This window comes from Echiichthys vipera, assembly GCF_963691815.1.
Source record: "Echiichthys vipera genome assembly, chromosome: 15".
NCBI lineage: Eukaryota > Metazoa > Chordata > Actinopteri > Perciformes > Trachinidae > Echiichthys > Echiichthys vipera.
Genome location: NC_139840.1, coordinates 26,109,706 through 26,181,794, shown reverse-complemented (window position 1 = coordinate 26,181,794; position 72,089 = coordinate 26,109,706). Strand labels below are relative to the sequence as shown.

The 72,089-nt window shown below is 41.7% G+C and overlaps 1 protein-coding gene across 1 annotated transcript; it reads right to left on the bottom strand.

The window, feature by feature from the left end:
• Nucleotides 1–16,163: 16,163 nt before the first annotated feature.
• Nucleotides 16,164–69,590, bottom strand: LOC310958052 (phospholipid phosphatase-related protein type 4-like; the record flags this gene model as incomplete). Its single annotated transcript, XM_083928850.1, has 12 exons — nucleotides 16,164–16,675; nucleotides 16,982–17,374; nucleotides 18,902–19,058; nucleotides 23,841–24,456; nucleotides 28,642–28,870; nucleotides 30,936–31,071; nucleotides 39,091–39,264; nucleotides 39,404–39,461; nucleotides 46,358–46,553; nucleotides 46,725–46,854; nucleotides 52,112–52,297; nucleotides 69,507–69,590. The coding sequence occupies 12 exons, from the start codon at nucleotides 69,588–69,590 to the stop codon at nucleotides 16,164–16,166; spliced, it is 2,871 nt and encodes a 956-aa protein (XP_083784976.1).
• Between the last annotated feature and the right edge of the window lie 2,499 nt (nucleotides 69,591–72,089).

Genomic DNA, 72,089 nt, shown 5'->3' with positions numbered 1-72,089 from the left:
ATATGGGTGCTGTTTTTAAGATTATTTGTAATTTTGCCAGAATCCGTGCAGTGGAGATTGGGTGGAGGAGCTGCCCATATACCCGCCCAATCAATCTTTAGTCGATCACAGCTGTCAATCAAGACATCGCACCCTGTTTTTATGGCATCAAATAACAGATTAAAACCAAACTTTTCAGAAAAATGAACACTTGAAGGAACATCAAAGTGATATAAACAACCTAAAATGACAGAAAACCATCTTCGGGGAAAAAAGACACTTTTTATTTTTTAGTTTGGCCCATGTCCTGTCCAGGAAAATGGAGGGGGCGAGGTTTATGACTTATACTGCAGCTTCAGGGACCCATCAACCATCAACTACATATCATATTGGAGTATTTAAAGTTAAGTGTTTTTCTCAGGAGCTGTTAGAAATCAAACCGAAAGCTCAGAGGAGACTTACATTCATCATGTGGACACAAATATTAATGCAAATGGATGCTTATGTTGCTCCATGTGTGCCAAACAAGTTTGCCATTGCAACAAATAAGAAAGAGGTGCCCTTTTGTCATGTTGCCCCCTGCCTCTCAGAGGGTCGTGCACGCCACTGCCAGACCGTACAGCATCCTCTGCAGACGCCTGTCAGGACTGACCACTGATTGATTTCTCTGCTGTCCTGAATCAGGACTGGATCACACAATTCATTTTCAAAGTGTGTATGTGTGTATGTATGTGTGTGTGTGTGTGTGTGTGTGTGTGTGTGTGTGTGTGTGTGTGTGCGCTCCACTCGTACTGAGCTCTCTGGGATAGTTGCCATGGTGATTTTCTGACCAGCCAATCAAAACGCCGTCTGCAGTGTGTGACACATATAAAGACACACGCTACATAAACACACAGACATTGGCTTTCTGCTCAGATATTTGTAATAAAGCCCATCTCTGTCTCCCTCCTCTTTATCTACCATCCGCCCCCAGTCTGTTTGGTCTCTAGGCTCTCCTTCGTCTTATTGCCATGGAAACTCAACTGACAGTGCAGGGTTGCAGCAGCAATGAGGGGAATAGGGGTGAGACAGAGACAGGAGGTGAACTGGGGTAAAAGGAGATAGTAAGCATATTGTAAAGTGGATGTTATATCTTTGTTTCAATCAACAAACCACCATAATGATCCCATCCCGACTCTCTCCCCTCCTTTAGTGTCTGTCTGTTCTTGAGTCTCTGTATGCAGGTCATCAGTCATCTGATGAGTCTCTGTCCATTCATGCTTCTCTTTTCCCCCAAAACCCTGATGATGTTGCACTGTGTCCTCCCACAATGGGGCTTAATCTGTTTTTAACAATAAACATCCCTCCCCTTAGTGATCAAGAGTGATCTGGATTTATAATATTTAAACTAGGTCTTATCTCTGCCACTTAATTTGCTAATAATAGTCTGTATTTCTCCTTTTAACACATCTACTTCCTGTCCTCTCCTCATCTCTGTCTTTGATTCATTCGGCCATTTGAACGAGTACAGTTTTGTGCTCATTGATGCGGAGTGATGAAGAACAAAGATGCCATCCTCCTACATATCTTGGTAGCAGCCCAGGGCCTTAGCTTGTTCCATTGTTCCAAATGTTACATGTGTGCAAAGAATTAATTGATTTTTCTTTTTTTCCTTTCCTTTTTTTTTTTTACCTAACTTTTTGGAGGCTTTTGAAAGGGCAGCACACTTTGGACTCGTGGATAGGCTACATCCCTGAAGCTAAAGAGCTACATCCTTCAAAGTAATTGGCTACGCGGCTGCACTTTGCTGTATGTGCTGTATTACATCGCTCTGTATCCTGTAACGTCTGCTGAATGGGTCATGCTGACGGGCTGGGCCAAAACAAAACTAATGACCCGACCAGAAATGAGCTAACATGTCATGTCAGGCTAAAAGAATCAAGTCAACTAAAGGTGAAGGATTAGTTTAGGCAATTAAAGGTGACTGTTAAGTTTAGTCAACAAAAGGTGACTGTTAAGTTTAATCAACTACAGTTGACACTTAATTTTAGGCAACTAAAGGTCACACTTAAGTTTAGGCAACTAAAGGTGACTGTTAATTTCAATCAACTACAGGTGACGGTTAAGTTTAGTCAACTAAAGGTCACACTTAAGTTGAGTCAACTAAAGGTGACGGTTAAGTTTTGTCAACTAAAGGTAACGGTTAAGTTTAGGCAACTAAAGGTGACAGTTAAGTTTAGGCAACTAAAGATCACACTTCAGTTTAGGCAACTAATGGTGAGGGTTAAGTTTAGTCAGCTAAAGGTGACAGTTAAGTTTAGTGTCAGTGCTGTATAATTCCCAACAAACGAGCTGGCACAGAATAAACCTGAAGCTGTCTGTGCCCTGGAGCTCCGGAGCCCTAGTTGATAATCCAGCCTTGCACAATTTCAAAAGCACTGTAAATTAGATGCACTTTCTCCTGTTCAAAGTATCTCTAACAGGCTAATCAATGTATCATGATGACATTTCTAGGCTCCCTTTGTCCTTTCTCTCCTTCAGCAGCAGAGAAACAACCACGTTCCAGGGGCAGGGAACAAATAAAAAAAATGACACAGACAAATTTGATATCAAACTTTTATTTTGTTACAGAGATACCACTGGAAAACAGAAAGTCACGGATGTCTGTCATTATTAGTACACAGTCACTGTTCACAGAGTAACACTTCAGTCACCCACACTGCAGTTAGCCCCCAACATAGTCCTGCCAGCCCAAATATGATGGCACACTCAAATAATCCTACCGCCAATGCAAACATCCCCTAAATCCAACAGTTCACTTGTCCAAGGGAAAAGAAGAAGCGGACTATGGGCTCATTTGAAAAGTAGTGTGACAGTCACAGAATGTAGCTATCTTTACATGTACACATTATTTGGATACAGACATGCATCCCAGTTCACATCTGGACTGTTAAAGTGCAACCTTTCAGTCACATGCATGGTAATTACTATAGTTCAGCTCATATGAAATAACTAAAGAGATAACGTGTAAAAACAAACACAAATGAATAAAGACATAAAGAGGCATGCACACTGTGAAGACAAATCACCGGTTCGGGTGGTTTGGTCATTTTACTAGTAAAAACAGTGTAAATGAGATTCAGTCTGAGGCGTGGTGCCGCGCTGAAGGCTTGTTCTAATAGGTTATGTTTATATAAGGCAGCCAACAATGCCACACATGTACTTTACAGTTGAATAAAATATATATAGAGTGAAGAGTGTACATGTAAACATAGCTACTCAGAGCGACAAAAGACATACTGACACAAAAGGTGGTTACCATTGGCTCATTTCTGGGAACATCTAAGCTGCAACAGCGAAAACACACCAAGCAGTGATGAAGTGTGGTCAAGCTGCCATGCAACGTCTATGGAAAACTGCTCCAAGGGGTGGTCTGCAGAATGTTATAGCCACATTTAAAGTTGGGGATAGTTTAAATTTTAGCAGTACAGTGTGGGTACAAGCGGTCGAAATGGATTTTCTCAGGAGGGGGGCTGGAGTAGAGAGAGGGTGAGAAGTTCAGCCATCTGTGAGGAACTCGGAGTAGAGCCGCTGCTCCTTTGCGTTGAAAGGAGCCAGTTGAGGTGGTTCAGGATCATCTGGTAAGGATGAACCCTGGGCGCCTCACTAGGGAGGTGTTCCAGGCACGTCCAGCTGGGAGGAGGCCTCGGGGAAGACCCAGGACCAGGTGGAGAGATTACATCTTCACACTGGCCTGGGAACGCCTCGGGATCCCCCAGTTGGAGCTGGTTAATGTGGCCCGGGAAAGGGAAGTTTGGGTCCCCTGCTAAAGCTGCTGCCCCCGCGACCCGACCCCGGATAAGCGGTTGAAGATGAGTGAGTGAGTGAGTGAGTGAGTGAGTACAGTGTGGCCAGATAATACCTGCAGCCCATTAGTAACAGAGTCCTGTGACATGTTGACCTGTGTATACAAATAATTTCTTCCTGTTTGCCTCCCGACAGCAGAACAATGTCATTATTGCAGCAAGTAGCACTTCTCTGATGCTTGGTGTGTTTTTCGACGTAACTGCAGTCGGTGGCGATATCAATTATCTCCCATAGTTATTAAAATAATGTGTGTGAAAAATGATTCACAAGACAGCAGCTTTTTTTTTTTCAACAGGTTTTGTAGTGTACCAAAGAGACGAAAGGTTCAGTCCACGGAAACCTAGAAATGGAGTTTGAAATGTAAGAACAGTAACTCTTCTGTCTTCTAGCCGACTAAACATTACATAGAAACCAGTGGGCGGTAGAATGAACACTGGTGTCTGTTCAGGCTGTGGATGGATGGACTTTTATGTGGATTGGCTCCAGGCCTAGCTGAAAATGTCTTTTATGTCTATGCTAAACATTAGCATGTTCCACCAAGCTAACAACCCAAACCATCAGCCTGGGTTCACACACACAGGATATACTGATGAGTATAAAGATACAAATGTCTATGTACAGCAATAAAAACAGCAAACTGTTATGCTTGTTGATCATTAGAAACGGCTAGTAGCTCATGACAAGTGATTATAAATCTGATAGAAAAAACAACAGCAAACCTAAACCTACACCAAGAATCCAATAAGAATCACTTCTGTATAATGTGTAACCACTCATTTTGGATCCTATAGGATTTACATGACATAATATACAATAGCATTATCTTACATTCCAGTAACATGGTAACAGTCCTGCTGGGCAGTTTTCTGCTTCTGTCTTTATGCTAAGCTAGGATAACTACAATCTGACTCCAGCTCTGCCATAAACAGAATTGATATCCATCTTCTCATACTACTCTCTGACGGAAAGAAAATCAATGTATTTCCATAAATGTGGAGTTATTCCTTAAAACATTTTGTTTGAACATTTTCTATATCATCTACCAAGATTGAGCAACAATAGGCATTTTCAGACTGGAGGAAGCTTTTCTAAGAAGACAGTTCTAGAGGCCCCTTTTTTATTGTAACTAAAAGGCAAGAACTATCCTGCTATCATAGCTCTTAGAACGCCATTTTGAGGGACTTTATAACCCCTACTTCTAGCTAGCTAGCTAACCTGCTAATTCCACCAAACTTGCATGCTACACTGGTTGCAGAACATGAGCTGTGAAACAGTGGGCTGGTGGCCAGTGCCAGTGCTGGGTCTAAGGGCCTGCTCACACTGTCCTCCCGGACCGAGACCCGGACTTTAGGGTACTTGTCCCCCCTCCCTCTCCCCCCGCGCCCCAGCCCCGTTTGTACTCACACTGCCTGGGCCTCGGCCAATGCTTCTTGCTGTCCATACGCCATCACGCCGTAACACGTCACACGCATTGATCGCGTGTGTGGCTTTGTTTACAAATCTTTCCATAGACCTCGGAGTTTTTGTGCGTCTTGTCGACTGTTTTTGAATCTTTTCATCCGACCAAATCTGCAGTAAACACTCCACCTCCGCACCACACCAACGTAAACCTTTCACCGCCATTGTTGTTGTTGTTAAATGTCCGCGCATGGTCCGTCCTTCTATTTACATGTCCGAACAGGCGGACATAACGCTACTGCCGTAGGGCTCGTGCTCGTGCTCGTACACGTGCGCACGCTCGTGCTCGTACATGTGCAAACGGCTCCGCTAAAGCCCACCTCTTTCAAGCGGGCCGTGGACGGTCAGCTGGCCGCAGTTGAGCGCGGAGCGGGTGCACTCACATGGCTTAAAGGTACTATACTTTAGCTGAAAAACCGGTTTTGGCCGCGGCCAAAAGGACAGTGTGATCACGCTCTCAAGTGCCTTTCAGACCAAAAGCAGCAATGACACAGCTGCACTCTGAAACTCTTTCATTCCAATTGCCGTACCAAAACGGTTTGCCGCTGCCTTGAGTATGCGCTGCAGCTACGCTCAAGCTTAATGTTGATGGTTGAACTTTGCTCAGCTCAAACTGCGTTTGGTCTGAAAGGACCATAACTATACCTCCCTGAGTCCCTGTTGCTGAGCAGATGGTTAGCTAGCTAACTAGCCTGCACTGGAGACGGACAAGCTAGCTAGCTAACTGGTTTTCTGCTTACGGCAGATGGGGGGGGGGGGTTTATGCGGATGAGTCGGCAGGCTTGTGCCACTTTTGCATTTCTATCGCTGGTATGAATGCGAACAGAAAAACAGCCCTTCAGGTAAGTAGTTCTCGGGGGAGCTCCCCAGTGGGCAGGTCCTGTCAGCAACTCCCCAGAACCGTTTGGTCCGAAAAGCACCTTTTCAGACTGCTGACAACCACTTCATAGTGCCGGAGTCCTTTATCTGATAAGAAACTTTGTGTTTTATTAGTGTCAATTATATCGGACTGCTTTCAGAAGCCTCAAGCAATGGTAGCAGAATACTACAGATTTCCACTATCACTGTATATATACAATAAGATTTCCTTCTTGGCTGGCTGTAGGACATACCCACCATGCAGTCATACAGCAGGAGTGCAGATGGTTGTCACAACAAATTTGACAAGCAGATATGAAAAAAATATTTCACAAACACTAATCAAAAATATCTGTATATATACTGTATATCATATCAATAGATTTTTTGAACCAAAGAAAAAGGGAAACAATAAGTGATTAATATAAATATGATCTAATTATTAAGTAGTTATCTGTGGATCATTCACATTCAGTCTATTTGATAAATATGTTTATAACAAACTTTCACCAGCTGGTTAAATCTATAAACATATGTGTTGTAACCAGGAGGTGTAACAATAGGTAGTATGAAGGCTAGCTATGTAGCTGCTAGCATAACAAACAACACCACCCCAGGTTCCCTTTATGTGCAAGTGAGCTACTCACACTTGAACTAGCTTATTACCGGCACCATTCACAAACTTTAGCTAGTTCAACTCACTTTCATAAACAAATGATCATTTCATATGATCTGTCATGTGATACATTACGATTTGATTGTTAAGGCTAGATGTCTTAATATCATCTGAATTTCATAGAATAAATAGCAAAGCATAAACCGCAACTAGAACTACTTGCAAATGAAAACATCTCATTACTATACAGTCAAAAGCCAAAGTAATTGGACCGTGTAGAAAGAGAATCAGGTTTGGCCCCTGATCTCTGCTCTCGGCCCCACTTGTGTGGCACAAATGATCAGGCGCAGTGACAGTCTTCCAGTAAAATGCTTACTCATGGGCTCAACATGACAATGATATCACTGTACTTGAAACTTGGCACACAAATTGCTCGGACACTGGGATGACAATGCTTCTCCTACACTCACCACCACATTTTAGCAATGATGCAGGCAAACCTTCTAGAATTGGGCCTGGTTTGGGGCTTCAGTTTGGTTCTTAACCAGCTCTCAGAAATCACACAGTCCTCTTTCATATTTCGTACAGAACACATTAGCAAAACCATGAATATAAATTTACCAAAGCAGAAACTGCATGTAACAAAGTCACTTCTTAATGAGAAAGATACTACATCAGAATACAGAAAATATGAATTTCAAGACATCAGAAAATAAATTATGAACCTACACATACTTATTAGTATGCCAATACTTTTGAAGGTAAAATGTTTCTCTTTCAAATGCACATCAGTATTCCAAAATCAATTTCCCATTTACACTGCTCCATATCTTACAAAGCTCAGCAAATACCTTTTCCATCAAAACATATGTCTTTCTTGCTCTTGCTCAAAGCACATAAAACTATAGTAAAAATGTACAATTTTGTAACTAAGATATTCACTTTTAAAATATTTGCACCGCGTACAGGAAGCGTATTAAATTATAATCCACTTACATGCCTTTTACATCAAATTAGATAACACTTCAAAGCACATTCCACAACATCTATCATAACAAAATATACCTCTCTGTCTCTAAGACTATACAAAAAGATAAGACATTTATGTATTTTGTAATTTCTTTTTCTGAATCACAGTATTCATGTTGAACACAGAGCAACACGTTGAAATGAATAGGCCTCATACATGAAATGTACGTATGCGCAGATTTGTATGAAAAATACTGAACTTTAATGAGAGTAACCTTTTCATTACATTCCTATGGATTGTGTTACAATAATAGCACATCTGTATCCTGCCATGTTTGTCATGAGAACAATTTTACAAAAGGTTTAGGCAGGTTAAGTAGCTTTGGTTAAGTGATGGGTTAAATAAAGACTTTCTGTAGCCTATATGAAAACTTGACTAGAATGTTTTGCACGTGAAGCCTGGTTCTCGGGGCAGTACATCAACCTGTCAATGGCAGTTTACCCTAACCTCACTCTCGCCAGATGAATTTCGTTCCACCTAGCTCCACTCATGGCGCGGCACGGTGGTATGGTGGTTTGCACTGTTGACTCACAGCAAGAGGTTCAAATCTTGGCTGGGGCCCTTCTGTGTGGAGTTTGCATGTTCTCCCCTTGTCTGTGTGGGTTCTCTCCGTGTTCTCCAGCTTCCTCCCACAGTCCAAAGAAATGCAGGTGTTAGGTTCATTGATGACTCTAAATTGCCCGTAGGTGTGAATGGTTGTCTGTCTCTGTTTGTCTCTATGTGCCCTGTGATAGACTGGTGTCCTGTCTAGGGTGGACCCTGCTTTACGGGCTCCAGCCCCCCCACGACCCCGATAAGGACATCCATCTGTGATCTTATCTCGCTTTATCAAAAATCCTTGCATATGATTGGATAAACCAGTTGTCCTTCATCTTTATTAACGTGCTACTTCCCCCGTGACGCTACCACTACCAGATCAAACTTTTGCCAAACCTGGTCGGGAGAAGGGGGAAATCATAGTTTCCACCAACAAGAGCCGTTCTCTGGTGTTCTTTTAAAGAAGAAAGATTCTCTAGATTGGACAACACTGATGAAACAGCAGCATCCATGTTGATGTCTGCTTCCTCGATGCGAGCAGCCATTGTTGTCTGAGGGCGTACTCACACTGTCCTTCTGGCCGGGGCCAAAACCGTTTTTTCAGCTAAAGCCTAGTACCTTTAAGCAGTGTGAGTGCACCCGTTCCGCGCATTACTGCGGCCAGCGGGCCATCCACGGCCCGCTTGAAAGAGGTGGGCTTTAGCGGAGCCGTTTGCACATGTACGAGCACGACCGTGTGCACGTGTACGAGCACGAGCACGAGCCCTACGGCAGTAGCGTTATGTCCGCCTGTTCGGACATGTAAATAGAAGGACGGACAATGCGCGGACATTTAACAACAACAATGGCGGTGAAAGGTTCACGTTGATGTGATGCGGAGGTGGAGTGTTTACTGCAGATTTGGTCGGATGAAAATATTCAAAAACAGTCGACAAGACGCACAAAAACTCCAAGGTCTGTGGAAAGATTTGTAAACAAAGCCACACACACGCGATCAATGCGTGTGACGTGTTACGGCGTGATGGCGTACGGACAGCAAGAAGCATTGGCCGGCCCTGGCAGTGTGAGTACAAACGGGGCTGGGGCGCGGGGGGGAGAGGGAGGGGGGACAAGTACCCAAAGGCCCGGGTCGCGGTCTGGAAGGACAGTGTGAGTACGCCCTGAATCACTTTGCCGCCACATCACACCTATAAAACCCCGCCCAGCAGTCCTGATTTGCCCGACATTTTTTAGTGGTCCCGAAATCCCTCTATATAGAGCAAATCCAGATGGATGAGTGGAGCTGGGCAGAAGCAAGGTGGAAAGAAAATCATCTGGCGAGAGTCACGTTAAGTTTACCTTTTAACCTCAGTATTCCTGCTAACCTAGTTGTGCTTCCTCCATGGCTGCTGCATTTAGGGCAAAAACAATTTGGGGAAAATATCCAACAGTAATGTGATTTAAATTGCAGGCGTAATCATGAACTTCGTTTGTTTCTACTCAACCATATAATGTGATGCAGAAGTATGTTAAAGTGCTCCTAGGTTTTCAAGAAAAAAACTGTCCAGTTTAGCTCAAATATCATCAAATTGTCTATTCATGATACTGGTAAACTGCTGCATGTCTAACAATGTAACTAAAGGTTTAGATATGACACTGTTAACTACTTTAGCTATTTGAGCTAATGTTAGCATAACAGGCTAACAGGACAAGCTGCTCTCAGCTACAAATGTGTGACAATGACTGTGTCTGTGACCATGACTGACTGTAACAGAGGCACTTTCAACCGCCAAAAACTACACAACCAGACATGTTCCAGCGGGACTGTGATTCGAAATTGGTGGAAAACTAACATCAGCAACCAAGATTACAGCTATTGCTGACGTTAAAGCAGCCCTTTCTACCGTGGAAACCCCCCGAAAAACTACACAAGCAGACACTTTCCAGCAGGAATGTGATCCCAAATTGGGGAAGAATTCAGCAACAGAGATGACAGCTTTCTCTGGTGTTAGCATGTAGCTATATGTAGCAGTGTATGCAATGCAAACACAGCAATAACTCTGTTGTAATATTGTTTGCTGGTGTTAAAAGTTATATCACATTCCTGCTAGGAACATGTCCGGTTGTGTGGATTTTGGTTTGGAATCCTTTAATAACCATCTTGTCGAATCGTGCTGACATCAAAGTGTCGATGACACATTGATATGGACACATCCAGTGTGTGCGTTCTTGCATCTACCCAAAATCCTTGAGGTCCCAGCTCAGAGCTTTTAAGTTCAATGATGTGCTCAAATGTTTAACCGGAAGATTCCTACTGAACTACTGTTCACCATTTAAAGTTGACCACTAATAAGTTAGCTGCTAGCTACCTGTCTGAAAATGCTATGAGGAGAAAATATGCCTGGAGACACACACCCACACCACTCTGTTGGTCTTTTCAAACAGAAGAGTCACAATGCAGTGGCTCTTTCCAATGTTAAATGATCCAGACTGGTGTTTCTCTTCCATAGAAACCATCTTAGGCGGACTGTAAACTGTGCAGACACAGGCCTGCAGAGACAGCCTGGAGTTTCAATTTTGCATCATGTACAGCTGAGTGCATTTGCCAGGGCACTGTTATTAAAAGCAGGAAAAATTGACTGTCGCCCAGTAATTATGTATTAATATAGTTGAACTCCAATTGTAATTAGGTTAGTCTTGGCTAGTGATGTCCAAATAAAGCTTAATTTTCTTTATTTTCTGAGTCCACTAGATGTTCAACAAAGAGATGAAAACACACTGAATCACCATTCATTGAGCCTTTTTCCTTAAACCAAGAGCTCCATCTAGTGGGCTCAACAAATACAACTGATGCTTCATGAAGCTTTATTTGGACATCACTAGTCTCGGCTAACATTCCTGGTCCTGTGTACACTTTATTTAGTATTAAGCCCAAGTATTTCTTAGACTGGACTGGTACTATAAGAGTTCCCTGTACATAATAGAGACCACAACTGGTGCTCTTTAGTGGCACACTCACTATGATTGTACACTCACCGGCCACTTCATTAGGTGCACCTGTCCAACTGCTCGTTAACGCACATTTCTAATCAGCCAATCACGTGGCAACTCAGTGCATTCGGGCATGTAGACATGGGAAGGAGGATGTGCTTCAGTTCAAAGCAGCATCAGAATGGGGAAGAAAGGTGATTGAAGTGACTTTGAACATGGCATGGTTGTTGGTGCCTAATGGGATGGTCTGAGTGTTCAGAAAATGCTGATCTACCAGGATTTTCACACACAACCATCTCTAGGGTTTACAGAGAATGGTCCCAAAAAGAGGAAAGATCCAGTGAGCGGCAGTTCTATGGGCTCAAACGCCTTGTTTTAGCCAGAGGTCAGAGGAGAATGGCCAGACTGGTTGGAGCTGATAGAAAGGCAACAGTAACTCAAATATCCACTGGTTCCAACAGAGGAATGCAGGAGAGCATCTGTGAAAACACAACACCATCCACTTTCTAGCAGAGAGGGAACAGCAGACCACACTGACATTCAGTAAGCAGCAGGGGTGACTAATAAAGTGGCCGCTGAGTGTATCTATGATTAGGGTATCAAACAATATGAAAGTAAAGCCTAAACTTTAATTACTTGAGAATAATCTCTACCGTCTTTATCAAAATATTGTCTACATTACTCAGTACAGCTGTTTGCATCCCCCTTTACAAAAAATGTTGTGAAGAACTGTATAAAAGGCCATTTCTACATGACTTCCTACCAGTTACTGTGCATAAAACTCATTAAGATACTTCAGCTGCAAGATTAATCCACAATGGCTCCATTTTGTTGTTAAAACCTTTATAAATATCAACGTTATTATACTTTGATAAAGATTATATTTCTATTTTATTTGGCAAAACTAAGCAACATCCTTATAATATGCTTTGTAAAACCAGTATTCATTAGCGTTTACAGGTATTATGATGATGCGGCTCCTACCCTCTACCACTTTATACCACTCTAAATGTTCACCCCTGCACTGCCTGTTCTCTCCAAACCTCCCACATAAAATAAAAACAATAACAGCAACAAAACAAAAAGCATAGAACTACTGTAGATCAGTGCTTATCGTGAAAATGGGCACATAAACCTTCTTGAACCCTTGTCATCTGTGTTGACCAATCAGGGCACTTATTTCTCTTCTCACTCAAATTGAACTGTGTCCACTCTTTAGTGGTAGGTCGTAAAGAAAGTTTGCACACCGACACATGTAAAGGAGTTGAGTGGCAACTGTCGCATTCAACCATATACAATTGATATATCCGCTTGTTTAACTAAAATACTCCTTATAATACATGTTGACATATAAGTCTTCTCCATTCTGCTATTGTATGTTCCATTAAAAACATATTAATGGCTCTTCACACAGCATTAGCAGCAGCATCTTCTCCACCTAAATCTTCATCATGGCCCTGCACCTACACATGCAATCATCAAGACCAGAAGTGGGAGCTTACAGAAATACAGCATTTACTGTAAATATGTACACAGCTATAAATATCCACTGTGTTGTGTCATCCAGCCGCATTAATTGTGCTTTCTTAATTTCAACATGATCCAACTTGAGGATCCTTCTGTTCCCAGGCAGATTTGCATGAAAACGCCAACACAGCCTGTCTATGTGACTAGCCCGCAGCCACACGCCGTCTCTTCTGGTGGCACTTGGGCACTAAGTTAACCAAAGAATGTAAACACTGGGCTGAGAAAATGATGAGTAATGTCTGTTGAATATTCCTAAACCGTGTGTTTTTGCTAATCAGTATCATCAGTGACAGACAAATGAGAATTAGATTCGATTTTTTTTCTTTACCATTCATAGAGTAGAAATGTCAGAATATTTTCTACTTCACAAATTCAAACACACATGCAAAATACCAAAGCACAGTCAGTGTGGAATATTACACTGTGACTGTGAATCAGAAATCTTGTTCAAGCCTAACTCCGGTGTTTTTCGGCAAATTCGGTCATCAAATAAGCCATTGAGACAATTTTTTTTTGCGTGTGAACGATTAACTGAGAAATCCGTGAGAGTGGCAGACAGCCGGACGTTGCTAACAGTGATTAGCTCGGGGCAGTACGGTGAAGGCATTTAAAGGTCTTTTTTAACCACTTATGCTGCTGAAAATAACAGCAAACCTCTGCAGCAGCATGAGAAGAGTCCCTACACACAAAACAAAGCACCAATGGGCTCCTTCCTTTGGGATTGACTTTGGTAATCCACTGTAATGGACTTTACTATGAGAGGAGCTGGTGCAGGGGCCAGTAGGTAAGTCTTTAAAACAGTCTTTTAATAAACTCTGGGTTCACCAACTACGTTGTTGGTGCTTTGTTTTCTGTGCAGGGACTTTTCTCATGCTGCTGCAGACGTTTGCTGTTATTTTGAGCAGTATTAGTGGTTAAAACAGATGTTTGAATGCCTTCACCCTACTGCCCCGAGCTAATTTGTGTTAGCTAACAGCTGGCCACTGCCGGTGTTGTAGAGACTCTTCCGGTTCATACATGTATAAAATTGTCTCGATGGCTTATTTGATGACCGAATTTGCCAAAAAAAAGGAAAACAGTTAGTGAGAAAAAGTGATTATGTTGAAAGAATAAAGATGTTAGTGTACAAGAAGAAAGTCCTAATAGCAGCCTAATAGAGAAATTTGATGAAGAAGTTTAACGAGAACAGAAGGCATAATATGAAAATTAAGTTGTAATTGTCAGAGAAAACATTTCTATTTTGCGAATCAAAGTGTGAAATTGTTTTCATATTCTTCTAATAGCAGCCTGTCCGTCCGAGGGGCTGTTGAAGATCTAAAGTTATAGCTAAAGTTTAGTTAAAAACTCGGCACTATTTTCTCATAGACTTCAGCTGGTGTCAGTGCAGCTGTCCTGCATGTGATCACACAATCTGTGGTCCTCCTTACCTGACTGCAAAACTGGAAATGAACTCATGAAGGATGTCCATATAGTGACAGAGCTGGTATAAAAGTGGTTTTAGACAGTCATCATCGTATTCTTCACTTGACTGATAAACCTGTAACATTTCAATCAGGAAACCAGCAAAGAAGAGGCCAATGAGGATTTCAGCCTGAGGGGCAAAGCAGCAAGGTTCGAGGAACACATGACAAAATGTAGTGTTCCTCAAAATACTGGCTTTTCTGAAGTTCTCATAATATAAGTTATTTCTTGTGATTTTATGACATTTTCTCATAGAACAAGACAGTAATCTTGTAAGACATTTATGGTAAAACTTTACTTTATAACATTGTATTTCTTGTAAAATAACACTTCATTTAAGCAAAGTAGAAGAGTTTTCTTAAAATGACAATGTTTTTGTAAAATTGTATTTTACTTTTCATGTAACATTAAAATTTTCCCTCAAAATACAGCCTTTTTTTGTACTGTAATGCCTTTTTTATTCATGATTTTATTCTTGTAATATTGTACATATTTGAATATTATGCCTTTGTTTTCTCAAAACAATATTCTCTGTGCATTTTTATAACTTTATTATAAAATGACGACTGCATTCATGTAGTATTGTACTTCCTTGGTAAATGACATTTCATTATGCCATTTGTTTTTGTAAACATCACAACTGTTCTCATCAGATATGGTCCTTGTCCTATGGAACTACACTTTTATCTCAACCTTTTTCTCAAAATATGACGACTTTATGCCAGGATATATTTCTTTCTTTTTTTCCAAGCATTTGCGCTAAAACTCACAGTGGCGGGAGACATGACGCGCTGATAAAAATGACCAAAACAAAAAAAAGTACTTCCCTTCCTTCAGTCTTTGGACTTAATGGTCTGATGTTCAGATGACTCACATGCTGCATGTGCCAGTACAGCTACTACACAGGCAGAAGAATCCATATACTGCACATTATTAAACACAGCATGTAAAAAGTAGCGCGCTTGTTTTACTATATTTAAAACACTAGGAACGACCCATGAAATTGTTCTTATCCAACACAAACACAATACCACCATGACCTTAGAGATACTGTTATTGCCCAAAAGGGACTCCTTGTAGCCCAGACATTATTAAGACTTTGGGTTAAATTTCCTCTGTGGCCACTCACATTAACGTACAAACACAGCACAGTTATGGGCTTTGAATGCAGATGTCCATCTTATGGTGCGTGGGTACACTGTTAAGTTTATATATCGATGCTGTTACTGTATCTGTGTTTGACAAAAGGATGAGAGCCGAGAATATACTGTACGTAAAAATGTTGTGACAAGAACGTTAACCCACTGACCGCTGACCCAGCGGTCAGAGGAGAGAGGGGTAGAGTCATTAGTCTGGGAGCTGTGGGACAGAGCGAGGAGGCTGGAGTCTCTCCTTCTGAGTGCAAGAAAAATGTTGAAGCAAACTCACCCCTCTTTTGTTTGGCCCTGACTATAGTCCTTTCTTATTGGCCAATTGAAGATTGTGGGCAGGGCTAATTGCGTTAGTACTCTCTATGGCTTTTGTCCAAAAGAGGATCATGAATCTCTTGCTAATAGGCTTTAATAAGCTTACAGTACATCTCCTAGTATTTAGGCATAAGACATTATCCACTTGGGTGCAAAACTAGCTTGGGGGCTAGGGGGACAATCGGCCATAAATTGTGCCCTAATTGGCCAGGTGAAAGGTTGTGGGTGGGCCATCTTCTCTTGGCTGACCCTAGGTGGTGTAAAGATTTAACCAAATTTCCTTTCTTTTTGAGGAAAACCTTTTGGCCCAATCGGAAGTTGTGACTGGGCCATGCAGCATCTCCGCTGAAATGTTGTACTGGTCAAGTAGAACATATTTTAATCACAGGTATAGATGAATTCAACACTGAGTGTGTTATTCTTTATAGGCCAACCCCAAAGTAGGAGATGGCGTGTGAGTCAGGATGGGGCGGGGTAAGGTAGGGGGAGGGGTTGGGCTGGGACGGCCATACATCCCCTGCAGCTGCCTGTTGGGGTGGTTAGGGTGGTTAGGGTGGATGGGGTTTTCCTGAAAACTTCTGAGGTTTTCGTGAAAACGGTTGCTGCTTTCGTTGTCAAGGCGGTTACTGTCGTCACAGAGGCGGTGGTTATTGTGGAGGTCGGGGGTGGGCCCTCGTTCAGGAACATGGGCAATGTGGGAGCCGCTCTTCCTCCTCAGGGTGGACTCACGGCTGGACGAGGCAACCGACTGGCAGTCGGAGCCACCGTCGCTGCTGGCAGCCGTTCCCTCCACCGGGGTGACTCTGATGGTGGTGATGGCCTGAGGGTGGGGGTGGAAGGGAGGAGAAAAGGTGGCAGTGGGGGTGAATGGCATGTTGGAGTTGGTAGTGATGGGGCTGAAGTTGGCTGAGTTGGGGTTAAAGTTGGCTGAGTTGGGGATAAAGTTGGCTGAGTTTGGGTTAAAGTTGGCTGAGTGGGGGTTAAAGTTGGCTGAGTGGGGATTAAAGTTGGCTGAGTTGGGGTTAAAGTTGGCTGAGTGGGGGTTAAAGTTGGCCGAGAGGGGGTTAAAGTTGGCTGAGTTGGGGTCAAAGTTGGCAGAGTTGGGGCTAAAATTGGCCGAATTGGGACTAAAGTTGGCCGAGTTGGGGCTAAAGTTGGCCGAGCTGGGGTTAAAGTTGGCAGAGTTTGGGTTAAAGTTGGCGGAGTTAGGGTTGAAATTAAAGTGAGCATTATTAAAGTTGGGATTGTTGGGGTTAAAATTGGGGTGCGGGAAGTGGTTGGGGTTATTGGGATGTAAGGGGTGTAAAGGGTGTACAACATGTGGATGGTTTGTGTATACACCTCCTCCTTCCCCTCCTTCTCCTTCGCTCTCCGTTTCGGTTCCTGTCACGCTCCTCCGTCCATCCACTGACTCTCCGTCCCTCAGCGAATCACAGCTGTCTGTGTGTCTGTTCAGGTCGTTGAGAGTGAAAGCTGACTGTCGGAGCGAAGGTCGTTGTTCAGGTGGTTTCCATCGCCAAGAGCCACTTCCGTCGGTGCTGGGAGGTTTCACCACAGGTTTGTTTGATCTGGACTCTGGGTGGGCTTCAACACGAACTATACTGCCACTTCTTTCCAAACCTCCTCCTAACAGAACAAGACAAATAATCAGTAACTCGATCAATTTATTCTACTACTGAACAATAATCCTCATCTTGAATGTCTAAATCACTCATACTACTGTGACTCTGATACATGAAATCCCACTCCTTGCTATCTTCATACTGACAAAGGCAGCACATACCAGATCTACTCCTTCCACCCTTACCTTTCACAATAAAAGCCTTAAACTCTCCAACTGTTGAGCTGATGTCGCGCATTAGTTTGTATATTCACAGGTGAGCCTTTCATGTTTTCGTGTTGTTCGTCACAGCCCCTGTGTGTAAATGCCTTTATGCCGGGAATAAAGCAGGGAACTAAGATAGCTCCTTTTCCAACATTTCTAATGGCCCAGCCAGACTGCACGCATTGGTGCTTCAACGAAACCTGTTGCTTTTTATTTTGGCGCCCATGTGTGCAGGTTAGAGCAGCCACGCTGCTCCGCTGCCTGTGCAGGAAAAACTCTGGCTAGCAGTGCTGCAACAGCACTGAAGCAGCTACTGCTGCTGTTGATGACACACGCTTTCAAGGTGCAGCAGTTTCAGCGAGGCAGCAATATAACAGAGCTGAAAGCTCAGAGGTGAATTGATATCCATTGATGTCCAATAACCAAGGTTAAGGGTGGTAAAATTCTACATTTTTGTAACTGTCAAGAAATGACAAGTACCCATTAAAAGGCAAAAAACAACAATGAATCAGTGCAAATATGTAGTTGATTTTTTAAAGTTATTTCCTTTAACAGCTGGATACTGATACAACTTTGTTGATGACTATTTTCAGTGACAGATTAATGCAAATTTGGTGCTCTAGGGAATATATGTATGTGGGATTGAGTAAAAATAAACTACAGTGTGTGTGTTAATGGTAAAGAAACATGTTACCCAGTGCAACAGTGTAGCTCATTGATGTAATTTTAAAAACAATGGAGGAAGAAGATACATTGGGCTCTGATACACACACTTGTTAAAACACATCTATTGTTGATTTGGGTCTTTTTTAATCTTTTGTGAACTTGTGAACTGATTTGTGGACAAAAATGTAGAAAAGCATTTACACTATGGTGGCAAAAAAGGCTAAAAAATATAACCTTAATCATTTTTGCAAGAATATGAAAAACTGTTAATTTCAGTAAAGTTCTTATACAAACACAAGTAAAAACTCAGTGTAATTATTATAAGAGAATGAGAGCATGGCTGTGATCAGTGGAACCCTCTTACTGAGACCCTCCTACCTGTGAAGATTGTTTTTGAGTATTTTCCTATTCTGTTCATTCTTTCTACTGTCATAAATTGTACGTCCTTATCACTGGATGAGCAATGCCATCTTCCATTTCGTTTCATAAAACAATCCACCTCATGGTGTTCTGCAAAAACACATTGTAAAGAGTATGCTAGAGGGCAGTTAAGGATGCCAATCTTCTCTGTGGTCGGCTCATTTGTGATGTTTGATGTTGTTAGGATCCACATGTAGTCTCACACACCAGATATGCATTATTAGTCTATTAGCTGTACAGACCTCCTCCTCCCACTGCTCCGGTAGTGGAGGCCGGTGGTGAAGGGTCCTGGTCCGTCAGGGCTCGGTACCGAATGGATCCTGTGCAGCTGACAGTACTGCCACCATCCTCCGACCGAGGAGAGTGAAGCAGACCCTGCTGTTTGGATAAGGCTATCACCTGGAATAGGAGGATGACAGTGAAATGTGAGCTATTCAATCTTATCAGATAAGAAGTTGTTGAATAAGCTTTTGAAGTACATTGACTCATGAGGTCAGGGATATAGTTGGCATCTCGAGATACTTCAACATTAAATGCTTTTTGTTTTCTTGCACCACTGCATTTTGCAACTAGAATTACCTTTACAGTTATATGCCTCCGCCAACAAATCAAGTTGCATGTTGCTTTTATGACTGTCTGGACTTACATAATACAGTATATGTATGTCTTTGAAGGAATTTAATAAAAGATATAAAGTATAGTTTTTGGTGAAACATGGATGCTTCACACACATCTTCAGATCTTCACACAGTTTGAAGATTAGTGTAACCCATTCAGTATCCAAGCCTGCTGTTCTTGAGTAACGGCATTGCATAATGTCCAAAAATGTGACTTGCAATGACCTTTGAACACCTTTGAGCCCCTACTGACAATCTGAAGACATTCCCTCAAGGTGTTCCTGTGATATTGCGTTCATAAGAATGAGAAAGATGTGTGATCTTGATCTTTGACCTCCAAAAATTAATCAGTTCAGCTTTGTCGAAGTGGACATTTGTGACAAACTTGAAGACATTCCCAGGGGTTCCCAAGGTAACAAGTTCACAAGACAGGGATGGATGGACAGACAGATGGACAACCCAAAAACATCATCAGCCGTTGCCATCATGGAGTTATGATAACAGAAAATAACTCAGTTCCTAAATATTAAAAACATAATAAGGTTTGAGCATTCAAATCTCTAAATCATCCTTTCATTGATTTAGCCATGGAAATACTTGTATTCAGTCTCTTAGACATTACTTTACTTTGTTGCCAAGGATTTTTCAGAGATTCTCTTTGGGACGAAGTCTGCCTGCAGTGGGCAGTGGCCCGGGTGTTGCCAGGGTAGGCAACCCCCGGGCCACTGCTTGTGTGTTCCCTGTGGCCATTGCCTTCAACTCACAAATTGTTTGTTATCCGAAGGACGCCATTACCACGTGGAGAGACGAACTATCAGAGATTCTTCACTGACACTGGGCACGCTCTGGAGAGCGCGTCACCACTCACAAGACCCAACTCCTTTTCCCCTTGTTCACTGTGCACTTTTTATGTGAAGATTATCTTTATTAAATCATTAGAATCTGACTCTAAGTTGTGTCTGCATTTGGGTCCCCGTTTCCCTGTTTTCCCAGTCACTGTTCATGACAGAACGATCTGGCCAAAACATAGACCAAGCAGACACCGAAGCAAACTCACAAGGTTTCTCCGTCTGCCAAGCGGTGTCCACCCAAGGAGTTCTGCTCCGACAACATTCTCAGATGCTTCAAGGGATATTGGAGAATCTTAACCAGCTCTCTGTCTGTGTTTCTCGCATGGAAGAACAACAGGTTAAGTCTCTCAATGTTCCACCCATCTCGGCTTCTTCATCAGCTATGCCCGTGAGTAATCTACAGCCCTGTGAACCTTTCGTTCCTGCAACTGAGCGTTATGATGATGGAAAATCAGGGGAGTATAAAACATTTCTTTTTCAGTGCTCACTGGTTTTTGGTCAACAGCCATTCACTTATGCTAACGACACCACCAAGATAGCCCATGTGTTAGGCTTACTCACAGGCAGGGCCAGGAATTGGGGGGCAGCTTTTTAGAACAATCCTTTGACCCAGTCTTCAACATATCAGCAGTTTTCTAGTGAGATTCCCAAAACCACTGCACCAGGAGGTGAAAGAGTATATCCAGGGCTTGTTGAATCAGGACTGGATTACTCCTTTACGCCCTTCGTATGCCTCACTTGTTGTGTGTGTGCGAAATAAAGATGGGACTTTAAGACTGTGTTGCGACTACAGGGAGCTGAACAAAAAGTCGGCCCCTGATCACAATCCCATACCCCGAATCCAAGACATGCTTGACTTTCTAACTGGCAGCTCCCGTCACTCCGTCCTGGACCAGGGGAAGGCCTATCACCAGCGGTTCCGTGACCAGGAAAGCCAGCCTAGAGGAACATGGAGACTGTTTGCGTGGTTTGAGAGATGGTATGTGTAAACTGTATCTGGACGACAGTCTGGTCCATAGCCCAAGCTTTGAGGACCACATTGAGCACCTGAGAACTGTGTTACAGAGACATCAGGAGCACAGGATTAAGCCCCGCAAGTGTGAGGTGTTGAAGAGGATGGTGAGATTTCTGGGACGGTTGGTGCCTGGACAAGGCTACACTATGGACCCATCTGAGGTGGCCCCAGTCCAAGCCTTAGAAGAGTTATGGGATTCCTCCCATACTACGAACCATTCGTCCTCAACACAGATGCATCCCAGGAGGGATAGGGAGCAGTACTTTACCAAGAATGGGAGACAGAATGGCAAGATGGTAGTTATAAGCTATGGTTCCAGGACTCTAATGCCACCTGAAAAGAACTATCACATGCAGTAAGGGAAATTGGAGTTTTTAGAACTAAAATGGGCAATATGTGAACGTTTTCGGGATTATCTTTATCATGCCCCACACTTTGTAGTATAAATAGATAACGATCCCTTAACCAACATCCTCCCAACAGCTAAGCTTAATGCTACAGGTCATAGGTGGGTGGGTGAGCTGTCCAAGTTTGACTTTTCCATTAAGTATAGGCTGGGAAAGAGTAACGCAGATGCAGATGGCTTATCCAGCATGCCATTAGACATAAATGTGTTCATGACACAGTGTACAGAGGAGGTGGGCCAGGAAGTGTTCAGTGCAGCAATGCAGGGAATTAGAGACCCCCCCCCCCCTAGTCTGGGTAGCAACGGTCCCCAAAGAAACACTAGACTTAATGAGACAGTGGGCAAAGTTGTCTGTCAATGAGGATGGAATTCTATTTAGGAAAGCAGGAGACAAACAACAGCTTCCTCCCAAAACAGCATCAAACAGTATTCAACAAGCTTTACAGAGAAATGGGACATCTCAGGGTTGAGAGGACTTTGAACCTGATCCAACATCGATTCTATTGGGCCTGTATGTACTATGACATAGAACACTTTGTCACCCAAGAGTGTGAGTGTCTCAAGGCAAAGAGACCTCACAAAGCAACCAGAGCTTCCATGACAACCATTGTCACAACACGCCTAGGTGAGCTAGTAAGCATTAAGCATTTCTACACTTAGAGACATGCAAACAGGGGCTCGAGTACATTCTTACTGTGATCGATAATTTCACTGGTTTCGTCCAAACCTACGCCGTGAAAACAAGTCTGCCAAAACTATTCAATGACTTTGCACTGTGTTGGATTTTCAGAGAGAATTCACCACGACATGGGGAGAGTGTTTGACAACCAGCTGATGGACCAGCTACAGAAGAGCTGTGACGTGCGGGGGTCCCACACAACAGGTTACCACCCCCAAGGCAACGAGAAGTGTGAACGCTTCAATAGAACTAACTTGTCAATGCTCCACACCCTAACAAGTGAACAGAAGGCTGACTGTAGGAGCTCATTGACAAAACCGGCGCACACGTACAACTGCACCCGCAGTGGGGTCACAGGGTTCTCTTCCTACTACACCCTCTATAGAAGATCACCTCACTTGCCTGTAGACCTGCTTTTCAACCTACAGCCCAGAGAGGCAAAGGAGACTTACACTGAATATGTACATAACTGGCAAAACCGAATGCGACAAGCCAATGAGATCACATCCAAAACAGCGGCCCGGAAAGCTCTATGAGGCAAGAAAGGCTATGACAAAAGAGCACATGGAGTCGACCTGCAACCGGGTAGATGGTGCTTGTGCGTAACTTGCCAGTAGGACCGCAGTTTACCAGGTCCTACTGGGAAACTAAAGTGCTTGTGGTGGTGAAGAGAAGGAGCAATGACAGCCCGGTGTATGAAGTAGCACCAGAGGGAGGAGGTAAGACTCGTGTGTTGCAGAGGAACCTCCTACTCCCATGTGACAGTCTTCCCTTGGGGAAACCAGAACCCAACCCTGAAAAACAAGACAGCAAAATACAGACACGGACAAGACCAAATCAGCGAATAAGGAAGACTTAGACAGCGAAAGCAGTGATGAGGTTGAGCCGGTGTGCTGCAGAGCTGCAGATTTGAATCCAGAGGCAGAGCCATTTGCACCAACTCTGACGATGCAAGACGGAGCACCAGATCTAGAAGATGCAACGGTTGCTCAAGAGGAGGCAGAGACTGACAACAAAGGCATCACAGCTGATGGAGGTGGTGAGAACAACACTGCAGAGCCTGGGGAAAGTCTACAAGACTCATCAGAGGAAGATGATCCTGACTCTCCACCAGCAACCAGCTACCCGCAGCGACACAGGCAGCGTCCCTGAATGCTGACCTACAACACCTTTGGTGAGCCAACGTGAGTGGAAGCATGTGCCGAGAGTCTGTACGTCCTGAGTATGTCCCTATCCTGCAACCCACCAGTCATGTGGCAACCTTGAGCATCACTAGACATTGAGGTAATGGGTTGATCTCACATTACACACATTATTATATAGATAACATATTGAACTGGTACTGTACAAACAAAGAGACTGGTAAGAGACTAAAAGAACTGAGGACGATTACTCTGAACATGTTTTGGTACTTAGTTTGATACACGTCTAATGACATCCAGCTCTTATACCTATTGAGTTTAAATGCACTTATTTTATGTCACTTTTAACAAAACCCTCTTTTAAATGAATGTTGTGTAAAGTAATCTAAGACGAACTTCATTTGCTTTAGATTCACAAGGGATAGATTGACTAAAAACAGGTAAAGTTAGTGAAGAAAAAGAATAATTCACCTGCATAAGACGAGGCTGTCCTCCTGCACTGAGTGGCCTGCAGGGGATGGTGGTCTTCTCAGCCACTCTCAGCCACTTTTCCCTCACTGACCCGCCTCCATCCATAATGCTGTCCTCTGATTCACTCTCCTGGTCCTTGCTTGTGAGGTTTTCCTCCTCAGGAATGTGAACCAGTTGGGAGGATCCAGGCCGGGACTGGATAGATACTCTGGCCCCACCAGCCAATCCAGTGCTGCCATTATGGGTCAGGTGATTATGATTGGACATGGGAACAGAGCTTGCTGCTAGTTTCATGTATTGAGCTGGGATGTGACCCCCAGCACGCAGCTCTGTTTCCTGACAAGTGATAAGTGTAGGCAGGTATGTCCCACCTCGGAGCTCTGCCTCCAGGCCCATGGCAGACGGTTCAGATGAGCAGCGTAGTTCCATGTTCCTCTGAGGAGATGAGGAGGTTGGTCTTATTCCATCCATCACCTGCAGGGATAGCTTCCTGTTGTCGTTTTTATTCTTCCATTGGCTGAGCAGCTGTTTGGACCGGGTTGAATCCATTGATGTGTGGATGGAGGCGTGACGGCGTGGAATGCGACCCTCCTCCAATGAGGAGCCTCCGTGGGACCTGGACAAAGGGGCAAAGAAACTTTATGAGGGATAAAACAGAAGTAGATTGTTGCACGAGTGTATTACCATTACTCATTTTCCTGTTCCCTCATTGTTTTTACCACAGAAAAAGATGATGGGGGAACAGACAAACTACTCATGGTAATGGAAGAGCTGAATAAATGTTAAACACTCATTCTTATTGGAATATAAAAATGAGTTTTCACATGGTTTGACTGAGTCAATTGTGTAAATAGCATAATGATTCATATGATGATATTTAGACCTGATTATTATGTAAACAGTGAATTAGCTACTCTTATAAATAGCCTAGTTATGTGGATTAATTAAGACATCCATGATTTGGCCACTGAGGACGGACAGCTGGCTTTTCAGTCACAATGTGTAGCTGAGCTATAGCCAATATAGGCTGACTCAGTCACTTTGTGGGATATAGCTGCCGAATGAAGAGGTTGGCTGCCACTATTAGGCATCATAATCACTGACGTTGACGCTTAAAAAGCATCAACATCAATATTTTGGGTTGACTCATCTTTTTTTACTTTATCTAAAACGTCTCAACATATTCCTGTTTTTCTCTTATATTTATTCAGCAGCGTGTAGAGTGTAATTCATCCCATCATCCCATGATCTTTTTTCCGAGGCCAAGTCTCTCTCGTTTTGGGATAAGTTAATAATGGGAGTAACTTTCTGTTACTTTAAGTTTTAAAAGTGACATCTAAATCATGCCAATGTGAAGAGTGCTTTATGTGGATTTTGAAAAGTAACGTTCAATTGTTACATTTGAGAAGACAGTTTGCTGTGGTGTTAGAATCGGTTAGGTTTGGTTCACCAAAAATGAAAGTTTTGTTATTTTAGCCTGTGTATTTTTAAACGTGTTGCCAGTTGAAACCTACACTTTTTCATGTTAATATGTAAACATTTGTTTACATTTTGCTTTCGTTTCGCTAACCAATTATAAGATTGTCAAAATAAAATGTACATAAATGAAACAATCAATCAGATTTTTTGAAGGAAAGTTAATCATTTAGATTAGGGGTGACTCTGAGGAGCCGGATTCTTCCAAGCTCACAGTCGAATCGTCAAAAAATGCGCAAAATGTAGTTCTGAAACAATGGATTATTCCTTTCTGGCTCTGGGGGTGCTAAATGTCTGATTTTACATATAGATGCTTGGTTTCTCCCAATAAACCATGATAAATAGCCTATTTGGGTATAAATATAAGCCTATTAATAAACACTGTTGCTAAAAATGTGAAAATAACTCATGTATTTTATAATAATTAATCTGTCTCCTTAGTGTGCAGGATTAACCCCCTCCCCCTCGTAGACTAAGTTGTACTATCCAGGATCCGGCACCGTCAGAGCGCATCTTGGCTGGATCTATCTGAGTGTCAGAAATACAACCGTCTGCTACTGTTTAATCATCAGTATCATTTACTTTGAATATTTGCCCATTTGTTGTTTTTCATTATAGACGTTCAAACCGACACAGCGCCTCCAGGTCTAAATATACCGTCAGCTATTGTCAAAGAAAGATACAAACAATACTCATTTATGTTTTAACAACAAACACTTTTAATAAGATGCTCCTATCAGAAATCAGAAACCACATCTCTCAGTAACCCTCTACCTGACACACGTTACTGTGCAGCGCTGGACTGGTCTGCATCATGTCAGTGGCTCACCAACCCGGATCAGAGGGTTTTTCATGAGAAAAAAGTCTCCCATTCTGATACTTAAAGCTTTGAGAAATGTTGATATTAGTTAAAGTTGTACTCCATATGAATAGAGATAACTTGTTTCTAGCGGCCTCTTTGGCAGTCAAATCCCCAACACATGAAACACGGGGTAAAAATGTAAATATTGAAAACATTGGAAGTCAGAGTCCGTTTTAGACGGAGTTCAAGAAATGTTTGAAAATGGTCTGATACATACAACTGTGACGTAGTTTGAGAACAAGAACGGTCATGTGTGACTCCCGTTGAGGCAGGTCTACTGAGTAGGTTAATGTTTCTGTTAAGAAAGGTGAGCACAGACCCCAGCAGCAGAGTGTCTCCTGTCCTCCTGGTGTACCGTTAGTAAAACAGATCTGAGTATCTCATTTCATACAGTCTATGAGAATCTCTCTGAAAAACAGAATCCTGTTTTCATCATCTGCAGTCACTACGGCAACGGCAGAGGCACTCAGCAAAAAGTCTCCAGTTAACAGAGTCACTGTTAAACCAAACCACCATCCAGTCAGTCTGCTTTAAGTTTGATTCTGAAGTTATCAAGTCAGTCTGCTTTAAGTTTGATTCTGAAGTTATCAAGTCAGTCTGCTTTAAGTTTGATTCTGAAGTTATCAAGTCAGTCTGCTTTAAGTTGGATTCTGAAGTTATCAAGTCAGTCTGCTTTAAGTTTGATTCTGAAGTTATCAAGTCAGTCTGCTTTAAGTTTGACTCTGAAGTTATTAAGTCAGTCTGCTTTAAGTTGGATTCTGAAGTTATCACTTGTCAGTCTGCTTTAAGTTGGATTTGTTGTCAGTGTGGACACATCAGAATTTTGCAGTTTTCACTTCTATAATGTTGCATCTGTGGCTGTTGCTAATGCAGCCATATAAAAGTCTACTGTACTGGACGATTTTCATCATCATTATGTTTTTATTCTATTTTATTTTAGTGATGTGAGCGAGCGTTACCGAGGAGAGTGGGTTTAGACATGACATTAGCTGACATCGATGTACATGTGCAAATAAATCAGATAATTCACAGGCAGTTTAGTGACGTGCCCTCGAGAATGGAAAGAAAATACATTATTGCTCACCCGTTCCTCAGTCAGAAACAGTCTGTTGCACTGCATCAAGTCCAAGCTCAACTTTCAAAGACATAAAGATCCAAACTTTTTAACGCTTGTTCCTCTGTTGGTCTCTAAACTGCGCAAGTTATGCGCATGATTGACCTACTGTTGTTAAACGATGACCAAATCAGCAGAAAGGGTCCTGTCAATCATGGAAACTAAACAAAAAGCCTCTTCATTGTAGCGCCGTCATATGCATTATTGAGCAAACTGAGCTGCACTGTTAACAAGCTTTTTATTAATAAAGTTGGTCTGATTGATTTATACACAATGTAGAGTTAATTATTGTCGTACGTCATACATTGAGTGTTATTCTTGCTACGCCTCAGGCAAAAAATGCAAGAATATTTTTTATAGAAATATATGTATTTCAAATATAATAACGGCCCACAGGAAATTTTAAGTTCTGAGTCAAATTGACGGAAATCCGTTGTGTTATTTTTATTTATTCCATCGCTCTTCTGTAAACTTTATTGAAACACATTCACCTCTCTACTTCCAGTCCGACCCCTATATGTTCCCCTCTTAAATACACACACACACACACACACACACACACACACACACACACACACACACACACACACACACACACACACACACACACACACACACACACACACACACACACACACACACACACACCCACACACACCCACACACACACACGTTCCTATTACACTTCTGCCCTTACTACAAGCCTGACTCAGAAGTTGGAATTTCCCCAATTTCCAAGTACAAGTGAATGCAGCATAGCCGTTAGTGAGGATCTGGGTCGACAGACCAACCACTGTCAGCAGAGTCACCAACACGGAGGCTTATTTACATCTAGAGAGGGAATGTCTCAGCAAAAAGGCAACAAGTGCTTTGATTGGTGGGTCACATGATAAATCACTCTTGGTAGACAGTGACTTTAAAGACAATTAAATAGATGATAAACTTACGGAGTATATCTCTAACTCCCACGCCTACAAAAAAAACAAGATTTAAGACTTGTATTGAAACTTTAGTGTCATTCTAAGGCTAACCATATCCCAACTCAATTGGATGCCATGTATCATGCCTAATAATCCTAGTCCCTGCCATGCCTCTGGCTGCTTTGTCTGAGTCTGTTAAGTGGAGTTCCTTCCATGTGGAAACAGCTGAGCAGGCTGGTATTAACTGAACTAAAACAGCAAGTCCTCTATCCCTGAAACAGAGCAGTAAAGCCGATATCAAACAGCCTTCAACAGGTGGAGCAGTATGTGACAATGAAACGTGGTGTATTATGGCTAAGCAAAGTTCAAGGACCGTGTTCTCTCTCCCAAACCAAACAAGTAGATAAAGACATTACTAAACATATTTACCGAGGCAGTGTGCTGCTGCTGAAGGTCATCATGTTGTCATGGTTGCCCAGGGGACTGGATGGGGTTATCACCTCCACTTCAGCGCTGGCTCTCTTCAAGTTGGACAGAGACGGCTCTCTGTAGGAGGCGCTACGCGTCAGGATGGGCTCTGGTCGGTTGGGGGACAGAGTGTGGGAAGAGGTCCTTGTGATGATGGGCTCTGGCTGGCTGGGAGCCAGGGTGTGGTGACCTGTAAGTGGACAAAAGGGAGAGGTCATACTGCTAATGTCAAGTTCAATTGGGGATGAGATTAATGTACTCATTGGAAGTCATTATTAAAAAGAGCTTGGATTTGAAAGCATCAAAGGTTTGATGAGTTTTATATTAGGATCAGACATCAGATAAGCAGCATCACAACTCAACACTGAAGTTCATGTCACATGCTGAAAAAAGGGTTTCCATCCATCTATGCAAATAGTGTGTAATAATATGTATTTACTTTCAAGTTAAAGGAACTAACTCATACTAAAGTCGAAAGACAAAAATCATCATCAGGTCCATGGTTTAGAGACTTTGATTAATTTTTAGCAAAAAGTCTGCTTTACAAATTGTGTTTGGACATTTCTCAAGCATCGATGGTCTAATGAAAGACACCATTTGATTTGCATACTGGGAAACGAGGGATCCACCAGTTTTGGAGATTGACCCATAAAAAGGACTAATGCTGCAATCCATAGCAATCCAAGGCTGACGTTGATGATTCCATGTCTGTATTCCCGACTTGAGATCTAAATGCATCCCGGTGCATCTGCTCACGAAAACTGGAATAGCGTTCAGATCGACCTGTCAGTCGATTCTTATGGGGGAAATTCAAGTCAGTTTTAAAGGAGCAGGAAAACAGAACTACATTTTTTTTTTTAAGTGGTACCTATTTATGCTGCCCTACAAAGACAAAACGTTAATTCACCACTGTGTAGAAATTAGATAAATGACTTAACTTGTTTTGGTGCTAAAGTAATTAAGGCACAATATTAGAAATGCATGCACCAATATTAAGCACTTTTAAAGCACTATTTTCTAACCTTTTATCCTGGGTACATATATATATATCAGGCACACAGTTTTAATACATTATTTAACCTTTTATTTATTCTGTTTATTTGACTTCATTTGAATTTTTAAATGAGATAATAGAATGGCACCTCCTGATGTCTGACATACAGAGGGAGCAATTGTGCAGGAAGGAGGGTACTTTAATTATCCAATCATCTCTGGCTGACTCTCCTCTCCAGTGAAACCCTGGATTGCTTTTTAAATATAAATTTACATTTGAACCATCATTTGAACCTTTTTACAACCGACTCAGGTCTTTTAAGGAGGTTTTTAAAGTGTTTTAATGACCCAGAAAGTCCCCTTGTGCCCGTTTCCCGCTAAAACCTAACCTTAAACGTAACTTCCAATCCTAACAAAATGCTGAATTAAATCTGCAAAGGCAGAGGCTTATCTGACCGGTTTATAGGACCGGATTATAGGACCCTTTTCTGTCAAATGGGCACAGGAAACATAGGACCCGGGGAACATAGGACCCGGGGAACATAGGACCCTTTACTTGGAAATGGGCTCAGGGAACATAGGGATGACCCACCAGTAAAGAACCCAGAACCGTGGTTTTATAAGCTATAACCCAAAGTGGATATAAGCAGATGAGTGGCATCAGCGAGGAGAATGAGGAAACTGTGGTAGGAAACATTATCAGACAATATCCAAGTCAAAAATCCAAATGTCAGTTTAAGACTAGCTATCTATATTTCTGTAAGTAAAGCCGAAGCATTTTGACATTAAGAATGCCTTTTCGTATGAGCGCATGTGATTGTATAATACATAACATTATAAACATTTATAATACATTATCTGTTAGCATTGAGCTAACAGATGATGGGAATTGTATTATTGTAAATCAGTTAGGATTATAATAATATGAATAAAAAGTAACAACTAATGGACTAAGCAGTAATTATCTCGTGGCTGTAGCAGTAATGCTACATAGAGGAGTTATTTCATAATTATGCTGGATAAACACTGCTATGCAGTATTGTGTTTGCAAGTACCTTGGCTTGCTAACATTAGCTTACTAACAGCTAACTTATCTTAGCTGATAATGTGACATGCTTAAAGCTAATGTTTTTATGGCATCATTGCTTTGTTGGTACACAGTGTGATGGTGCTCATTAGCATGTATGATGTATTCTAGTAGTTCACAGGATGGGGTGATATAATCTGAAATTCTAATAGACACCTGGCCGGCTCGTTTTTACCTTGGTGGCTGTTGCTGATTGCTGATTGGCTGACGTTGGGTAGGGAGGAGAGGGGGGGCTCTCTTAGGGTGGGTGTAGGTGCTCGACTTCTCGACCGATCCTCACTGGGCTGGAAATTCCCCACTGCATACACACCCTGCATACAAGCAAACAAAAACACACGGTGAGACACAGAGGCGCATGCAACAGAGGTAAAAGCATAACAAAGAATTTGTCAAATCCAGTTCCAGGTGGCAGCCATGTCAGCTCCTCGGCCCTGCACCAGAGCCTTTCATAAAGTCCTGGTGGAGCGTAACTGTCTTTATCTTAAGTGATGTAATGTATTTCTACGTTACAGAGAATGTGTGGCCGGAGTTTAGCCCATCAATAAGAGAGGTGATGACTGGATGCCTCCAAAGCAATGGCTTTGTGAGTATGGCAATGTGATACGGAACTGCTGTGATACCATGAGATATGGAGGTGAGCTGCAGAGGACTGCTGGCCTCCACACACACCTCCCTCACTTGCCTTGGTAGTAACTCAGTCCGTAGGGACTTGGCTTGAGAACCGGAGGGTTCAAATCCCTGTATGGACCACATGTGTAGTGTGGAATGGTAGCTGGTAGAGGTACCAGTTAGCCTCCTGGGCACTGCCAAGGTGCCCTTGAGCAAGGCACCAATCCCCCAAGCCCTGTTGCTCGGACATCTCTCCATTAATGCATGTGTATAGAGGAAGCCCCCACCACAGCCACTTCCTGGTTGATCCAATCAGGAAGTGACAAAAACTGAAGTTCTCTGAGTGTCCAGTACGGGCCGGTTTCATAATAGAGCAGTTTCTCATTGACCCCCATGTTAAACAGGCCGATTTTACAGCATCATTAAACCTGTTTAAGGCCTGGGACAAAAGAACATTCTAGTCTGTATGTTTAAGTCATATCTCCATGACAACACTGAGGGGGTGAATTTTTTTGTACCATGCTAGTTGTTTTCTTTATTGGAGGTTAAAGTTTATAAATAATAAGGGGCGTGGCCTCTTGAGTGACAGCTATCCTGCTCTGTTAGAGCAGGGTGAAACATAAAACATGAAGGGCGGTGGCCCTCCAGGAGCAGGATTGGGCACCCCTGGTATAGACCATGTTTGTGTGTGTGAAATAAAATAACAACAGACTGAAAAAATAATTTCCACTCAAGGGACAAATAAAGGTATGCTTTCTCCTTTCTTTCTTTTACGAGCTGAAATCCAAACACACATTTGTTGTAATGTTCCTTCATCCCATAATAATATGACTATATAACAGATGAATTAGTACTTAAACATGTCCTAAAGTGTGCAATGCCAGAGTTTTAAAGTTTAGAGGCAAGAAAGGTTTAAATGTTGGTGGTTGCTCTCTACTATTTGACAAAATGTCTCCCTGTTCTGAGTTATGGCATTGAATAATGGACAGAAACAATAGGATGTCACAGTGAAGTTGACCTTTTGACCTTTTTGATAGAAATTGTCAGCACTTCATCATGTTAGAAACACGTTTTATGAAGTCAGAGTGAAGAAAATCTATTAAAGTTTTCGTCAGATATTTCGTTCACAAGAATGGGACAGATGGAAGGACAGACAGACAGACACCCTGAATCCGTAATGGCTGTCACCGACGTAGAGGCATACTTAGGTAACATTAGGTGTGTTTTCCATCAGGATAACATGTGGCCGCACGGAAAGTCCATTACAAAAAAAGTCCCCAGAGGGATTTAGGAGACTCTGGAGCTGTCGTATCACTCTGAATGGGTTTGGTTCATTGGTGATCAGCTGATCAGCTGATCAGTGTTTCAGCGGCGCACCGTTCTTTCTCAAAGTGAGAAATACAAAATAGTTGTAGTTTGATTTAAGGTGGCCCTATTATTCACAACGTCAACTTATGTACAAGTAACATGAAAGAAAACACTCCATGCCTGTGAATGTTCTCATTCGTCCAGGTCATCGTTATCCTCAAAGCAATTTCAGTCAAAAACAACTGGACTGGTTGTTTGTCTAGGAAGACGTTTCACCTCTCATCCAAGAGGCTTCATCAGTTCATGTACGCATCTGACCAGGCTGGGACTGGTCCAGCCTGGTCATCTGACCAGTCTCAGCCTGGTCAGATGCGTACATGAACTGATGAAGCCTCTTGGATGAGAGGTGAAACGTCTTCCTAGACAAACAACCAGTCCAGTTGTTTTTGACTGAAATTGCTTTGAGGAAAACACTCCATCTTAAAGATTGTGTGTGTGTGTGTGTGTGTGTGTGTGTGTGTGTGTGTGTGTGTGTGTGTGTATGTGTGTGTGTGTGTGTGTGTGTAAATGGGAGAGAGAAAGAGGGAACATGCAGCAAAGGGCCACAGGTCAGAATCCAACCCGGTCGCTGCAGCACTCATTTAACAAACCCGTGCAGAGATGTTCGTGTACAGATCATTTTCTGTGCTACGTTCTTCTTCACCTCTGGATAAAAGTGTCTACTCTACTTCACCGTGTTTTGGTGGGGTCTGTACTACCACACGTCCCGTCCCGCTCAGAGCTACATCCAATCAGCAACCAGGCTTCTCTCAGAGGTTTGAGTGTCTGTTTGTTGGCCCTGCTCTTCCACAGGGCCAACAAATAGACCCTCCTCATTACGGGTATTTGACCATAGTGGAAACGGACCTAGTGAACCAGTTTGAAGTCTCAGTTACGTACACTGAATATTTCTCATTCTACTTGCATTAAGGATGACAGTAGCCTACTTACCTCAGCCCCTTCTGAACAGAAGACTAAGGTAAAAGTCAGCCTTAATAACAGCCACATCTTGGCACAGCAAGCTTTTTCTAACTCTATTTTATTGCCTTTTCATTCCGGTCATGAATGCATGTTAGATGGAGTGCTTCCAGTCTCTTTGTTCTTCACCAAAAACAAATGTGTCAAAATGGCAGTAACCGTGGTTGGATACAGCAATCCATTCATTCATTAAATAAAACAAAAGAACATCTCTTAAAATAAAAAACAATCCAATTTTAGCGACCCATGGTCCAAAACAATAGAACTCCATGTGCTCACCTGTGCACCCTTAAATAGATGATGGTGGTCACCCACAGTGCCAACATGGTCAACACTGAAATCGTTCCAGTAAATGTAAACTGAAGAACAATTCACAAATTAGATGTGTGCGTTTCCACGTCTAGATGTATGTATGATGTGTATGTTTCCCCCACTGTAGACTGTAGAATGAAAACAAAAAAGGATAACCTGATACACTCCTCCTCTAAGAATCATTCTCATATTTACTAAGTAGTAGGTAGGCCTAGTGCCCTTAGTGAGACTATGCACAGTCAAACTAAAAAAACAAATAAGACATTCTTCCTCTAAAAAATGAAAGGTTGAATTTGTAAAACATACCTGCTCTCAATTTAATATGCTCAGGGGGTTTGCTGCCACCTTACGTGGCCCGGTATTATCAGTAACTGATGGTGGTTGATGTAACTATGGTGACAGCAGTGCATGCATATATTATTGAATTATACTATTTTTTAAAGGTTGTAGTTGTGTATTTGCAATCACACTCGTAAAGGTCTGTTTTGTCTTCCTTACTGTTTTAAAGAAATGGTTAAAAAGATCTCCACAGTGCTGTATCGGTGCTGGAGTATGTTCTGGCTGCAAATGCTGATCATAATTCTGGGATAGGGGGAAAAACGCTCTGGCTTGTTTGCACTCCAGTAAACCAATCGTGTTGGTCGGAGCTACGCCCGATAGAGATGATAGAGCAAAAGAGGAGAAGTCCAAAGTCACAAGAATGCAAGACAAATCTTACATTTGTTCATGCATTCAAGCATCATGAACCATCACTCACTCATCTCATCACATCAAATAAGCCATCAAGAAAGTTTTTTTTTGTGTATAAACTATAAACAGAGATATCTTGGAGTGTCGCTAACAGTCGAACGTGGCTGACACTGATTAGCTTGGGGCAGCACGGTGAAGGCATTCAAACGTCTTTTTTAACCACTAATACTGTTCAAAATAACACCAAACCTCTGCAGCAGCATGAGAAGACTCCCTACACAGAAAACAAAGCACCAACAACGTAGTTATTGAACCCAGAGTTTATTAAAAGAGTGTTTTAAAGACTTACCTACTGGCCCCTGTACCAACTCCTCTCGTAGTAAAGTCGATTCAAGTGGATTACCAAAGTCAATCCCAAAGGAAGAAGCCCATTGGTGCTTTGTTTTCTGTGTAGGGACTCTTCTCATGCTACTGCAGCGGTTTGCTGTTTTTTTCAGCAGTATTAGTGGTTAAAAAAAACATTTGAATGCCTTCAGCATACTGCCCCGAGCTAATCACTGTTAACCACTGTTAGTGACTCTACTGGATTTCTTCGTTAATAGATCATACACGAAAAAAAACTGTCTTGATGGCTTATTTGATGTATGCAAGTGTTGAAATAGACCACAGGAAGATTTTACACCTGAATGACCTTTTAAGTATATGTTGATTAGAATAATTAAAAACTGTTTACTGAGAGAGTAAGACGTTTTTTTTTATTCGTCAAGTAATCAGCAGCTTTCCTGTCCACACAGACAAGTGGAGGCTACCAATCAGTTTCATTTTATCTCCTTTTCTCTCCATTTCTGCTGTGATGAATGATGAAACAATGCCAAACACAGAGCCTGAAATAGCCCAGTGTAGCCTGTACTGTGCAAAATGAATGCCTGGAGGACAAATGTGAGTAATGATCCTCAAAAGGGAGGACACAAATCTTGCAACTTAAGATACTCGGAGATCCTTTTCCCAGGCAAATCCTTTTCTATTTGCATGAAAATAAGGGAGCTCTACTGGTGAAATGCATGTAGTTTACACTGTGCGGTGACTGATTCTTGAAGAGTTGGTGTTTCAGAGCACGACCTCACATATCTGTTGCCAGTGTTTCTCCCTGCAGGAGGAAGCAGAACAACAAAGATGTAGGCAGCTGACAGGACTGTGTGTGTGTGTGTGTGTGTGTGCGTGTGTGTGTGTGTGTGTGTGTGTGTGTGTGTGTGTTCAGTCAAGTCTGTTTGAGTGCATGCTGGACATGTGTATCTGAAAGTGTGTGGGCTGGAGGGTGATGGTGTGTGGGAGGTATCAGATATCCACCAGTTTCTACGCAGAGTTAAACATTCATGTCTACTTAGAGCCCATAAAACTGGACTATAGTGAATATACACTGAACCATGTGTTGCCAGTACATCCGCACAACATGTCTCCTATAGGAATAATCTCATCATTACCTCATTAAAGTTGTATATTTTCCTCCCTCAAATATATACCCGGTTTATACATGTGAGGTAAATTTGCAGGTAACCGTAGCAACCGTAACACATAGTATCACTTAAGATCATGAGTTAGACTACAAACAAATGGTCGACGATTAAACACACCTAGCTTTTCTTTCTTGATCTTTCAAGGAAATCCCTCGACCTCATCCATTATTTTCTCATATCATACTTTGTCACCCTTTAAGCATCTGCTTGGGGTATTTATTGTTGATGAGTCAATCAATTCTATTTCCCACATGTAATTGTACAAGGTACAACTTGCCCTTCACCAAGCCCCTCCCTAGAACGGCAACTGTGTAATCCTACGTTAGTCCAGGACCATAATAAGCTGTAGCAGTAAGCTTTCAGAGCAGGTGAACGTTGTGGATGTGACACCTGCAGGTCCGACAGCATTTTAAGGAGTGCTTGAGAGCAGGGTGGATAAGGAGTTGGCCTCTAGGTTGTTGTCCCTTGTCCCGGTGATCAGCATATCAGGTGATGCTACTGAATGTGCTTTAGCTTGTTGGATGTATTTCCACTGACATCTTCTAAAACAGTGAAGCAACGGCGTCACACCACCCTCATCCAATAAAGTTACCAGGCTGCCAGCTCTCGTAGGGATGACGTTCCCATACAACCAAACTGTACCCTCAAGTACGTGTTGAGGGAAACATATTTTCTCCCAGAACCCACAAGCAGATCTTCCAGCTCTGCCTTTCGGCTTACCATAGCGTATTGACTTACTCTTCTGTAGCAAAACATTGTTGTTCCTATCCTTCATGTGAACCAGGATTTTACTGTCCTCTTTATTCACAATACTCGTCTGCACTCGTCAACACTTTAAAGTCATATTGTCGATATAGCTCTCAAATGCATGTTGTTACCCTTTCAATCTACCTCTCTCTGATATTTCACCACTATTCCAGATTTTAGCTGTTAATTTTTTTGGAAAATCTCTCATTGATATTGTTGAAAACATCCTGTTGACATGCTGGATGTGAAAGCTTGACATGCCTAGCAACTGTAACCAAGGGAGGCATTTTATGACCACTGCTGAAGGTCTTGCTATATGACTTTGCTTGCTGGAGCTCATTTTATCTCCTTTTTCTTAATATCATCACTGTCCAACGTCAACTGCAAAAAGGACAGGTAATGTTTAGAAAATAGACTTAAAGTGTAAAATCATCCCAGGGTCTTTTTTCGCCACTAACATACTGTACATCAAATAGAGTCATCGAGACTTATCAAGTTTTTTTCTGTGTAACAACTATTAACAGAGAAATCCGGTAGAGTCGCTAAGAGCGAGACGTGGCTAACATTGATTAGCTCGGGGCAGTGAGGTGAAGGCATTCAAACATCTTTTTTAACCACTAATACTGCTCAAAATAACAGCAAACCTCTGCAGCAGCATGAGAAGAGTCCCTACACAGAAAACAAAGCACCAACAACGTAGTTAGAGAACCCAGAGTTTATTGAAAGAGTGTTTTAAAGACTTACCTACTGGCCCCTGTACCAGCTCCTCTCATAGTAAAGTCCATTCAAGTGGATTACCAAAGTCAATCCAAAAGGAAGGAGCCCATTGGTGCTTTGTTTTCTGTGTAGAGACTCTTCTCATCCTGCTGCAGAGGTTTGCTGTTATTTTGAGCAGTATTAGTGGTTAAAAAAGACGTTTGAATGCGTGTACTGCCCCGAGCTAATCACTGTTAGCCACGGTCGGCTGTTAGCGACTGTTAGTGACTCTTCCGGATTTGTCCGTTAACAGTACACGGAAAAACCTATCTCGATGGCTTATTTGATGTATGTATGTGCCAAAAAAGACCATGGGATGATTTAACGGCGGAATTACACTTATAATTGCATAAATCCAGCTCAAATTTAGCAGGGCCAACAGAGAGGCAACTGGAGATGTCAGTGTAATTTCTGACTTTTAAATCTCAACTAGTTTTGGAACAAACCATCACAACCCACCGGGATTTCAGGACTTTCCAAAGACAAAATCGACCAATCCTAAGCCTCCTATTACAGCTGGCATGAGCTTGTATAATCCTCTTCAACGCCACTCTTCTGCAGTACTACTCATCTAGATGCGACCAATGATTCATTATTAAATGAACATTTAGGTGATCTTTACTGGAACATGCCTCAGGGTTCAAAGCTACGATGGTTTCCACTGCTATCCCATTATTTTCCACAGCAAACCAAGAGACACAACCTTACATGGCTAGTAACTAACATAAGATGTTACTTTGTTACTTTGTTTGTTCTTTGTTCTAATTATTATCATTTTCATATTCTGTCACCTTAGCTGTGCTTGTTTCTACTATTCTGTTGTATTAACTGTCTTAACATAAACGTTATATTCACATTACTATACATATTATAGTTACTGTTTGCTTAGGCTTTGCTTGCATCTCTGGAAGTGTGTCTGTCTGTCTCTCTCTGTCCATCTGTGTGTCTTTTCTCTCTTTCTCTCTCCTTTTCTTCCTCCCCAACCGGTCAAGACAGATGGCCGTCCTCCACAGAGCTGGGTCTGTCTGACGTTCCTGCCTGTTTTAGGGAAGGTTTTCGTTGCCACCGTACTCTACAGAGGAATTGTTGGGTCTATGTAAATCATAAATAAGTCATTGAGTGTGGTCTTTACCTACTCTGTAAAGTGTCCTGAGATAACTTTTGTTATGATTCGACACTATAAATAAAATTGAATTGAATTGAATTGAATTGAATTGATTTATTTCAGTTTGCCCAACAGGCTTCACCTCAGCTGCAAGAGAGACACATCTTATCTGGATATTGGCAAAGAACGTCCAAGACCCCACTGTGGGACAACAAGCAACATACTGACAGTTTAAGCTTTGCAAGAAACTTCTGATTGGCTGACTGTGTTACCAGATAAACAGCAATGGCAGCTCCCAGTAACCATCCACAGTAGACGTCGACAGGATGGTTTCTGAACTGGATGATCCTGGTTAGCCCGGCCAGGATGGCCAACATGACGAAAGAGAACACCAGGAGAGGCTTCAGCAGCTTGGCAGAGTCTGTCAGCACTGTGTTGAAGTACATCTGTAACATAGAATGACCCAATGAAGAGCTTTTGATATCGATAGAAAATAGATAATCCCACACCTCAGTTAGTGATACAACATCCATTTCACACCTGTGAGTAAATGTCTAAATAAGAGAGTGTGTGTCAACCACTTACAGAGATGTAGACGGCAGCAAAGGCAGCCAGAGTTGCATGCTGGGAAGGGAAAGACTTCCTATAAAGAAAAAGAGACAAAGTGTTCCTTCTGATAATTATCATGTTACGACAGCCAAGGACAATGCTGAATATTCATCTGCAACAGGGAAGCGACTTTCAAAGAAACTTGGACACCGTGTGTGTGTGTGTGTGTGTGTTTGTGTGTGTGTGTGTGTGTGTGTGTGTGTGTGTGTGTGTGTGTGTGTGTGTGTGTGTGTGTTTGTTTGTGTGTTAGCTGTCCTAGCAGGTGTTTAATAAATGCAGGGTATGAAGGACACAAGGAGGGCAAAAACTCCTCCTGTGTGTTTTCATATCCTCTTAATAGGACCGGGCAAATAATCAGAGCTCATTTTCAGTCAAGATTTCGTCTGAAAAGAAAATAATCGAGAGGAAACAATTCCCTTTCACAATGTTGTTTTCATTTTGCCCGTTGCTTGACTCACTACTCGTTCGAGTTACTGACTACAGTTTGTTACGTATAGAGTTGAACAGAGTTTTCAGTAGGTTGTGGCAGTACACTATAACATAACCAGGATCATCTAGTTCAGAAACCATCCTGTCGACGTCTACTGTGGATGGTTACTGGGAGCTGCCATCGCTGTTTATCTGGTAACAAAGTTAGCCAATCAGAAGTTTCTTGCGAAGCTTAAATTGTCAGTACATAACTTGTTGTCCAGCAGTGGGGCTTGTACGTTGTTTGCCAATATTCAGAAAATGTCCCTGTACAAAGTAAGAATCTGTGTGGAACAGTGTGGTGTTCAGAGAAGCACAGAACATTCTGTATCATTCTGGCTTAAGCCTGCTGCTGTGTCAGAAGGAGTCACACTGTTGTGGGTTGTGTACAAGCGTTTTGGTGAAATGCTGTGTGTGTGAGTGTGTGCGTGCGTGCGTGGTGTGTGCATGCGTGTGTGTGTGTCTCTGCCATCTAATACTGTAATACTGTAGATGTACTAAAATGTTTTTTTAAATAACCAAGGCAGTTCAACAAAAAACTTTATTTAGTGAAAAACGCAGTGATCAAAATTAGAGAACAGTGTTCATTGTGTCAGAAGAGAAGATTTCAACAATGTTTTCTTCTCTAGGATTCAAAAATGAACAGGAAGTGTAGAGGCCACAGCTTTGAATGACTTCAGCACATCTGCACCCACAGGACATCACTAGTTTCTCACACTGCTCTGGTTTGATCTGCGTCCATTCTGACTCAGTCTCTTCCACAGTTCACTAACTGGAGTGGGTTTCTTACACATTACTTTGTTACCAAGGATTTTCTAGAGATTCTCTATGGGGTTTGGATCCGGACTCTGATACTTTCTCCTCCAAATTTAACTGACTTCATACACTTTAGGGTCACTCATTCCCAGTCCGATGCTGAACATAATGTTTCCCATCAGACCCAAATGTACTGAACTTTAATGTCATGTCATGGTTTGGGGATGTTTTCTGCAGCAGGAGTTGGGCCTCTTGTACAGCTACATGGCCGGGTGAATGCAAATGTTTATGTGAACCTCCTTCAGCAACATACAATACCTTCAATACCCCTGTCACACGCCAGCCCAGAGTCCAGATTTAAACCCCATAGAGCAGTGGTTCCCAAACCTTGCACATGACGTACCACGTCAGAAAATATCAGACTCTCTCAGGTCCCACCATTAAACCAATGTTAAAGTACAGCAGCATAGGTCTACACTATTCAGCTGCAGACAGTAAGGTCTATTCCTAATCAGAAGATTATTTACTGTTGACTGTCTTCAGCCACGCTGTAGGAAGAACATCCGAACTGACATGTCAGTGTTTTCAGACCAATCCTTTTACCTCTGCTCACTCTCTTCCATCACAGTTTAGCTCCTAACTCATGAACGGGACTACGCAGCAGGCTGATACTGAAACAAGAACATGACAGGAAATGATCAACTTATTTTAAATTTCACAGATCTTAAAAGTATAGTATTTTCTTAGTGTTATATTTATTTAGTAATTAATGTTTCCTTTTTTTATTTTTGAGATTCCTTCAAGTATCACCAGAGAGAGTTTGAGTACCACCAGTGGTACAAGTACCACAGTTTGAGAATCAGTGTCATAGAGAATCTCTGGAAAATCCTTGGTGACAAAGTAATGTGTAAGAAACCCACTCCAGTTAGTGAACTGTGGAAGAGACTGAGTCAGAATGGACCCAGATCAAACCAGAGCAGTGTGAGAAACTAGTGATGTCCTGTGGGTGCAGATGTGCTGAAGTCATTCAAAGCTGTGGCCTCTACACTTCCTGTTCATTTTTGAATCCTAGAGAAGAAAACATTGTTGAAATCTTCTCTTCTGACACAATGAACACTGTTCATTTTCATTTTGATCACTGTATTTTTCACAAAATAAAGGATTTTGTTGAAGTGCCTTGGTTATTTAAAAAACATGTTAGTACAGCAGTGGTATAGACACAGAGGATTCATTCATTCATTCATCTTCAACCGCTTATCCAGGGGTCGGGGTCGCGGGGGTGCTGGAGCCGATCCCAGCTGACATCGGGCGTGAGGCAGGGTACACCCTGAACAGGACGCCAGTCTATCACAGGACACATAGAGACGAACAGAGACAGACAACCATTCACACCTACAAGCAATTTTAGAGTCATCAATTAACCTAACACGTGCATGTCTTTGGATTATGGGAGGAAACCGGAGAACCCGGAGGAAACCCACGCAGACACGGGGGGAAAATGCAAACTCCGCACAGAAAGGCCCAGGCCGGGATGCAAACCTGTAACCTTCTTGCTGTGAGGCGACAGTGCTAACTACAGGATATTCTATCAAATTATGATCAATAAAAAAGAACAGTATTTCAGAATTAATCAAATATTAATAACTTGTTCTGTAATTCTGATCTCCAGTGTATATACACATACAAACATACATATAGACGTGTAAACATAAACATCTAATATGTGAATTGTTCATTAGTTTACATTAGATGGGACCATTTCAGTGTTGACTGGATTGCTATATCTATCTGTATCCATTGTTATATGTAAATTGCTCGTTCACTTTACACAACAGTGGGTGACAAAACTGCAGCTCTCTATATGCACAAATGCAGCTATAGCACTCCATCCACAGGACTGCAAGTAGGTCATCTGAAGCCACAAAATGAGCCAACATACAAAACTGCCAGACAAAAGTAGGCCTACTCTGCACTCTCCGGCCACATGATTGCCAGTTTTTGGATTGTGATGCTTGTTTAAAAAACATGAAAACAGACATTTTAAGAATATATCTTGAGCCAATGAGTCATGATGTTTTCACACCCCAGCATATCTCAGTTGGCTATAAATGCACATATGGATCCTAAGTTTTAGAGGGATCCCTACTCCACTTATTCTTAGACTTTAGACAAGATGATCACAAGCATATGTCTGACCTATCATTGGTAAGCGGAACATCCGAGGGGCCAGGGGCAGTGGTTAGCACTGTCACCTCACCTGTGTGGGTTTTCTCTGAAGTCCAAAACAGACACACACTGGGCCAAAATCAAATTACAACTTTACATTAATAAGAATTACAAGCTGCAAAACATGTCAGCCAGCTTGTATGGGTCAACACCGTCTATCTGCCAGCTTCACTATTTATCTCTGCCTGGCCCTGGTTATTTAGAATAAGACTTATTCTAAATATCTCTGCTTGGCCCTGGTTATTTAGAATAAGACTTATTCTAAATATCTCTGCCTGGCCCTGGTTATTTAGAATAAGACTTATTCTAAATATCTCTGCTTGGCCCTGGTTGTAAGTTTGTCCATGTCAGGACCCTTTTCTTTCGCATTATTCTTCTCCATCTCTTCAAAATTGTCTGGTCATATCTCAGTTTAAACGCAGTGATTCCCTCTCTATGTGCTTCAAGTTGTGATTCACTCTCTGGTGCAGTGTTGCCCTGGCAACCAGTAGCGTAGGATTCCACCATGGCGGACGGGCTCAGACCCCTCCCAAATTGTCACATGTCTGCTCCTTCTCATCATGCTCAGACCTTCCCCACAGTCCAAAGACAGGCAGGTTGGCTGAACGGGCAGCTCTAAATTGCCCTTAGGTGTGAATGTGAGTGTGGATGGTTGTGTGTGTGTTTGCCCTGGGATGACTGGCAATCTGTTCAGGGCAGGGTTCCCACGGCTTCTTTAAATCAAGGACTTTTCAAGGCCTTCGTCTGAGACATGGATCAAGATTAATAATTATTACAACATTACAAATTCAAGCCTTTTCACTTACCCATGTCTATTTATGTCTATTTCAAGGCCTTAAGTTAACAATAGGCAGAATCACTGTGATGTCGTGCTAATAATCACTTCCAGGTAGAAAGAAAACAGGCGGTTGATTTACATCGCACTGATATGTGAAATTTGCAAACTTGTTAATTTCTGCTGTCTTTTTCAGCCGTAACTGCAACGTTTCAAGATATACAGTTAAACACGACAGTCCAACCGTTCTGATGTTTCTGCTGTACTTATGTTATGTTCTGTGTTGCTTTGATAGCTTGTCTGATAAACCAAATCTACGTAAAACTAGCAGTCCGACCGGCGGTGAGATTAGTAAGGTAAGAGTCAATGAGTGACATTGTTGTTATTGATGAGATATCAAAGCATCAAACATAGATTTTAGAGGAATGAGGTGGGAATATATCTCTGTTGTTTCTCGCCCATTCGCTAGGTGACGTTGAATTGTTCACAGCAGTTTTCTACCCAGAAGTTCAGGTAACAAACATTGTGATTGGGTCTATACGCTTTGCTAACATGAAGCACAGGAGACAGGAGTGTTTCCAAAAATCCCTCTTATGCCTCCAGCATTTCTTGAGGGAGAGCAGCATACATTTTTATGATTGAATTTGTGCTCATTCATAGACAGTGTAATGAAGGGATGTGACCTTAAAACAGTTCAGTTCATGTATTTAAAATGAAGATTATTTTGTTTCTCTGCCACTCTCTGTATTGGTATCCGATATTTGCAAAATTGTTGTATTAAACATCGACATCGTTCGGGGTAAACTTGAGAAAAATATCTGTTCTCGTACCTGGATATAGGAAATTGTTAGAAATGGTTAAGTCTGCTTCAAGTTCTGCATTAAATTATTTTCTACTGCCATTTATACACCTCATACATACAGTATATCTATAAATAAAGCTGTCAACAGAATAATACCATATTTTAACCATCCAAATTCAATTAATACTACAACATGATTTGTATTCAAACCACACCTTCAGGGTTGCAGAGTTGTGCAAACCATCATCTCCAGTGTTGTTAGTGAGCTCATCCTTAATTACGTCCACAAGTAAAGAAAAGTACAAGTTCATGAACACAAGGCTACTTTTAGTGCTAAAATAGCTTAAAAAGATAAAGTGCTTACGTTAAAGTTGCAATGTGTAAGACGCAGCCAGTTAATTATTATAAAAAACTTACCAATTGAACTAACATTTCAATAATCTGAAGAAGTGATAGTTTTGACATTATGTAAAATACGTCTATCTATGTGTCTTTGGACTGTTGGGAGGAGGGAAGACCCAGGACCAGGTGGTGAGATTAGATCTCCACACTGGACAGTTAGAGCTGGTTAATGAGGCCCGGGAAAGGGCTAGAGCTGCTGCCCCCGCGACCGGTTGAAGATGAGATGAGACGTCTTTGGACTGTGGGAGGAAGCCGGAGAACCCGGAGAGAACCCACGCAGAGGGAGAGGGAGAACATGCAAAATCCACACAGAAGGGCCCCAGCCGGGATTTGAACCAGGAACCATCTCACCTCTGTAAGGCGACAATGCTAACCACAACGCTACCGTGTTGCCCTACTGCAATCAGCCAGTAATGGAAAACACCTGTGGGGATGCACTATGAAATGAATGGTAGCTGGGAATACACTATAAGATTCTGGAAATGCTCATGTTTAATTCCACCTCTTACTGTACCAGTAAATAGTCTGCGACTCACGATGTATGTGAGATTAGTTTGAAAGCGCCAAGGCAGGTAGAAGTTTGTTTGCTAGTGGAGGTCTGTAACGTTACACCAGCGGTTCACATTAAACATCACCTGTGATACCATTTAACATAATACACACTGTAGTGTAAAGATCTAACAGACAGAGAAAACAGTGTTGGCTTTTAGCAACTTTATTTAACTTCCTGTTCTCCTGTCCCCGGTTCGAATCCCTGTGTGGATCATGAATGGAGCATGAACTGGTGGTTGGAGAGGTGCCAGTTCATCTCCTGGGCACTGCCGAGGTGCTGTTGAGCAAGGCACCGAACCCCAAACTGTTCGGGGCGCTGATCCACTGGCAGCCCCCTCGCTCTGACATCTCTCCATTAATTGCAAATATATAGGTCCTGTTTGTGCATGAGTGTGTATTTCGGGCCTGTGTGTGTGAAACATGAATAATAATAATAACAGAGTGAAAAAAATTGAATTTCCCCTTGCGGGATAAATAAAAGGAATTATTCTTTAGACGTTCTGTTTGTCACTTTGCACAGGTGCAGTGAGAACGAACTTGTAGCTCTGCTTCTGACATGTGAAAGTCATCTGAAAGTCAGGAATTCATCTGAAAGTCAGATGGCCAGTCGAGAGGAAGTTGGTCCGGCCATCACCACTCCTTGCTGCCTCCTGTACACTTCACAACAAATGAGAGACGCTGAAATTTGGTGCGAATCTTGGGCCAAAAATCTGCTCAGAAATGGGCTCGGATCGTGCAGTGTATGCCCAGCTTGTGTGTGTCGGACTATTTAGTTCATATTTTCTGTTTCAATACTTGCAACCATTACAACTGAGAAAACTGGTCTAGGAGTGCAAGAAGAGGATAGCCTGTGAATGTGTGAGAACACAAAACTAAACACTTAGAGTGAACACCCACACACATCCTCTGGCACACTCTCACTCTCTCCCAAAGTAACACACAGCCTTACCTGCCAGCATTGATGAGCCCGGTGTCTTGTCCAGCGCAGATATCCTCCAGAATAAAAGCTTCATCACAAGTGGACATGTTAATGTGGGTCAGGTTGGGTTTACACACATCCAGCCAGTAGGGGGTGTGTTGACCGGTGGACAGCTGGAGAATATCAGTTATCAGTGCTGTCACACACAGGCCAAAGATGTGGACGCCTGTGAAAAACAACAGCAAACAAATGTGTAATGTATTGCATTTTATTCTGTACCCATTCATACTCAGATGTTACTGTTAGCGGTTGCCTGTTAGTTTATTTCTGATTCTGTGGTTCAGTGACTGAAAACGTGCATATGATAAAATCACTTCTGTGTATTATGTCCTCCCACCTATGAAGCGTACAGCCCTGCGGATGTAGGAGTTGAAATTACAGCCTGCAGCGTTGATGTTGGCCTCCGTCTGCGTGGCCGATGACTTCCTGGAGAGATAGCAGTACAGAATGGCCTCTCCTATCAGAATCTACACACAGACAAAGACAAAAAAAAGATTTTTAGCAATGCAGATTTTATATCACCAGAGAAAATCGTCGACTGAAACTTGGTGGAAGGACGAAGCATGGGCCAAGTAAGAACCCATTACATTTTGGAGTGGATCCGACTCACACGCATTAAGTGGATAATGGCATAAATTCACATAAACACCGCCTCGTGTCAGAGCGTTAACATTAAGAGACAGGCTAGAGCATGCCTTGGCAAAGATCCGTGCTCTCCACGGGCTCTTCCTGATATCTGAATCTGACAGGGTGTGTGGTTTCGTTCATTTATTTACAAAATAAATAGAAATTAGAATGCAAAATTTTACTTTTAAGTAGGGCTGGGCAATAATTTAATATAATATTTTATCATCTTTCTCAATAATTTCACTCTGAACTGCTATGTTCATTTTGCACTGAAGTTCTTCATTAAGTGAGAACACACTCAGTGCGTTGAATTTGAAAGGTATTTCACTAACACAGGAGTATACAAAAATAGGCCTTACCATGTGGTTATTTCATAAACGACAATTCCCCATGACGTCACAACAATAATATACGTTCTTCCTGATGGCAAAAGCCGAAGCATTATCTGATGGCACCACTAGTAAACAAGCCCTTCCATCTGGTCCTTTGACCAGGGCAAAGCGATCCAGAAAACACAGGAAATGGCTTGAATTACTGGTTATTCTAGTGGAAGTACTAGAGTACTGACTAAAACAAACTGAAGAGAACATACTTCTCCTGTATTAGCTTCTTTGCACTGGCTACCTGTAAAATCTAGAATAGAATTTAAAATCCTTCTCCTCACCTACAAAGCTCTTATTGGTCAGGCTCTGTTGTATCTTAAAGAGCTCATAGTACCGTATCACCCGACTACATCGCTGGGCATGGGAGGCAGAGCCTTCAGCTACCAAGCTCCTGTCCTGGGGAACCAACTCCCAAGTGTTATTTGGGAGGCAGACACTGTCCCCATATTTAAGAGTAAACTTAAAACTTTCCTCTTTGATAAAGGTTACAGCTAGGTCTTACCAGCCCTTAGCTATGTTGTTATTTTTAAAGCTGATTTTGTCAAGACAGATGTCAGTCCTCCACAGAGCTGGGTCTGTCTGACGGTCCTGCCTGTTAAAGGGAAGGTTTTCAAGGTCACCGTACTCTATGGAGGAATTGTGGGGTCTATGTAAATCATAAATAACTCATAGAGTGTGGTCTTTAGCTACTCTGTTAAGTGTCCTGAGATAACTTTTGTGATTTGGCACTATAAATAAAATTGAATTGAATTGAATTGAATTGAATGAGGCGGGTCTATCTCACTGAAACGCCCCTAATGTGCATGTGAGTCACTCAAACGGCCGTTTGTTGGCCCTGTGGGAGAGCAGGCATTTTTTGCTCCCCTGAGAGAAGCCTGGTTGCTGATTGGATGTAGCTCTCAGCAGGATGTGATGTGTGGTAGTACAGACGCCACAACAACACGGTGAAGTAGAGTTGACACTTTTATCCAGTGGTGAAGAAGAACGCAGCACAGGAAATGATCCGTGCACAAGCATCTCTGCACGGGCTTGTTAAATGAGTGCTGCAGGGGCCGGGTTGGATTCTGACCTGTGGCCCTTTGCTGCATGTTCCCTCTCTCTCCCTCCCATTTACACACACACACACACACACACACACACACACACACAGACAGTACTGCAAGCAGGGTGACAGCCTGTCTGTGAACACACACCGCGTCACACCCTCTGGGGCCTTTTTTTGTAATGGAAGATCCAACGGCCATTTGAGAGGCCTGAAACTTTCCGAGCGGACCCCAGTGGACACACACCTAAAGAATTGACCAGTTAGATATATCAGCCAATATTAGCTTATTGCACATATGTCAAATTGGTGTTCGTGTGGTCTGATAAGCAATGTGACACTGCAGTTTATAAATGCCAAAGATAAGTTTGAGGTTATTTATCGACAGTACAGTAGTAGCAGTAAAGTACATACTGTATTTTGGTCCCAGTTCTTGTTAAAAACAAATCAACCTTAAGGGATCCTGACCCAGGGTATATGTAGAAATGCAAGTTAAAGTGAATACCTTTAAAGACCCTTTTCCATACATGTTAAGACCTAATTGGCCGTTTGAGCTCTGTGGTGTAGCAAAGAAAGAGAAACCATTTGACTTCGACTCCAGGGTTAAGGTAAAGGTTCAATATTTCTCTAGAGAGGCTTTAGCATCAAATAATGCCTCGAGAATGTCAACATCTCATATTTACCTGGTCTGAGACATGAGGGGACAGATTATAAGATACACCTCTGCTAAATAATGCAACTCTCTTTTCAGACACAGAATAATGCATTTACCTCTCAGTAGGGACACTTCTAATCAAACTGTGAAAGGACCTTTATTTGATCAACTTTGTCAGAATGAATCTAACGTTCTACAAAAACTTGATTTTAGTATAACTGTCTGAAATGCTTAAAAATCCCCTTGCCCACTGAAATTTTGATAGATTAATTTAGGAAGTCTTTCAAATTCATATTATAATATGTCAGACCAATCTTAACAAGGATATGCGACTAGAGTTTTACTAGAGTCTAATAAAACATTAAAGATTAAACATTCATAAACTGGGGACTTCGGATCATTCATCATCATTGATGAACCCCACTAAGAGATATCATTATTAAACAGTACACGGCTGTAGACATCAATAACTGGTGGTTTCGGCTTTAGCTTTAGACTCCTTGTTCTACGTGTTACGGAATCATCCAGCAGCAGTCGGTCAGTGGGTCAGTGAACATGGCAACAGTTATAATCTAGTAGTGATGTCCAAATAAAGCTTCATGAAGCATTTCCTTTATTTTCTGAGTCCTCTAGATGGAGCTCTCTGTTCAACAAAGAGATGAAAACACACTGAATCCCCATTCATTAAGAATTTTCCTTAAACCACGAGCTCCATCTAGTGGAGTCAACAAGTACAACTAATGCTTCATGAAGCTTCATTTGGACACTATACTATCAATATAACCTAGAAGAAATTCCATAAATACACTACACAGACTCTGAGTACCTGCCTACGCAATGATTCAGTTCACACAAACTTTAGCATACGGCCTGTTTGGACTAATTCTACACTGTAAATACTAACAATGGCTAACCATCACACGGTGGTGTGATGGTTAGCATTGTCGCAGCAAGAGGGTTCCTGGTTTGAATCCCGGCTGGGGTCCTTCTGTGTTGAGTTTGCATGTTCTCCCCGTGTCTGTGTAGGTTTTCTCTGGGTTCTCCAGTTTTCTCCCACAGTCCAAAGACGTGCAGGTGTTAGGTTCATTGGTGACTCTAAATTGCCTGTAGGTGTGAATGTGAGTGTGAATGTTTGTCTGTCTCTCTTCGTCTCTATGTGCCCTGTGACAGACTGGCGTCCTGTCCAGGGTGGACCTGCCTCACGCTCGACGTCAGCTGGGATCGGCTCCAGCCCTTACCCTTGTGCAAACCGTTTTACTGTCCTCAACACTAGGAATGTACTTGCTACTTAGGGATAACATTAGCTAAAGTTAGCTTCATTTTAGCCTATACCGTGTGGCTGCAACTTCGCCAACAAGGGTAAAAGTTTTCAATCCAGGACTTTCAAAATTGATGTTACAGTGTATCCCCTGCAATTGTACATGCCTTGCAGCTACCAGGCCAACTCGAACATATGCCAGGCCAAAAAAACTTTTTTAAAATCCAAACAAGACGGCAAATATCCATTCTGTTTGATGAGTAACCAATCAGAAAACTCCAATCAAAACACGAACACATTCAAACTGTGAGGCCACTTTAAACACATTCTTTTCAAGTTGTAGAAATCTTGTTCTTACGCTCAGGATTTATTGAAACAGATCAGTATTTTGTATGGTTAGAAAATAGTATATGCACCAGTGTGATTTGTTTGAAAACAGTATTATATTCTAGCAAGCTAGAAGTGTACCTTGTCTTTCTATCTTGTTGTATAATGGTTGCTAGTTTTCAAAAAAAGGAACTGTTGGACAGAAACTGCCATGTTCATGCAGTCAGTGCATATTCAGAGCTCTACTTTCCAGCCAATACTTTAAGATCAAAAATGAGTGTTTTCATAGGAGGAAGCAAATACAATGGGTGGCAAACATTACATTGCTGTTCTAAAGAAGATGTGTGCTTCTTTGCAGGATCTGTGTGCTGACTGTTCTCAGTGATGGTAGTCCTCAGCAGGGTCACTGCTCAGTGCGCCTCAATCTCATCCGTACGGACGTTTTAAAATTAGTTTAGAAAATTCATATTCAATACCAGAAAGGATAGAGAACAGTCATTAGCTTATTGATTATTGTCAGATGGGTAATATTGTTATTATTGGATAATATTTAAAATAACATTGGAATTAACAGATAAAATAATGGCCATAGCATACTTGTTTAGTGTTCAGCCCATATCTGTCCAATATTCAGTGTTGGTTGAATTGCTTTTTTGGAATATGAAAATAAATGTTGCAATGCAACTAATCAACCCGAGGAGTGTTCTCAATGCATTGTTTTAGGGGATTATTATAGTTTACACAGTGTGCTTATAGATACATTATTAAGTGTTGTAGTAGAATTCTCTTAGAAATTTGTTTGTTTACTTTAATTAAGTGAATCTGAAAAACAAGTGAGTAGTGAGTGAGTAGAACTGAAAGTGTCTAGTTGTGGTTAGTGATTGATTTAAGTAGGGTTCCATTTGTATCAAGCAGTGTACACAAAATGAAAAATATGAGTTATCACAAAGCATGACTTTTAAGTTACCTAAACTTAAAAGGTTTATGTTAGTTGTACTACTTAATTTAAGTGTTGCACACTCAAAATAAACAAGATATTCTACCCCACCATCTTAAGTGTACTTTACTTATTTTTTCTGAGGCAATGAGTTTGCATAATTTTTTTAGGTAATGCCACTGGAAAGGGAACTTTAGACATGTCTTGCTCCTAGAGGACACTTTAGCCCGCGGTTTGGCTCCCATGAGGGCACTTAAGCATGCGTTTGGGCTCCCAAGAGTGTCTACAATTGAATGTATTTAATTCAGAGGAGGAATATTCAGTCACCTGGTTTATTTATTCATGGAAAAACCAGTTCATAAAAACAGCTTTAATTTGCCTGGGTGTGGACAGCAGCTGGGTCACTCCCTACGTGTGCGATCACAGTCCCTGAAACCAGTCAGTGTTAGCCACATGAAGACATTTCCGTGAGGTCCAGCATAGAGGTTTACTTACAGTGGCGGTGGGAGCGGCGAAGGCCAAGCTGAAGAGCAGAGGCAGTGGGCAGACTTCCTGTCTGGGCAGGATGTAGGGCAGAGACAGACTGCGGTCATTACAACTGTACCCAGAATGGACAGGCTGGAAAATATCCGTCAGCTCAAGGAAGTAAAGACTGACAACAGAGGAGGCCAGGATAGGGAGCTGCAGTAAAGAAACAAGAGAAAAGAATTAAGAAAAACAATTTAAAAAGTAATGTTCATCAAAAGGAAAATACTGGGAATGGGAGTTCGGTGTCTTGAACACCCAGCCCCATGTAGTCTCATGTAGGAACTATTTTCTTTCCACTGAACCGTATCATCGTGCAAATGGAAGCATACTCATGGCCGAGAGGTTTCGTGCATGTGACAGAGCGATATGTAAACATTATTGCTGTCCTCCTCACCTGAGCTGTAACGTTAGCTAGCTCAAGTTAGCTAGCTTAGGTTAGCTAGGAGGGGAGCGTACCTATGTTCTCTGCTTTGTATGTGACCGGGGAACAGTTTAGATTAGTTTCGTTTAGTTGATGTTCCCCACTTTTCACAGAAAGGGTCTAACCCTAACCCTAAACTCTAACCCTAACAAAATGCTGAATTAAATCAGCAGAGGCATAGGCTTTTGGCATCCGATCCTTTTCGGGGAAAAGGGTCTGATAGGACCCGGGGAACATAGGGAAGACCCCGCTAGTAGTACCAGTTAGCTATGAACTAATCTTCAAAAGCTATCAAAATCTGACCATTAGTCTAGCATCCATGAATATGCTTCCTTCTCTGTGGTGACACGATTGGCAGGTGTAGTTTGGTGGAAAGAAAATAGTTCCTAAATTAAAGTGCTCACAACAGGTCTGTGGATTATCTTGAGTAACCAGGTCATAATTCTTGAAAGAGTTTTTCAAATGTAATTGTTTCAGCTTTGAGTATCTAGTTCCATTATATCGTAGAGAAGGCAGACATCTCTACAACTGATATACCCAACACTGGGCAACTCACACCAAGACTATCTAGATTGATAAATAGCATGTATTTTTGTTTTGGTAGTGAATTGTTCCTTTAAAATGGAAAATATATGCATCTACAAATGTTTAGCATTACTGATACTTTGATTGGAACAAAATTTTAAATTGAGATATTTTAGGTTTATCCCTGTCACATTGAATCCAATCAACATGTCTGAATTAGAGCACATTAATGACCTCCTGTACCACAACTGAACTACACCATACACACTGAATCATATCAGAGGCTAGACGTACTAGATGATGCCTGATTTCTTTAATGCAAGATAAATATCGACCTCAGTTGACCCCAGTTAAGGCTATGTGTAGAAAAAAGTAGACACAAATACAGGAATTCGTGGAAGTAAATAGTAACCTTGTGAGCCCATCCTGATCTTTGAGCTCCATTGTATTTTAGTCACAGATCAGTCTAGTAACTTGTGGCAATTTGGAGAAGTATGGAGAGGTTTGCCTAGCGACCGAACCGATCAGCGTTGATTTTGAGGTGGATTTAAGTGTGATGCAACGAGAAGAGACTGTTCAGTGTAAACAACATGGAGGCTTCCACGTATGAGATGAGCAGCTATGGATCAAGCTGCTCACTAACTCTTTTTTCTCTTGGATCCTTCTGTTGAATATGGACCGGGCTCCTGATATTGGGCCTTTGATCCGTAAATTCACGTCACACAAACGGAAAATATCCTTTACCCACATGATGTTTCCTTTCTGAGCTTTGCCTCCATGCTGTTAGTGCGTCATACGCTTTAGTGATCTGATTGGTTGATTTGGCCTGTATGTGGGTGATAGACAGATGGTTTATCCAATCAGCATCCAGTATTTTTGCCCCTTCCCAAAAAATCTCCAAACCAGAGTTCCCAGATGGATATGCTGAGAAAATGAGGATCAATCCATCTGGAGGACTCAGGTTAGGTAAATGGTGTTTGGTCCAAAGTTTTTAGTTTATGATGACTGGTCAGCACTCTGACTCAGGCTGTGCTTCTATTAACCTTATCATTTTCAGCACATAAGCACAGACACACCACTCCAGTGCAGATAGAGGATTATAAAATACAAACTTTCACAGGGCAAATATTCACACTGCAAACCGCCACAAGCAGAAATCATTATACTACTGCATGTAGTGCAGTAGTAAAACAATAGTGCCAAGCCGGAATAGCATCAGACAACTGTGGGCCAGTGACGGCATAGGCAGACTGCTCACAATCCTTTTAAAGAAAGGGACATCGTTTGCACATGATGCAAGTTTAAAACTTATTTTTAAAAACTAGGCTCCAAGTAAAGGTGTTTTATCGTGCTTGTAGAGAGGAATTCAGCTACTCTACCCTCTCTGTTTGCTTTGTGGGAGTTGATGGTGGCGGGATTGGTGGTCTTGTTTGTGCGATATAGACTACATATAACATTGAACAATTACTTATTAAACACTAAATATTACATAATAATAAAATATAGTTATTTTTCTTTTTTTCTTTAGATAAAGGACGTTGGCAATCTCATCCTCCCCCTGGAGGCTTATAAGGAAAATGTGTGTGTGACGTAATGGGACAGATGTGTTCTGGGTAGTGTAAACAGAAGTGTGGTGTAGTAATCAGTCTAGGGCGTGAACGTGATGGTAATGCAGTCCATGCTCCAGCCAAGCGCCAGCAAAACAAAGTGCCTTCATGCCTGTGAGTGTGTATCATTGCTGCAGCCACCACCTTGGGAACCAGAGAGTCAGTACGGAGAGCGGACTAGCATCTGGACAAACTCTTCCATATACCCCATCACAGATGCATCATGACAATCCTGAATAATATGTTGTGGCAAAATCGTACCTTGCTTTCCTGCTGTTCCAATGATCAACTACATGATCTATTTTTTGCCCGAGGCGCACACATTTCTGACAAGAGCTGGCCTATGTAAAGACCTGTCAGTGACTGTGAAATGCTCTGTTCCCACCTGCAAATCAGGAGCTAAATGCAAACGTCAGCATTGCAAAATGCCCTTAGTGACAATGCTGATGTTTGCAGGTAAAGCATTAATCACAAAGTACAGCTGAGGTTGATAGGCATGCCATTAGTTGTGCAGGTATTTGATCATAAACTAAAACATTGGACTAATGATGGCGCTAGGTAAAAAATAATACTTAAAAAACAGATCATAAACGTTATCACAAATGATCCTACGCCCAGGGTGACAATGCACCAATGTTGGTGTTAGGTTTGTACATATCTGACAAAAAAGTCGATCACATCACTCCAGTCCTCAGATCTCTACACTGGCTTTCTGTCTGTCAAAGAATTGATTTCAAAATACATCATTTAAGCATTTATATATAATATATTTGAAGAATTTCAGAAACTGCTGACCAACTGCAATCTTCACACACAACCATATCTAGGGTTAACAGGCCATCACCCTCTCCAACTCCTCACTCAGGGGGGAGGAGGAAATAAAGAGGACAGAAGGAGTGGGAGCCACTCACTGTGACATTAATAATCTACTCTCACACACCTGGACGCTAATCTTTTTCTTTTTTGTGCAATAACTTAATCCACCACTTAAGTGCAATACTTTAATCTGACTGCTCATTTACAGTCAGACATATTTGATCTTATACATTTCCTCTACATTTAACTTATCTCATTTAACTTTCTGTGAATCTTATTTGACCTGTGTTCTTACATCTACCTCATATATATTTGACTAAGAGTTTATTACTTACTGTTTATTATACTTTCTGTATTTATTAACTAAGAGTTTATTGTTTACTGTTTTTTATACTTTCTGTATATGTATAAATATATATATATTTAGCTAAGAGTTTTTTGTTTATTTGTTTTTATACTTTTTAATACTAACCAGTAGACCAGTCTAATACGTTAGTAACACTACTCTAATCTGACTCCTGTGTTTCAGTAACCAGTAGACCAGTCTAATACGTTAGTAACACTACTCTAATCTGACTCCTGTGTTTCAGTAACCAGTAGACCAGTCTAACACGTTAGTAACACTACTCTAATCTGACTCCTGTGTTTCAGTAACCAGTAGACCAGTCTAACACGTTAGTAACACTACTCTAATCTGACTCCTGTGTTTCAGTAACCAGTAGACCAGTCTAAAACGTTAGTAACACTACTCTAATCTGACTCCTGTGTTTCAGTTACCAGTAGACCAGTCTAACACGTTAGTTACACTACTCTAATCTGACTCCTGTGTTTCAGTAACCAGTAGACCAGTCCAACACGTTAGTAACACTACTCTAATCTGACTCCTGTGTTTCAGTAACCAGTAGACCAGTCTAAAACGTTAGTAACACTACTCTAATCTGACTCCTGTGTTTCAGTAACCAGTAGACCAGTCTAACACGTTAGTAACACTACTCTAATCTGACTCCTGTGTTTCAGTAACCAGTAGACCAGTCCAACACGTTAGTAACACTACTCTAATCTGTCTCCTGTGTTTCAGTAACCAGTAGACCAGTCTAACACGTTAGTAACACTACTCTAATCCGTCTCCTTTGTTTCTCCTTACTGCTTATCACACCAGGCTGTAGCTGTTTGCTATGTTCCACCCTCATTGACAGAAAACTGATTTAATCACCTTAAAACGGTATCTTTTCTAAAACCATATACCCAAGGTTGTCGTTCAACATGAACTGTGGCATTTTCTATTTCAAACTCTTCAAACCCAAACCCATTTCAAACCCAAATCTTGTGAAAATCATCTGGTGTAAGGAGGATCCCTTAGTTTGAGTGAAGTGTCTGACACCTGTTTATTACAGCTAATTTTATGGATCTTGTTGATCTCTACTGCTTTGATCAGAGGAAAAAAAAACCTCATTGTTAATCAGCAATTGCTTCGGGGATAACGACGACCTGGACAAATGAGAACATTCACAGGCTCATTGTTAATCAATTTCTGTGCAATTTAGGAGAAACAGGGTGAGAGAAACTGCTGTAAATATGGAGCAAAAATATCCGTGGATCGTTTCCTGCAGCTTGTTGAATCTATGCCATGAAGAAATGAAGGCAGTTCTGAAGACAAAAGCAGGGCCAAGCTCATGAAAGCTAGAGGGAAGCAGCATTTAGCTCGCTACCTCACATTCTCAATTACTGTCACAATCAATAGATGAACTGGAATCTTACACTGAACTGAATAATGTCACAATAGTGCAGTTGCTGATGTGCTTTCTGATTTATATTTGCTTACTTTAAGAAAAATAAATGAAACTCCAATTCTAAAGTTAAATCTATATAATATACTGTATCACACATATCTGATGAAGTCAATACGCCGTGATGGTGAATTTAAAGACATAGTAGCCACTGTGCACACAGAGGAAAGCATGCTGCAGTATGGATGTTTTTCTTTTCTTAACGTCTCTAGCCCTGAACACACAGATGTAAAAATACACCCCATTCAGAGGGCCATGTTGCCTAGCAGCCAGTTGGTGGGTAGGATGGTGTGACAGTGTGTGAGATGGAAAATGTAGCAGACACAGAGCAGCCCTGTCAGCTCGAGAAAGAGAAACACAATAATTATGATAGATCCACAATGTATTTTTTAAGCCAAAGCCCTATCATCAAACACCAATAAATACTGTGCAATTTTGTGTTCTCGCCATACTTGTCTATCATGTTGACTCTGGAAAAAGAAAGAGGCCAAGCTGAAACTGTCCTTGATCATGTGCTCTGTTAACGAGAAGAATTTCAAGAAAAGCAGAAAATCAGCAAAAACTATGTGCCAACAGGCATTAGTCATACATCCATTATTCAGTGATCCGAACACATAATATACATATTCATAATATACACTACAGCACTGCCCATAGCTTGTTGGGACCATGGTTGGATGCTATTGTGACTCCATTTGAAGCCTGGTTTGGAAACATGCATGCATTGGACAGAAGACCCCATCATCAACCGACACATCACACAATAGATGTGGTTGTGACACAATATTTAGAGATACAAAAACATGAAGATATGTATCAGGCAGCTGAGAAAGAACAACTTGTCGCACTGGCTACGTGAGTGGTGTGGAGTGGGAATTAAGCCCAGTTCAGACCAAAGATTCGCAACGAGATGAGTTGAAACAACTACTTGCAACGTGCAGGTCTGCAGTGTTTTCAAACCTGCCCGTTCAGACCAAGGAGACAAGGCGAGACGGTGTATAATCGCCATAGCAACGCCTCTCTTTACTTCCATTCGGACCTCTAACTTTTAAAGCTTTTTTTCGTTTAATTTGTAGCATTATAAAATATAAATTAGGACAAAGATAGTGAGATACTCGCTACAGCTGCATTTCTATAGAGATGAAACAGAGAAAATACTGTTTTATTTTTATTTCTGTTTTATTCACTACTTTGTTCTGGATTACGGCGCCCTCTCCCTTCTCTCACACAGCCTCCGTTCATACGGCCTTTTCTACCAGCTGAACGTTTGTAAGTGACTTGACCAGTGGACTTTTCTAAGACTTGATTGGCTGTTGAAACAGGTGAAGTGTGTTACGTTCTAAAATCAGCTGCTGGAGATTTGACAATTTGAATCACACCGCTGCAACGTTCACCTGCAACGATCTAATACAGTTTTGTTGCATTGCGAATCTTTTGTCTTTCACATTTAGCTTGCTTTGACCACAGACTGCCAATGGACAAGTTCCTGACTTTATACTGCACACCCTGGCTATCTGTTACCTTTATTGGAGAAATGTTTTTATGCTGTACACCTACACACATGGTGAGGGCAGTCTAATCTTACTCCACAAGTTGCTGCTGTATCTGTTTAGCTAACTGATGTGATAAAAAATTGTTTACTGGTCCAGATGTGGACGTGGAAACTCAGATACCAGGAAAACTAGCTTGTGCTTTCTGGTGGCAAACCAAAGAAAACTAGCATCAACTCAGAGAGCCATGCATGTTCATGAGAGTGGCAACGCTCCCCCTGCAGGGAGGCTGCTGTCATATTTACATTAGAACAAAAGAGTAGTGATGGGAATTATGTCTCTTTGAAGGGAGCTGGATCTCATGGCTCTGTCCGTTTCTCAGATATTGTTTGGTTTGCTTTTATCAGCATCCAAAATTTGCAGAAACCTAAACAGCTGCGGAAAAGACAAACTGCACTAAAGTTTTGGATTCGGTGTGGAAAGGCTCATGGAGTTAGATGGGTTTGAATTTTTTAAACTGAGCTGCGATTTATTCCCACAAATGATTCCTGTTTGGTCTGAAAAGACCTTTACACAGAGCAGGAGGATCTTCTACATACAGTACCGTCTGATAAAAAAATGCTGCTGACTTGCATTATGAAGTTATGGATCAGTGGAGTTGGAACTTGACCTACAGTATATTAATCACTAAAGGTCAAAATATTTCAGCTTGCTGCTTCAAGAAAATAGATAAAATAAAGTCACTAAACCATATAAATATCTTCATTTTTACATTAGGGATGGAGGAATTTCCCCTGCGGTGATTTATGGTGGATCAACAGTGCTATATGCGCTATTTGCACAAATATACGTATGAGAGCTCTCAAACAATTTTAAAAAATTTAATTAATTACATACTTTTGATAAATTAATATGAATTAATCACATGTATGCCATGAGAGTCATTTAAAAATTCTCTCTTTTGGTAGACTATTAAGGCTAGATGGTAGCCTGGCATTACCAGACTAATCACAACCATTTAAAGCAACAAATTGGCCGTTCTTTTTCCATGCAAAACAATGGCGCCGGGTAAGAAGCAATCTTAAAAGACAGCAAAACAGTACACTATGTTGTGTTTCTGAACCTTTTAGAGAGAAACATTCAATACAGTAACAGAATATTGAGTCATATTTGATGAAGCACCGTCTAGTTTGACTTGAGTTTCGTGAGCCTGAAAAACTGCACTTAACAGACCTGCAGACGGGACGGTGACGCTCGACCCGCCCCACATGAGTAAGATGGTTGTGATTGATCCACGCAGGGCCAGGAAGACGGGAACTTTGTCTGTCTCACTTTAAAGGTTGAATATGGAGAATGAGCAGAACACCTCCATCTAGTGTCTCAAGGTCGTAGTCACAACAACAAAAAATAATTCCAGCAGTCGGGTTGCAAGGTTGGTCAGACCCGGCCCAGTAGGCTACAGCAGAACTGAGTCTGTCTGAGTCTGTTTGAACCCATCCCCTCCAGAAAATCACACCATAAAAACAAGGATTAGAGGAGTTTGACTGACAGTAACTGTTAGCCGTTAGCGTTAGCTGTTCCAGCTAAGTGCAGATGAAAGTGATGTTAGCGATCAAGGAGAAACGTAGCCATGTGGGCGTTCGTTTGAGTGGCGTTTCTCTCCTTTCTCTCAGTCCATGGAGTGAATGCTCAGCCTATATTGACTCTGGTTTTTGCCCGTCACGCTCACTCAGCTGCTGGGACAAATAACGCCCCCTTCACTGAGGCTCCGAAGCAGCTGCAGGATTGGCATTTCACCCAGTGCCAGACTACAGTAGCTGCACCTAACAACAGACAACCCTGGCAACCAGCAACGCCCAACGCTATTAGCTGCTACCATGGAAACAGAACGAGACAGAAAGTCATGGTCAAACCTGTCAAAAAAAGTTTAAATATTAATTCAGATTAAATATATTTTTTTATGGAAAAGCAATACTTTCATTCTGTACCCCTCAAAACGCCCCATGGGTGTATAATGTATTTCTAAATATAGCTTTGAATAAAGATTCTACATATTCAACCTTTAATGTGTTAAAAAAATGGTAAAAAAAAAACATTAAAATTATAAGACTGGCTCCCTATTTAATTTCTGGCATGTTCTTTTCTTCTTTCTATCTTTTTTGCTTTTAAAAATAAGTGATGTATTGTTGTTTTTTTCACATATTTGTAATGCATACCATGTTTAAATAAAATGGATAAAACATCTTTTCCACCAAAAACACAAATACCAGCTAACACTAGTGCTTGCTAGCTATCGTTAGTTTTGTTAGCAAAGTGCAAGTAAACACCGATGAAGACATTGTTACAATGAACTCTGATGATGTGAAAACACACTGGGCCTCATTTATCAAACTTGCGTGGAAACGGGTGCAGATCTGAGCGCAGAATTGGTCGTAGGAAAGGACCCACGTGTGATTTATGAAACATTCCTATCTGACCAATCTCAGCGTACGAATGAGCGGGCCTTGATAAATGCTGCGGCTGAATTTGATCGTCATTAACATGTTACGCCGTTAAATATTCCTGGTTCGGAGGCCTCGCCCACTGAGGTCAAACATGGAGAGAAGGAACGCAGGTTAGAAAATAAACTTTTCCGACACACAGATCGGCATCCTGACATCCGAGATGGAGCAAAATAAAGATGTGCTTTTTGGCAGTCTTAAGAGTGGAATAAAAGGGGCCCATAAAAACGCTGTATGGAAGAGAATAACGGAGGCAGTCAAACCGAGGCAGCGCTCCACTGTGATCCGAGCGCGCATGTGCGCACTGTTAGACAGGTGTGCCGTATTCAGCACCCCTTCCGTGAAATGCACCCCCTCGCATTATAGGTGATATTACTACCGGTGGGTCATTAGGTATTCCGAAGAGGATACCTTTGTCATCTAAAAGAGACCATACCAAGATGTTAATCATCTGATACCTTGTTTGATTTAATGCAATTTATCGCGGGTAGCCACGAATCGAGGAGATGACTTCGGCTCTGCAGTGCGTCTTGCTGCAGTGCGTCTTGCTGCAGCCGCACGCCAACACATTCATTCATTAATTCATTGTCGGGGTCGCAGGGGCTGGAGCCGAGCTGTTTTGAAATATAAAAGAATTGTGTGTGTCCCCTGGCCACCACGTTTAAAAGCGATAGCTTAGCATCACACATCACCTGTACATTTATCGAGTGGTAGTTTTTGCGATTGATGAATGCGTAATCATTCATGGATGGTGCCTTCAGAAGCACACGAGTACAATCGATCGCTCCAACCACAATTTTTTTTTTTTTTAATTTGTTTTAAGAATCCGTTTTGATCTGTTCTTAATATGTGACTGCTTATGCTTAATGACAGCTGAGGTTTGTTCATTATTTTCAGCCAGATTTTGCTGTGCTGCACCACAAATACACAGGCTCAAATGTGCGTTCACAATCTCAGACCTGACGTGAGATTTGATCGTAGCTCCCGCTCACGTCCAAATTGATAAATGCCGACGTTTGCCAGGAAATGGTCGTACCCAGTTTTTCTGCCGTACGTTCGTTTGATAAATGAGGCCCACTGTGAGAGGGTCAAAGTCCTTAAACACAGAATTTAACACAGACATCACCCAAAAATAAGTTCATGGCTATTTTAATGTACACAGTGTTGTGTATATGTATCGCTAAACATATGACCTGTTGCTAGCACTGCGACCTGTCAATCACAAGGTAACCACGCCCTAAGGCACCCCCTGCTTTATGGTCTATTTGACTCTAAATAGGACTATTATGATTAAATGAACATCATGAAGTCTTGAAGAAGTCTTGAAACTAGTGACTGAGACCATAAACTCATTAGGAAAATGTTTACGGAGGTTACAAATCAAGTGAGAAATAGGTTCATTTTCTCATTGACTTCTGTACAAACTGACTTATTTTTTACAACTAACTGAGTCAGCCCCTGCTTGACATTAAAAAGAATGCATGATAGTGATGTCCAAATGAAGCTTCATGAAGCATTTTCTTTAAAGAGTCCACTAGATGGAGCTCTCTGTTCAACAAAGGTGAGCTCCCTGAGCTCATTTGGACATCACTACTTCACCATTGGCTTTACTTTTCAGACCTGGGAGCTACATCCATCTTTGTTACAGTCTATGGAGGTGTGTAGAGGTTTGAGTGGTTATACTGTAGCAGACTAGTGACATTTTCAGGTGATTTGATGCAGGTGGACACAGTGAAGTGTGTAATGCCAGTGTGCTCTGGCATGCTGTTATCTGGTGAGTCCATGGTCTGGGCCAAGCAACGTTTGTCATCTGCTTCCATCATGTTTACAAAGCTACTGTGGTCGGTTGTATGTTTAGTGACGTATGTTGTTAAGGGATATCATAGAGCTGGATTAATCTACGTTATTATTTTGACAAATAATTGTTTTCTATGATCAATTGATCAAAATAAATATGTTATTTTGTTCAGCCCTAGTAAATATATAACCACATAATTCTGAACCAAATTTCCATCCATCCATCTTCAACTGCTTGTTCATATCGGGGTCGCGGGGGGCTGGAGCCGAGCCCAGCTGACATCGGGCGTGACACACACAAGGACCACAGCCAAGGTTCGAACAGACTCTAGCAAAGCGTGATAGTCTTGGTGCATGGTGGCCTGCATCATGCCGGGAAGAATCTGAGTGGTGAACCACTGAGTTACGCTCTGTCGTAGGGTTGGAAAAAAGAGCGATACTCGTAAAATAATCAATACTAAAAAAATAGCATTGGATTAAACACTAACTTGAGAAAGATTGTGTCGATACTTGTGCTGTCAACAGTGTCGTCTCCACCTCCTACAGTTAAAGCGTTAACCTCAACCAGCAGTGCTGCAGACGGACAATAACAGCTCTTTTCTCTGAGCTCATGAACACTGGTTTATCATGCTAACAACACTGAGCTGAATGAACACAGGTAGAGCTGCTGCTGGAGGACCCTTGAGACCAGTTTTAGTAAAAAAATGAACAAAGACAAAAGCACCGTTTGGAAGTATTTAGCATACGAGGCTAACGACCAGGGAAAGGCTAAGGATGTAAATCTAGCAGCTAGCTACTAATAAACAGTAACGTTAGCGGCGGAGCTAAGCAGGAAACATCATCAGTCCTGCCCGTCTAACGTTAAAAAACCTTAATTTAACAGGATGACACAATAACGTGTGTCAAAAGTGAACCAACATTGAGACACAAACAGTGACAGCTGCTGTACCAACTCTATTTAATCAGCAGAGATAATATGGAGCCAAGTCAGCAGAAACACAGCAGATAAACAGGACTGTAGCTGAAGACATTAGCATGGAGCAGAAACTCCTGAGCTAAACAACACAAGAAAACAAACAAGACAGTTTGAACATATAATATACACACTACAGTTATGTGTTTTCTTTCTTATTTTCACTCCGTCAGACCACTTTTTAAAATTGTTATTGTTGTTTGCATTGTTCTTATCTTTCTTTAAAAAAATTCCGCCTTCATTTTTTGTAATTTTCTCCTGTGGTATTGATAATGGTATTGAGTATTTTCCTGGGTAGCGGTATCTACTTTGAAGGTCTAGTATCGTGACAGCGCTATTCTGTAGTAGACTGGGTATCCCCACCCCCTTCTGCTGGCGATTTAATTCGCTCTAAACAAAGGTCTGAAAAAGTGCAGGGGTCCGTTTCACAAAGCAGGTTTAGTGAAAACTCTGAGTCTGTTAACCCTGAAATGAGGGAAACTCTGAGTTTTCCGTTTCACAAAGGGAGGTAACTCAAACCAGAGACAGAGGGGTAACTCTAGCCTGTTTCACAAAGAGAGGTAACTTAACCTCTCGGTCAGTTACCATGGTAACATGCTCTCTGAAACTAACCTGGTCGGGACCAGGTTTTTCTCAGCAAACCTCGAGTTTCTCTCCGTCTCGGCCCTCTTTCAGCCACACACGGTGTTTGATTTCCTCATTCATTCAGTCAGCGGGCGAGTTTTGGCGTAGTATAGTTCCGTCTGTTTTTTCAGAAAATCATTGCAAACATCAGACATTATAAGTTATATGAGGTGGTGACTATTTCACTACCATGGCGTGTCCTTTTGATAACAATCCCGTGGATGAAGCTGCAGCATTACTGCGCAGAGAATTATATATTCGTCGGGAGATGATTATCAAACTATTGATTATAGATGTTCTTGCATTTCCAGGCAATTCTCTTTTTTGAGCGGTACCGTTTCATATCACAGCAGATATTCTGTGTTGCGCTGCGTTTTTTTGCAAACGGGAGTTTTTGTATACAACGTATAAAAATCATTCAGTAGGCCTATATAGAAGTTATATTAGGTGGTGAATATTTACACTACCATGGCATGTCCTTTTGATAACGATCCCGTGGATGAAGGTGACGCATTTCGCAAAGAGAATTAAATATTCGTCCGGAGATGATTATCAGACCGCGCATAGACGTCCTTAATAAACTGCAGCCATAATTACAAAATGAATGAAATGGATCTTTTGAGCAAGTTGAATGTATTTGACTCAGCGTTTCCTAAATATAATCCCAGCTTTTCTTGCAATTCATAGGTTCAAAAGTGTGTGCTTTTAATTGGGTTACCGGTATATAAACTACTCCTATAGGTGGAAACAACAGCCTTCTGATCCAGAATATCACCTATAATGCGAGGGGGCTGAATACGGTACAACACCGTTTCATGTCACAGTCCATCTCACCCCTCATTACATTTCCAACATTAACAACCAGTCATGCTCTCATAACACAGCAGATATTGTGTGTTGCGCTGCGTTTTTTTTGCAAATGGGAGTTTTTTATACAACATTTATATGTTGTATAAAAAACAGCCACTTACGGTAATATTTACTTTACGATGTAAAACATGCTCAAAATGAGGCGTCACCATGAGATTTTGCAGATGTTTTACCTGTTTGAATACCTGTATGTTTTTATGTTTCATCTTAAGCTACGCTTCTCCCCCGCGGGGTTGCACTTAAATGAAATAAACTAATAGGCTCCCACTCATGCAGTTCCCCCTGTGATATTACTGTGATTACAACAGGACTACATTTAAACTTACGCACTGACCCGAGCCGCAATGTCCTCCCGCACCGTCTCCCTCTCTTTTGCTGCTGCAGCGGTGTAAACCTGCTCAAACTCTCCGTATGAGCGCATTCATATTTCATATTCCAGTTGTAGCGTAGCCCTCCGCTTCCCCGTTGCCATGGTGACTCGTCGAATCAGGGCTCCATTGATGCTGTCTTTTTATACTTGTGGTGCACGCGCTTAACTCCAGGTCAAACTACTCTGAGTTGATCAACCTAACGCAAATCTGCTGTTCTGGAACCGAAAACTCAGAGTTTCCTATCTCAGAGTAGATCAACTCAGAGTTCAGGGTTAAACTCAGAGTTTTTTTAACCTGCTTTGTGAAACAGGCCCCAGGTCTATATCTCCTGTTTCCTATACCTTTTTTTCTGGATCCAATCACCAAGCTGGCTTTTTTCACCTGGCGCACTATTGGCTGGGTAAACCCGATGACCACAGAGAGTGTGCAAACGTATCTCTATGCCTGATGCTACTGCCTATTTTCAATTTCTGCTTATATGCGCATGATCAATGTGGACTTTAAGTTTGGCAAGTGGGCCCTGACAGCTATGGTCCATAAAGGTTAGGGGGATGAGTGTTGACACTCACCGCCAAGACTGCTCTCTTCTTGAGCCAGTGCGTGTGTGACGAATGAGGCTTGTAACATTATCTTGAGGGCATGAGGAATCAAGTTAAGAGTCCTTACAGTGAAATTAACGCCAAAGCAAGTTTTGGCTAGTAGTAGTTGTAGAGGTTCATCAAACCTAGTTTACTTAAATGCGCAGTCCCCCCTGCTGTTTTCACTGGAGTCATCAGCTGTTCTATCCACCAGGAGGACACAGCCTGCTGTTAGCTCAATGACGCTATCAGAAACACTATATAGGATTATCATTTATAGGCCCTATGCAAACGTCTTGCTAGCTAGCTAAAGAGGGGCCGATGTTACAACAGTAATCATGAATCATGTTGATTTTTCATCTACAGTACTGTAGTGAGAACCGCCACACCTCACTCCCTTTCAAGAAGTTAATTTCATCGGTGACTCAAATTTATCATTATATTATTCTTCAAATGCTGGCCCCACCAGAATTTTTATTCCAAAATCGCCACTGGTACTGTGTATAGGCATTCAGTCTGACAGGTATATACAGTATATATATATATATATATATATATATATATATATATATATATATAAACTGTGATACTCTCTCTGGTGTTACTTGAAGGAATCTCCAAAATAAAAAAGGAAACATTAAACACTAAATAAATATAACACATAGCTGTGTTCGAAATCGTTCCCTCATTCCCTCACTCACTATCCTCCATATAGTGTTTATTAAATCGTGCACTATATAGGGAATGAGCAAACCAGATTTTGGACACAGGAATTTTCTAACAAATAGTTGCGACTGTACATGCACCGGATATATGTTTGACAGAAGCTGGATGTAAACAAACAGAGCTGTAAACTCATTTTCAGTCTGTTTATGATCCAAAGCTGCTCTCAGGAGGACGGTCAAAGGTTGTACTAATGTAGATGTTCATTTTAATGTTAAATCCCAAATAAATAGTTGAAATTTGGATGGTGTTAAAGTGTGGTTTAGTTAACAATGGTTGTGTGTCCTGATTGTTAGCTGTTTTAACGGTTCATTTATTTCATGAGTCAGTAACAGCAGTCAGCTGGGGAGGAATGTTGGTATCTGCAGTTAGCTCTCTGGCTACCGTTAGCACCTCTTCTGCTTCTTCTTCTCCTCCGGTAAAACACGACCACATTGCATTGTGGGATACAGGAGTACAATGTAGCGTACATTGTATGTACACTCAAATTACTTGTGCATTGTGGGTATTTTATAGTAGACTATATAGTGAAAGAAAAATTTACCACAGAGAATTTGAACACCACTAAAAATGGCGTACACACTTTACAGTGCACTACTTCTACTTCTGTGTTTAGGCAACACAGCTAATCACCTTGATCTGGGCCAGCAGACCCACCACAGACAGTAGCGTCACCAACATTTTCACTTACATTCCCGGTCCTATTTACATCCAGCCCGGGGAATGTCCCCACACATGCAGACTGAAGTACTCAGCTAATAGGCAAGTAGTAGTGGTTTTCGTTGCCACCGTAATCTGCGGAGGAATTGTGGGGTCTATGTAAATCATAAATAAGTCATAGTGTGGTCTTTACCTGCTCGGTAAAGTGTCCTGAGATAACTTTGGTTAGGATTTGGCACTGTAAATAAAATTGAATTGAATTGAATTAGAAGGTCTTTTATTAGTGGGTCATATGATCACAATTGTTTTAACTCACTCTTTGATAGATAGGAACTGAAAAGACAAAGATAGATGGAAATCTCAACTTCAAGTAAGACAGAAGTAACTTACTGCAAAATCACGGAGTAACTGACTTGGGGCCCTCATACACCAGAGCTGCATGTCAGAGACTCTTCTCTTACTGTATTTATATTTCAATATGATACTATTATAGTGCTGGAAATGTAGGTTATGCCCAAACAAGGATGATCCTAGTAGGTCACTCACTACCACTGCTGTTACCACCACCAGCACTACTGCTCCTCATGGTAATAATAATGGTAATAATCATTTCAAATGTTGAAAGAAGTGCACATTGTGGAGCCTATGCAGGGAAGCTGTTCCACAGTCTGGGGGCGTATAAATGCAGCATCACTGTAGGCTGTAGTCCTGGGGCGAGGAAAAACGAGGCTTTAGAGAGTGAGTGTAACATGATGATCTGACAATGAGATGGACAATGTGTCCAAATGTTGTCGGTGTAGCATGAAATTGAAGTGTAGTGGATAAGCGACTGCCATTCAGTCACCTACGTGCCTCTCTTCACTCTTTACCTATGGAGGTGTGTTGACTGATGATACACCAATGACGATGCACTTGCATTTATTATACGCTTTATGAATCCTGACCCATGAAATCTCTGTGTTCACAAGGAACCCTAAGATCCAGCGCAGACTGCAGTGTCACAGAACAGGGTGAACAGGGATGAGGTGAATACAGATTCTCAGCATCACTGCTCTCAAACTGCATGGCTCTCTTTGGTACCAGGAGTACAGCCCGCCTGCTCACTGCTGTGGGTTCAGTATCCAGAATGATAACTTCATATTCATTTACAGCGTTTCAGCGCACTGTGCTATTTAGCTGCTTCCTTTGGCCAACTGACCAGTCAGTCAACCAATCAAACAGATAGATAGAGAGATAGAAAGATATAGATAGACAGATAGAGATAGATGGATAGATAGATAGACAGATAGATAGATAGATAGATAGATGGATAGATAGATAGATAGATAGATAGATAGATAGATAGATAGATAGATAGATAGATAGATGGATAGATAGATAGATAGATAGATAGATAGATGGATTGATATAGTTAGATAGACAGATAGATAGATGGATAGATAGATAGATAGATAAATAGATCGATAGATAGATTGATAGACATATAGATAGATAAATAGATAAATAGATAGACAGATAGATAGATAGATTGATAGACATATAGATAGATAGATAGACAGATAGATAGATAGATAGATAGATAGATAGATAGATAGATAGATAGATAGATCATATTTCACCTCTACAAAATAAAAGCACGGCAGCAGAGTGACGCTGTCCTTGGTCTCATTCCCGCCTTTCAGTCGCTCCTTTGCGCGAGACATCACGAGCGGCCGGTGGTCTCCCCCGTTGCCGGGAGACAGGGAGCTGTACTTGATTCCCGTCGTAATTTTGGCGAAATTCCGGCAGAGTCCGATTCCTCCGAGCCTTTAACGGCAGACCCCCATCCCCCGGGAGGCTGTGGTGCCTGTTAATAGGATTTGTCCGCGGTGGTTGCCCCTTAAATGCGGGTTTTGGGCTTCAGATAATTTTGCCTGCGCCGGACTGGTACTGTCTCCCCCGAAACTGTCCACCCCGACCGCTGCCATTAGTATCCATGCTGAGAAGGTAAAGGACGTTCAGAGGGGTGGAATACTCAAGTCAGCCCCTCCAGGTACCCCAGTAACGCTGCTTCTCCACTCACCCACTCACTCACTCTCCTCCAGCTCTGCTCTGCTGCAGCAGGTGACCGCCATGAAGCTAGATACAGTAAACTATTATATTTCCTGTCTGGATTTTCAAAATAAACCAATGTGACTATTTCTCAATCATTCCACTGGGCGTTTTAAACACAATGTAGTGCAAACGAGCATCAGCTAGGTTTTTTATTGTATCCAGATTAGTTTTGCTTTTATCTTGATGGTAGCATTATAGGCCACTACAAACCTCATCTGTATCATTTTTGCTAACTTAATGCATATCAGCGGGCTCTACCCTTAAAGGTTGAATATGTAGAATCTTTATTAAAAGCTGATATTATATATATATATATCTATATATATATATATATATATATATATATATATATATATATATATATATATATATAGAAAATAATAATAATAATAATACACCCATGGGGCGTTTGAAGGGTACAGAATGAAAGTATTGCTTTTCCATAAAAACATTTATTTAGTCTGCATTAATATTTTGAAATTTTTTTGACAGGTTTGACAATGACTTTCTGTCCTGTTTGTTTCCATAGTAGCAGCCAATAGCGTTGGGCGTTGCTGGTTGCCAGGGTTGTCTGTTGTTTGGTGCAGCTACTGTAGGCTGGCACTGGGTGAAATGGAGTTTGCCAATCCTGCAGCTGCTTCGGAGCCTCAGTGAAGGGGGCGTTATTTGTCCCAGCAACTGAGTGAGCGGAGACGGGCAAAAACCAGAGTCAATATAGGCCGAGCATGCACTCCATGGACTCAGAGAAAGGAGAGAAACGCCATTCAAACGCACGCCCACATGGCTACGTTTCTCCTTGATTGCTAACATCACTTTCATCTTTACTTAGCTGTAAAGGCTAATGCTAACAGCTAAAGGTAACTGTCAGTCAAACTCCTCTAATCCTTGTTTTTATGGTCTGATTTGCTGGAGGGGATGGGTTCAAACAGGCTCAAACAGACTCTGGTCTCCTGTAGCCTACTGGGTTGGGTCTGACCAACCTTGCAACCCGACATTCCTGATATTCAACCTTTAACCATCTAACCTTAGTCTTGCATTGCCATACTGATCTCCACAGTGCTGTGGAGTATGATCTGGCTACACCAGCTTAGCATTCTGGGATAGGGGGGAAAAACGCTCTGGCTTGTTTGCTGGTGCCACCATGCCCTTACAAAATAGAAAGTGGAAGAGGCCTGACATCTAGCACATTAGAGGGCACCAAATGTCAGGCTTTATCCCAGCGCTGTACATCTGGTGAGCTAGACTAATATAACCTTAACCATTCAAGATACCTTAGCCATCTAACCTTAACTATTGGAGGTCGATGCCTAACATTAACCATTGTGCCTGACCATAACCATCTAACCCTAACCATTTAAGATCAATACCTAACCTGAACAATCTGCATGACCCTGCTGGACTCTGAGCTGAAGGAGTTTCTGGTGATCCTGCAGGCCGTAAATTGTTTCATCTATAGAAATATAGTATAGTATACTATAGAAATAGACAGTATCCTCACCGCTGGTCTCATTTACTGTAGATCAGAGGCATATGAGTATTAAACTGAGACTAATACATAACCAGCTAAATACTCTGTGGTAACTTTAATGAGATATTTACTGTGTCAAATCCTAATTTTATTTCCAATATTAGACCAGTTAATAGGCAGTTCTTGTTCGGCTGCTGCTTCTTTTGTTAAATTAGTACAACTTATCTATCAATACTGAAACTTATTTATTATTATTATTAGCACTGATCGGTTCTACTATACTACTAAAACAAAATGTGACACGCAGTGATGGGTGGAATTTCTTTATATATCCTATTTTCTTGTACCAATCTTTTCGGTGTTTGCATGGTGAACCAAATGTGGGGGAAGCTTCGACCGGATGAACTAAATTAGGGACACAATAAAAGGCCACATGGCATGTTTAGTTGAGCTAAGGACCAGAAAGGGCCTTAAGGGTATTCTCGTCTTAGCCTCGGTCACAGAGGTTAAGGTGACAGTTGTTCCTACAGGGACACTAAAATATCTAGTTACCACTTAAGGGTTCGTCACAAACACATATATTAATAAGCTGTATGTTTCTACAGTATATAAGGTGTATGTTGTTGTTTTTTTTATTGTG